We start from the raw sequence: 70,473 nt of genomic DNA, 5'->3' as shown, positions 1-70,473 counted from the left end.
CTTTTATCATTGCAATAAATGTCACGATATCAGGTCGCAACCCTTTGGCATCCAATGAATTGAAAAGGTTCCTTGCAGGTTCAAGTTCCCCTGCCTCACACAAGCCATTAATAAGGATGTTGCAGTGGATGATATTAACATTGCCCATGCCATTTTTCATTTGTTGAAAGAATGCCATTGCCTTGTCGACTTGCTGATATTTGCAAAGGCCTTCTAACATGATGGCATAAGTTTGTTGATTTATATGATTGCAAGCCAGCATTTTGTAAAACAGCCGATGTGCAACCCTGGGGTTTCCAGCAAGGAAAAAACCATCCATGAGACAATGATAGGTGGCAACGTCAGGAACTAATCCCTTCTCCAACATTTCCCGAAGGAGATTCATTGCCTTATCGACTCTTTTAACCCCAAAATACCCATTAATCAATGTGTTATAGGTGACGACATTAGGATTGCATTTCCTTGCAGTCATCAAACAAAATATAGTTGCAGCATCATCCATTCGATTTTGAAGGCAGTAGCCATTGATCAATGAGTTATAAGTAACTACATTCAGCTCAATATCCATCTCGATCAGCGAATCAAATATGCACCTCGCCTCATCAGTCATGCCCTGTTTGCAGAGTGCATCCAAGATAATATTGCAGGTTTGATTATTTGGCTTTGTTCCTCCCCGCAACATCTCGCTCAACAAGACTCGAGCCTCTTCCCACTGGCTACAACGGCACAGACCAAGGAAGAAGGAATTATAAGTGAAAACATTTGGGTGGATTCCATCATCAATCATTTTCTCTAACAAGGCCTTTGCTTGTTTCCATTCGCCTATGCAGGATAAGCCATGTACCAAGGTAGTGTAAGCGAAGATATCTGGCTGAATTCCCTGGTGAATCATACAGTCAAAGAAGCCAAATGCCTCCACCATCAGTCCTTCCTTGCAATAACCATTGATGATCGTGTTGTACGTGACCACATTTAGCTCGCAACCCCTTTCTTCCAAATTCCTTACTAACCAGACAGCTTTCGAAGTATTACCAGATCCGCACAATCCCTTCACGATGACGCAATACGTAAATACGTTGGCCATAAATTCTTTGCCCTGCATTTCTTCCACCAAGGTCAAGGCTTGCGAGGTTTTGTCCTCTTCACAGAGCCCGTTGAGCAAAGTGGTCAATGTCACCACATCCGGTTCAAGCCCAAGCTTGAACATTTTGGTCAAAACTGAAAATCCAAGATCAGACCTTTTCAAATGGCAGAGGCAATTTATCAGAATGTTGAGAACGTAAGCGTTGCGAGATATCCCCATGGAATCCATTCGCTCGATCATGTGGATGGTGGCAGCATAATGCTTCATCCTCGCTGCAGCTCCCAAGAGTTGGACGAAACAGGGAGGTGAAGGCAAAGGGTTCAGCCGAATCATGACCTTGAAATAATGCAAAGCATCGTCGGCTTTTGCCAATCCGCCATTTTTGCATAGTTTCATCACATATTCCAAAACTTGGGAGCGATTCGTGGAATCGCTCAGTCCAGAAGTGGAGGGTGAAGCACGAAAGTGACGGGAGAGAGAAGAATCGACATTGCGAGGAAGAAGAAGAAGAAGAAGAGCCGATGCAAAGACAGGAGGAGAGTGAGTGAGAATACCAGATGGTGATCGAAGAAGAGGAGGAAGAGCAGAGGGATTCACCATTCTTCGCATGATTTCTTTTCAGCAACATCTCGGTGATGGGTATTTGTTGGAATCTGCAATGGGGAGAAAGTTGAAAGAATCGAAGCGGAGGAGGAGGAGGACGATGGGTATTTGCTGGAATCTGCAATGGGACATGGTGTTTTTGAATGCAACAAAGCATCTCTGGGCTGGTGCTGTTGCTGCGATACTGTGTTGTTATTTCAATGGTCTCAAGGTTTCTGTTTATGCCACACATCTGATTCCATAAGTGCAACAGGAAGTCCTGGATCTTAGGGAGATAGTGCAGTTACGTCCCAATTTTTTTTTATAAGAAAATTGTAATCAAATCTTAAAGCTTATAAATTTGGTTACCATATTTGTTAAGGGCTAGTTAGGCAAGCTACAATTCCGAGACAACTATAATACCGGTACTTGATTCTTTAAAAAAGTCCTACTTTGTCTCTAGATCAAAGGTTAAAGAGTTGCTCTGTTCTAATTTGTGAATGCTGCTCAATTCTAAGGTGATTAAGTGTGAGGGAAATCCTTCGTGTTGGTTTCTTGCTAGGTGCTTGCATTTGGTGTTCAAATTGTAGATTAGTCTCATGTGATACTCGGGATTTTCTGACGTTTTCTACTTCAAGATGTTCAGTCCACCTTGGATATGATATTTTCGAGCCTCCCTCTCCTCCACAAGATGATGTTGACAACGACGACGACGCGCAGGAGATCGTGGCCATGAATACGATGACGAGGAGGAGGAAGATGGAGTGTAGGGTCAACAGGAAGAGAATGTTGATGAAGACGACAAGGAGGGCAACACCGATTTGTAGTTTGCTAATGTCGGACACCTTTAAAATGAGCAAAAGAACACTTCTTGGTAGGGGTGAGCACCACAAAGTTCAAACCGTCAGATTGAATCGAACCAAAAAACGATTTTGGTTCAGATTGTGAAGTGTCATTTTTTAAAATGGTTCAGAAGCTCCACACCCCAACATAATAGCGCCCTATATATTTGGTTTCAGAAATTTTGAGACCGAGCCAAATCACCAAGCTATCTTCTTGCTTACTACATAGATACATTTCAATCAATGTTGAGAAAGCACAGTCCCATCTTTGTGCTTAAGAAACCAGGTGATGCTCTGTCTTAATTGTCTCCACATACTGTCGATACATGGAATTCCCTCGTTACCTGGGCGAGAGACTTCAACACTAATCAACGTAATCGACATCATGTAGCAAGCAGGTTGTGCTCCCATGGATCTAAGATGAGGCACAACATGGTTATTAGGACTAGCCGCCGCCGCCTTTTTTCTCTCATCAATCACATTACTACCTAACTTGAGTCTTAGAATTACGCAGAATCAAATCAAGTCATAACCTTCAACGCCGCATTTCAAGCTTTGGAATTTGTAGATTTCAAAAGACAACACAAAATCACATGAGTGCCTGACCTCGAGCCAGAAACTTCAATGGTACTTCATCATTTGAGAAAAGCAAAGTTGAAAAGAGAAAAGGGAACGGGAAAGGAAGAAACTGAACGAGTACTTGTAATTCCAGATAACGAGTCCAATAAAATCTCACTTCCTTCTCATATCCAGTAATGATCATGTCTAGGTTGTAAGACATTAATCTCTCAGTTTGACTATAGTTTTTAAGACAGAACACAATCTCTAGGCTAACATTAAGAAACTATTCTCTAGCAGCCCCTTAAATTTCAACCAACCGAGTTTCCTCAATCTTTCATTTTCATGCGACAGACTATAGCATCGGGACAACGATTTTCACGAAGACTCAGTAAGGGAGGGGATACCTTGGTATGGCTGACGTAGCAGAAGGTCATCCATTTCACTTTATTTTCTGTACATCGCCATGTTTTCTTCCTTGTAACAAACTAATCTGAAAATATACTGAAGTAACTGGCATTTGATGATGCAAGCCCAATCTTCTTTCATCGAGATAAAAGGTTGGCTACTTCCTACATGCACACACAAAAGTTTATGCAGAATTTCGGGATTATGATGTATTGTTAGCTGATGCGCTCAACATTTTAGCTGTGGATGCAGCATTTGGTGAGAAGCCTTTCTCAATCATCTCCCCTAGGGTAAGCATTGCCCTCGCTTTCTGACCATCTTCAAGCAGTGCTAGTACAATAATAGTATACACTAAATCATTAGGAGAGCATCCCTTCTCGTTCATATTATCAAGTAGCTCGCAAGCTTCACGTATTTGGCCAGCTTTACAAAGTCCTTTTATCATTGCAATAAATGTCACGATATCAGGTCGCAACCCTTTGGCATCCAATGAATTGAAAAGGTTCCTTGCAGGTTCAAGTTCCCCCGCCTCACACAAGCCATTAATAAGGATGTTGCAGTGGATGATATTAACATTGCCCATGCCATTTTTCATTTGTTGAAAGAATGCCATTGCCTTGTCGACTTGCTGATATTTGCAAAGGCCTTCTAACATGATGGCATAAGTTCGTCGATTTATATGATTGCAAGCCAACATTTTGTAAAACAGCTGATGTGCAACCCTGGGGTTTCCAGCAAGGAAAAAACCATCCATGAGACAATGATAGGTGGCAACGTCAGGGACTAATCCCTTCTCCAACATTTCCCGAAGGAGATTCATTGCCTTATCGACTCTTTTAACCCCAAAATACCCATTAATCAATGTGCTATAGGTGACGACATCAGGGTCGCATTTCCTTGCAGTCATCAAACAAAATATAGTCGCAGCATCATCCATTCGATTTTGAAGGCAGTAGCCATTGATCAATGAGCTATAAGTAACTACATTCAGCTCAATATCCATCTCAATCAGCGAATCAAATATGCACCTCGCCTCATCAGTCATGCCCTGTTTGCAGAGTGCATCCAAGACAATACTGAAGGTTCGATTATCTGGCTTTGTTCCTCCCCGCAACATCTCGCTCAACAGGACTCGAGCCTCTTCCCACTGGCCACAACGGCAAAGACCAAGGAAGAAGGAATTATAAGTGAAAACATTTGGGTGGATTCCATCATCAATCATTTTCTCTAACAAGGCCTTTGCTTGTTTCCATTCGCCTATGCAGGATAAGCCATGTACCAAGGTAGTGTAAGTGAAGATATTTGGCTGAATTCCTCGGTGACTCATACAGTTAAAGAAGCCCAATGCCTCCGCCACCAGTCCTTCCTTGCAATAACCATCGATCATAGTGGTATACGTGACCACATTTAGCTCGCAACCCCTTTCCTCTAAATTCCTTATTAACCGGACGGCGTTCGAAGTATTACCTGCTCTACACAATCCCTTCACAATGACGCAATACGTAAATACGTTGGCCATAAATTCTTTGCCCTGCATTTCTTCCACCAAGGTCAAGGCTTGCGAGGTTTTATCCTCTTCACAGAGCCCGTTGAGCAAAGTGGTCAATGTCACCACATCCGGTTCAAGCCCAAGCTTGAACATTTTGGTCAAAACGGAAAATCCAAGATCAGACCTTTTCAAATGGCAGAGGCAATTTATCAGAATGTTGAGAACGCAAGCGTTGCGAGATATCCCCATGGAATCCATTCGCTCGATCATGTGGATGGTGGCAGCATAATGCTTCATCCTCGCTGCAGCTCCCAAGAGTTGGACGAAACAGGGAGGTGAAGGCAAAGGGTTCAGCCGAATCATAACCTTGAAATAATGCAAAGCATCGCCGGCTCTTGCGAAACCACAATTTTTGCATCGCTTCATCACATATTCCAAAACTTGGGAGCGATTCATGGAATCGCTCAGTTCAGAAGCGGAGGGTGAAGCGCGAAAGTGACGGGAGAGAGAAGAATCGACATTCCGAGGAAGAAGCAGAAGAAGAAGAGCCGATGCAAAGACAGGAGGAGAGAGACTGAGATTACCAGATGGTGGTCGAAGAAGAGGAGGGAGAGCATAGGGATTCACCATTCTTCGCATCGTTTCTTTTCAGCAACTTCTCCTGGTGGCTTCCTCTCAGCAGCTTCAAAGGTTCGTAAAAGGAGGTGACTTTTAAGGATGTTTTTCCGTTCTGGGAATTTGGTTTTCTGTCGGCGAAGGGAAACGAGGGAGATGAGATGATGGGTGTTTGCTGGAAGCTGCAAAGGCTCTTGGGAAGGGGAAGTTGAAGTGACATGGCGTTTTGAATGCAACGAAGCAATCTCTGGTCTGGTATGGAGCTGTTATCGCAATGCTCTACTGTTAGTTCAATAATCTCTTTTCTGTTTGTCAAATATAATCTCCTAAGTGTTCATGCGATTGTAGGACTCTAAAGATTCTTTTGTTTTAAATAATCATAAAAATCAAAATTTACTATGCGCATATAAAAATAAATATTGGATACACAACATGTCTCAATATGTCGAAATTCTTTATTTTTTTTTAAAATAACTTATTGGCATATTACATCACATCATGGCATGTCGGGTGTCGATATTGGTGCTACTTAGCCATTACCTAACATACCGGTGCTCGATCCTCACAAAAATTGATCTTTTGTCTCCGCAAACCAGATTTCCTTCGTTTTGTCCCAACTTGCGTAAGTCTTGCCTCCCTCTCCTCAGCCAGACGACGGCAACGAGCACGGCGACTTGCAGGAGACCATGGTGAGCAACAGGATGGTGGCGAGGACGAAGATGAAGTGCAGAGTCAGTAGGAAGAGCTTGGCGATGAAGACGACCAGGAGGACAACAAAGACACGAAGAAGAACGATTATGATTGGTTAATTGATCGGTCCTCGTTAAACTTCAGTTTCTTGTTAAATCTAAATTAAGAAGTGGACAACCATATGATTTTTAATATGGACGATTCAATCAAATGATGCAGATTATCTGAAAAAAAAATCAATTTTATTTATCTAAAAATGAAAAGCGATAGAGCTTGAGTGATGCACAATTCTTAATTCGATATGAATTATCTAACTAAGGATACAATCAATTAAATTAAATATTTTGAAATCAAAATCGAAACACTGAATAAAAAAAACCGAAACCGATAAAATGATTTGCGACAATTCCATTAATAACACTTTTATTATAACATTAGTAAAAGAGCGAATATTATGGTTTCTTTAAAGGATAATATTTATCTAAATCAGCAAAATCTGTTCAGCTTATAATGAAGGCGAAACCTATCCAACAAAGAATAAACTAAAATGGGGAAAATCACATTGGAAACGATATAACTTTGGCACAATGCTCGCTTTATTGTCAAAACTTTTCGTCGGATCACTAAAGTGCGCAATCAGAGAAAAAAACAATCGCTTAAGTGTCTGCGGCGACAAATTCCGATCAAAAATATTACGTGCCTTTTTTAAATAAATGATTATTCATATGTGCCTTAGATTTATTAAATTACAAGTCCAACGTGGACTATGAGGTGGCTGGACTCTCCATAGACTCCAATTCCTTCCTGATTTGTTTTCCACTTTATGTTTCGTTTTGTGTCTTTCCGTTCTCCTACTGTTTGCCACATTCCATTCCCATTAGTTGCGCTGTGGTGGGGGAAATTGAGTTTACAAGGAAGCTCTGGTCGGACTGCCGTGGTCATGGCTGCAGATCTAGAGATGGACTAGCACCGATATCGCGACCCTCTAGGATGGGGGTGCGGGGAAGGGCAGGGTTTAGAGGTAAAGTCGAGTTGGGGACAACGGTCCTCAATCAGTGCGGGTTCTCCCATACCCTTAACTTACGCGACAGCTAGAAGATTCATTTAGAATGAATACCTTTTGAAAATTCCATCATGTGAAAAAGTTGCCACAAGCCTTTTGGGGTCAGCTAGAAATTGCTTTCTACGCAACCAGAGATCTAGGGTTGATGCTTGTACTTCCATTTTTACAATCGAAAGCAATAATGTTTGCAACTTGCATGTTGTCAATTATCCTCTCATCATTTTAAGGAGTTTCAGTAATCAATAGGATATGTAGGACAAGGAATTTAGTGGCATAATCTTTTACCCCCTATGTTTTGTTTAATTATACTTATTAATCTTGTAAATAAGTTGGAATGAGCATCTCTCTTCAACTCGAGTGTACTCACATACACATCTTGCAAGAAGATTTCGTGACGTGATCCCTTAGCTTAATTGTTTCTTGTTATCCTTGTATTAAAGAAGAGACATTCATTTCTTTTTTTTTATTTTTTATAACCGAGGTGTCCGGGATGGCTTGCGCGCACCTCGACTATTCCTCGGAGGAGATTAACACAGCAATCTACCTCCATAGCCCCCTACTTAAATCATAGTGCTCGGTTAGGGAATTGAACCTGAGATTAGTGCGCCAAGAAGAGACATTCGTTAGTTGTTACTATATTCGAAAATTAAAATTCTTCTCACAAACAAAGAATTGAATTAGTTCCACATTACTCTTCAATTCCAATGTGGTATCATTTTACATTTGGCGAGGGAGTATAGGAGACGATCACCTGAAAAACGCTATGATACAATGAGGGGAGAGTGAATCCCAAAACGGCTCCCGTGACGACACCTCCAGAAGTGACATAAGTATTCCATGGTTGATACTTTTTCCAGAATGCCTAAATGATAAAGTTGGATTGTATCAGGAGCATATTGATGAAATTGCAAGCACAAAATTGCCCTATGGGAATGACATTGACAAATACGTGGTAAAGTGGTGATGATGTACTGTTCTCTATCGTCACTTTCCTCCTTAATTTCTTTGTTCCCTTCATTTGATGTTATAGTGAAATATCTATAAATAGAAGAGGTTTTTCTCATAGGTGCAAAGGAATATCGGCAATCTATATGATATGTAGGATGACGACTCCGGTGACCTCATCTTTTTTCACTATGTTTTGTTTAATTTCACTAGTTAAACTTATATGTAATTTGGAATGGACACCTCCGTTTTCACCCACATGTACTAGCATGTATGTCATGCGAGGCAGATTTTGTGACGCCATCCCTTACCATGATGATTTCTTGTTATCCTTGGATAATTCGGGATCAATGATTGGACCAAGCAAACTAAAACAAAGAAAAGGCATACATTAGTTGTACCTATATTAAAAAAATTAAAACTATCATTGGAAACAAAGAATTGAGTTTGTCGGTTATAACAATTTAATCTTTTAACATAATGGGTTGCACACTACACTTCAAATTCAATGTCGTATCATTCCACCACGATTTTCCCGAACTATACACAAATGCTTTGACCAAGCACTCTTTTTGACGGCCCATTAAAAACTATAAAATAAAATGAGAGCATTAAGCACGATTAATACGCCCATCCCTAAGGCATTCTTTACGGTTCTTTCATATTTCGAGAGGGAGTAAAAAGAAAATTAAATAATTGCGTAGCAATCCGATCCAATGAGGGGGAAATGATTCGTAGAGCGAGAGAACTAAGACATCATAGCAGGCTCCTAAGATGGTGAAGAGGGCAAGTATGAATTGAATTATATTCCAAATTGATGTTGGTTAACAATATCAGTTGCAAAGTGGTGTGAATAGATGGTTTTAAGGAACTTGACTAAGTAATTTGGAATTTAAAGGATCAAGTTTGAAATAAGCATAAAAGTAGTGAGTTAACATATGTAGGAACATGTTATATGAATTAGTACAGTGTGCTTTGTTGACACCTAAATTTTTGTTATTTATTGAGTCATTCATTGCATAAAAGAAATTCAGGACTAACCTTAGTTCCTAGCAAAAATATATAAATAATCTTTTCATATTGTTTGCATATAGGTTAGTTTAATTCTCTTCATTTGCATGCAATCGGAGCGGCTGCGAAAACGGACTTGAAACTAACACATAGACTGGGCTAGAACTTATTGCGATTTTCAACCAGCTCGAGAGGGGGACCAAGCTGAAATTGATGAAGGCTTTAGGCGTAATTTGAGTTTAATTTAGCCCATTAAACTTTAATTAATCAAAAGGGCACTTAATTAAAGCTTTATTTATTGGAAAAAAAAAACATAAATTAAGCCCAAAAAGAGCAGATTAGCTCGCAAAGGAGGCCACATGCTATCCAAACCCATCCAACGGGTTGGCTCGCCACTCATGGACCAAATTGAAAAAGAAATTACTTCCCAGGGATCAAATGACAAATATCCAAAAGTTATGGGACTATTTCGTAATTAATCATAAATAGCGCGAAACCCTAAGATTTTCTATTTAAACGTGCTTAAGCCTCATAATTAGAGGTTGAAATTTTTTTAAGAAAATACAAGGGAGAAAACACAAAAGAGAGGAACCCCGGCTTAAAGATTCACGACTGCCGAGATCTCCTCACCGCCGTATCACCTAGCACCGGTATGCCTGCTGCCCCGCGACGTATCCTTGATCTGATGAGAGTCTACTGCTCCTCATCCAGTCTACGCTGCTGCTACTATCCCCACTGCATCGACCAAATCGCAGCCCCGACGCCGTTGTCCGTCTAAGCCAATGTCGGACACGCAAGGGTCCTGCTAGTGTTGCTGTGAAGTCTCGTGACCACAGCTAGGTGCACCTGTCGACATTGCCGCGATGTTCCTCACGAGTCCTGCCGTTGCCATCCTCGACAGTTGACCCCTGAGTTCTTATTGAGAAGCCGACGTCCCTAACGATCCAGACTGGACGCTTTAAGTTGGGAGCTCACGTCCCTGCGCCTGCAAGTTTCCATCGACCCTACCGCTAGCCATCGTCTCTGTTGCTGCTGTCCAGCCACCATGCGCAGTCACTGCCCTACCATTACCAGCCGTGTGCTGCCGGTCCATGATCCGCTGTATCGATCTAGCAAGCCGCCGGGTCATGAGCCGTGGAGTCCTATCACCACTGTGGCCTATTCATGTGTCGCGACCCTCTCGATCTCAAAGGCTGATGGATTGTTGTCGTCCAACTCTCAATGGAAGGATTTTTGACGTGGGCCATCCAAGGCCCATACCCAAATCATGACGGGAAGGAACTTTAAAATGGGGTCGACCGTGTGGTTGGGTAACATGTAATTGGGAATCCCATTGAGCAGTTGAGAGATTTCGTTCAATTCCGCGAAAATCAGATAAATGGGTCCGGAACTTAATTACATTGATGCTACAATCAACGCCCACCTAAGTTGGTCGCTAACTAAGATTTCATGCAAATGTCTTGGAAGGTGGGGCAGGCTTTAACTTCTAATAGGGTCATGCAGATGGGAATGATTATTTTCAACGAGAATGTCGCTTGATGTGTTAATATATTTCCTACCTCGTGTGCATTCCTTTCCCTGAAGAGTCGAAGACAGGCGTGACGAAACTCTACACATCTTCTTTTGACTTCTCCACCTCGCCATATCATTGCTTGCGTAAGGTGGATAATTCAAAGAAATAATCGCTTCCTCCCTAATTGATAGCTTCCCACATCCTTCCACTACTACGTTCGAGACATCCGTGCTCGAAGATCAACTGAGCCACGTAATGCAAAATGAAGGATCGACACGAACCGCCGTCCGATCCAATGAATCGTGCCCACTACTCGAGCACGTGTCCCTGCCTTCCTTATAGCCATGTCCGAACGTCGTGTCCTGGGAAAGTAAAGAGTCCTGAGCTATTTCCTTTTAATAAAGCGGTGTAAAACCCTAACAGAAAGAAACCAAGGTGGTCTCCATCACTATTCAAAAGGTACCCCACGTTGAGTGGCCCTAAAACGTTCCGGGACCACGAGGGCAATCCGGCGATCTTCCACTTCTCATCCCTCTCCTATATAGATCTGCACCACCCTCCTCGCGAAATCTCACAGAAGTTATCAAAGTGCGAGAAATGGAGGGTGATCAAAAGTTGAGGCTGAGGCTGAGGCTCTTCTCGGTGGTTTTGGCATGCGTTGTCGGAGTCTCTAGTGCGCAGAGCGCCTCCAACGTCAAGGCGAGGTACCATTACTACAACCCCGTGGAGAACAACTGGGACCTGAACGCCGCGCACGCCTACTGCGCGCCGTGGTACGCGAGCCAGTCGAAGGAGTGGCTCAAGAAGTGGGGTTGGACCGGGTTCTGCGGCCCGGCCGGGCCGACCGGGCAAGCGGCTTGCGGAAAATGCTTGAACGTGAGAAACAATCTCCCCCCCCCTTTCCCCCCTTTCCCCCTTTTTCTAGTTGCTTAGTCCGTTCATAGACCCTCATGCCAAATGGAAGTTCCTCTTTGAACTACGATCGTTCATCGTGTTCTATATCATACGCAGGTGACAAATGCGAAAACAGGAGCTAAAGCGACGGTGAGGATCGTCGACACCTGTAGCAGTGGAGGGCTGAAACTGGACGCCCAGGTTTTCCGGATGCTGGACACGACGAAGGAAGGATATCATGCGGGCTATATTACGGTTAACTACGTGTTCGTGAGCTGTTAAATCTCCCTGGGGATGTTCGTAATCAGAATCAGTGCCGGGTCGATCGAGAGTCCTAGTTCCTATGCCTACGGGTGCTTAATCACAATCGTGTGGCCGATCTTATAATAAAAGATACATGTGTGCTGCTTTTCTTCGCATCTTCTAGGGAACTCTATGTAAAGAAAACATCAAGTGTGATGTGTCCACTCTCCTATTCTGTCTCTTTGCCATTTAAGCCGTGTCTGATGGTGTTATGTTTATGTAGTTTTACATGAGAAATTTTCATATCCTAGGCAAGAAATTGGTCTTTCTGCACGAATTCATCGGAAGAATTTTCATTCGCGAGGGTCTGGATGATTGTAGCAAGGTGCATTACAGTCACTAAAGGTGCCAGTCAAATTGTGGGTACAAGTGCATTATTGATGGTGTCAAAAGATAAAGTTTTTTTTTTCCTTTTCTGGAAAGCAGGCAAGGGGTGATTAAACAGAGCTGTCGTACCATTCTGCCAATTGGTGCAGTCGGTCGACGTCTGTGAGGAAATTGCACTATTCATTCATTGGAAAGCGATTTGTCAGAGAACTTGCCCCTGTGGTCCATTATGATAATGCTCACGCATGTATATACACACATTTTCCCTTCCTATGATATTAGTGATTCTATTCTAACGATGTTATTAAAATTTACATGCCGGCATGATTCGTTATTTAAAATTATGCTAGCTTTCGCCAAGTCTGCTGAATTATCAAGAATTAGGGTTTCTGGAAGAGGAGACCGGATAGATTAAGATGTGATTTCTTAAAAGAGCAAATATTAAGAGATTGTTCTCTTTTTCGTGTTTGGCCCTCCTCTTCTTAGCGTCCGGCCGCCTCTCGGTGGTGCCAGGCTACATCTTTAGCGAGAGGTAGTCTCTTTGGTGGCGGCGATCGTCAAATATGATTGCCTCTCCAATGACACCAGGCTGGGATGGTCGCCCGTAAAGTTCGATATTTTTTTCCAAGTAAAGTTTGGTATTTTTACGATCTCTTTCTTTAATCGATTGTTGGCCTTCTCTTTTTTTAATCGATTATTTGCCGTCATATAAGATTATATTTTTCGTTGTTTACGTTCTCTTACTTACTTGAACATTTTCAACATTGAAAATGGGACAAGCAAACTCTTGCTAATAGTTTTCTCGGCTCCTGGCACCTTGTTCTCCGTTCATGAACTCACATTTTTTCTAGTAAAGAATTAGTTCCATTCGATTTACTACTCCTCTCAAAACTTTGAACTCCGAATTGAGCTTTTTGGTATTCCCGACACTTCCCATCTTTCATATCGTACGGAAAAATGTAGATGCTGGTTCTGATGTGATGCCATGGGGATAAGTCCTAGGAATATTCGGTCCATTTTCCACGAAATACACCCTCCCCCTTTCCAAAGTTATGATTGGAAAGACGATATTAACTCGTGATGGGCCAGCTTTATGTCATCTTGCACTTCTTGTCCGCTCAGACTTAGCAGGATTCCATTCATGCCCCCATCCTTATTTGTCGCTAAAAACTGTCCCGCAGCCTGCGTACATAATTACGTGCCGACTTCGTGCCCATCCCCCACATGAAATCTCTATCTTATGAAAAACTTGGAGTTATAATTATAGTCGTAATTGCTACGTGGCGACTGGCGATCAATCATCCAATTTAACCTTATGACCATGTGGATGAGCAAATGGTAACACCCTTTTTCTTCGAGTGCTAGCACCTTCTGCGAGCAATTTTCAAACTACAGATCAGCCTAAGTCGTTTAAGGATCGAGAGCGTCATCCCTCTTTTTCTGCAGCATTCGCGAGCTCGGAATATGCTATGGATGATTGTTGTCCTCGTGAACCAGATGCTTTGTTGAATGTTATGTTCCGCTCGCGTCTGGCTATGCTTTGGCTGTGGTGATACGGTCGTCGTTTTGGATCAAGTTCACTGGTCTCATTTCAGGGTCTCGACTTCGATAGAAATTGTTGTTACTAGAATCAGACATCCTTTAGCCACGAGATTTGCCACGAAATTTTTTGCAAAACTCGTCGCTAATTGATGTTGCGACAAAAATTGCAACGAAAAAAGAAAAATTCGCGGCTAAATCGGTGTCGCAAGATTTAGCGACGAACAATTTTCGTGGCACAATTCGTCACTAATATATTCGTGGCAAATTCATTGCTAATTAGCGCCGACAGTCTAGCAATGACATTTGCCATGAAATTTGGGATGAAAATAGCAACGAAAATATTTTCGTCGCCAACTTTAGTCACAAAAATTAGCGAGGCAAAGTTTTAGCTTTTGTCCCTAAATTGCGACGAAAATTAGTTCGTCCCTAATGTGCCACGAAAGTTGTCGTGGAAAAAAGTCGTCGCCAATTAGCAACAAATAATTTCGATGCCAATTTTGTCGCTAATTAGCGACGAATTTTGGTTTAGCAACGACATTTGCCACGAAATTTTTCAATGCTAAATCTAGTTGACACGAAAACAGCGACGAAAGTATTTTCGCCGCTACTTCGACCTGAAAAATTTAGCCACAACAAGTTGTAACTTTTGTGGCTAAATTGCGATGAAAATTCAGGGGGTTCGTCGCTAATTTGCCATACTTCTGAAACTGTCGAACAATTCATAGGAGATGAAAAGGGATTTGGAATGTTTCCATCTTTGTCATGATTAGCACGTTGTGTCATGAAATAAAAAGCTAGAATACCATTATAAAAAAAAATACCTTAAGATCCCACGTAGAATTAGCCACCATCACATAACAAAGCAGAATACTGTCATAAATGGCACCTTTTAGGCAAATGGTGTATCCACTAAAATCACACAAGAACATGGAGGGAGGCAATAACTAACCTGACTGCCAAACAAAAAGAAGCTATGATGTCTTCAAGCATGCTATTTAACCAATAAGATGTCTAACAAAATCATCAGCAGCAGCAGCAATCTCATCCTCATTGTGTCACCCATCATTGTGCCCATCACCTATTTGATTAGTGGGAGATACAGAAGGAACTTGATCTTGATTTAGGTTAAGATGTCGCAAGATCAATTGCATTTGAGACTCCAGAGATTTATATCGCTCATTGATCTCTCTGATTTCCTCATCCTTTTGCGACATTTGTTGTTTGATCACTTTTATTTCTTCATCCATCTTTACAAGTAAATATCTCGGTTGAGTCAATTCTTGGGTCATTTGCTCCTCAAGTCGTGTCATCCTTGAAACAGCCGCATAAGAGGATGAACTTGCAACAGCCTTTGCAGTGTATACCCTTGACAAGGATCCCATCCCAAATATTTTTCCTCTTTTCATCACACCCGATGCCTCCACCCATAATGCCATATCGTCACTTCGTGGCCGAGACGCATCCCGACCACAACCTCCACTAGCCGTACTCATTAAAAGCTCATCATATTTTTCCTAAATCAACAAAATAGATATGAAAATAAAATAACTTCATATATATAACTACCATAAATATTAAAAGCATTTATGGTTTTCATTCTAGTTTCCACAAAGTCCAAAGTATAACCTTACATACCTTAATAGATTTTGCTCGGTCGCCAATCCATGTCTTATTTTTCTTTTGAAATGTACGACCAAATGTAGCTGTATATGTCGGTTCCGTCTGCAATTCATTTGCCTACAAAATTTAAACATAAATGAATAATTGAATTAAATTAACTTACAACATATTTAACGAGACTTACCATTCTTTTTCGTGCTCCCTAATGTTGATAGAGCCCCTAGCATATGTCGCAGACCCTTCACTAGAACTAGAAGCTCGATTCTTCTTGGTACATTCATTCCTTTTCTTATTCTTTTCACTTTCCCAAATTCTCTTTATTTTTGTCCAATCGTCACCAGCAATAAAATCGGGCTTCATTTGACTTCTCTTTGCTTTAGTCATCACATTTTGTATGTGATCACCGGTTTTCTTCTTAAAAATTCTTCTAACTTCATTCTCTTCCGATTCATCCCAGCTGAACTTCCGCCGTGATCAATAGAAAAACAAGCGATTTTATTTACACCGAACTTAGTTTGTGAGAAAATAGAATGACAAAACTTACCTTGAACTCATTCCACCACAAATCCTTTACTTGTTTTGGAGTACTGTTGTAACTAATCCAAGGCCCCCTCCAATAGTTATTCACTATTTTATTAAGTTGCCGCACAACGTACGTAGCATCCGTGAATCGCAAAACAGGTTTGAACGACATGGACAATAAAACGGTGACATGAAAAGGAGATCTAAGTAAATGCATATGGATAATTTGCAACATGGACAATTCGGTTCACATCCATATTTAAAACCCAAATGAAGGGATGACCCTAAATATTAGATTTACTTAAAAAAATGAAGTACTTACGAATCTCCATATGGGCATATCACGAACCGGCTATCTTCTTCAGCTATGTCTCCCTCATCATTCGAGTGTTCCACCGAAGAAGGTGGAACCGAAGCAGATGGACCCGAAGTAGATTTAGTTTGGATGTGTCCAAGTTGTCCCCTAAAATGTTCTTGAGGGTTGGAGGAAGGGCCAATGTGTCCATGTTGTCCATCAACATGTGGTGGTTGAGGGTGAGATGATAGGGAAGGGGAAGAGGAAAGGGACGAGGACGAGGACGAGGAAGGGGAAGGGGAAGGGGCTGGTCTTTTTTGTGAAACCGCACCACGCTTGTGACCTTCATGTTTATCTTGACAAGTAGGAAGGTTAGGCAAATATTAGCAAAATAAGAACATGTATTAGGGACACATAATGACGTACATCATGAAGCTTACCATTTTATTTCGGAGAGCAAGTGAGAAACTTGAGAAATTGACAGAAACTTGCTATCGCCTCTGATAAATAGCAATCTCTGGCACCGAAGGAACCTATTGAAATCTTGCCCACATTAGATTCCACGAAAAATAAAGGGGAGCATATTACATGACAGATCAAATTACCGCCACACATTATAAAGCATCACGGATAGAGATTGTCTTCATTGGAACATGAGGAACATCTCAAGAAAATAGCACATTGGGCAATAGAATCTAGAGAGTCCTAAACTAAAGGAAGAAACTATATTACATTGAAACCCAATTCAGCTGCTGAGGATGGCAATTACGAAATTCAGCAACCGTCGCGTTGGCGAACATGGATTCACGATCTCATATGTTTTGCACAACAGAAACCCAAAAAAATGGAGCTGGAAAGACCTCACATATTCCCAGAAAAATACTTGAAACATCATAAATTTTTTTTATTCTTTTAATAATTCAGAATCCAGACAATAGAACAAACGAACCCAGAGGCAAGACTACTTGCAAATTCTACCTTCACAAAAATTAAAAAATGGCTAAAAACAATCCAACCAAGCTCTAGATACTAGATAGTAAGCAACTAATCGAAACCATGATGAACACGATTATACATAAAATTCAAGCCTCAAATCGAAAAAGGAAAAAAAAAAAAACATGCCATCAGCATATCAACGACTTGTTCAAAGAACAAAACAAAACCAAGATAACCCAATTGAAATCCTACCTTCCCATTAATTAAGCACATGCGACAACATCTTCACCTTAACTGTTAGCAACTAAATATAAAGTCTCACAACCTACTGAACATAAAATAGTGGAAATTTGCAATTGATTTTCCATTGCAAACACGTACAGCGTTGTCACTAACTCTCCCTTTGAAGCCTCTATAGCACCACACAATAAACCGAGATAGACCTCCCATTCAAAACCTAATGGGTCTAAACCATTACTCTATATATCATTATACAGCCTAGACATAGATATGCACTGCCATCATACAAAATCAAACAAAAAAGATTGAAGTCTCAAAACCATTTGTAAATAGCGGCAATTTCACACTGGAAAAGCCCTATCATTTCATTCACCATATGGACAAAGGAGAAAAACATGAACTATTGTCCAGGATACCAAATAAGTATGAGCTAGCCCAATGTAGTGAGAGCACTATGCAATCTTGAGTCTAGGGAAAGTTAATTGCCTACCCGACCAAAGAGAACGTCGTACGTCACTATGAAAAGCAAGTCTTCTTTTCTCTGCAATAGCAAAAGTAGAGAACATAGGGCGAGCCAAATTATAAACAATAGCTGGATAAGCTGGAAAGGTAGGTCCTAACAAAACCAACTTCCCACATCAAAAAAACCATGGCAAGAGACATTCTTTGTATAAATTCTAAAGTGCCTAGACAAAATTCTTCTAACAAGTAATACTAAATATTAAGACTCATTTACTATCGAGTTCCCTTAGTGATGTGGCTAAGATAAGTAGTTATTTAAGTTATTGGACCCATTTAAGCACCCGACAGAAATCTTCCATAACATTTAGTAAGCCCATTCAGTAAATTAGTCTAAGTATATCTAGCATTATTCTTCTGATACTATAGTCTAGTGAAAAGTGGAACTGCAACCTATTTAATCAAATTTGAATATTTCAAAACAAAAATAATTAACTATGTTAGAAAAAAATAACTAATGGATTTCAAAACAACAATAACTAAGTACATTGGCAAAAACAACTAATGGACTGATTCAAAAATGACTCTAAATTTTCTCATGATCATATTATTAGAAGAAATTCAAGTTAGTACATGAGTTGGCACACAGGTGAATATATAATTTTACCTTCCACTTGCTATTGACTATGTCAGCATCCTCCAAGATCTTCTTTATAATCGGCAGATCTGAGACAACATCAGATAAAAGATCATTTTATTGCAAAGGCAAGGGTACCAGTTGTTTTGCGGAGGACTCTAATTTAATTTGGCTAGTCACATGCATCACATAAAAATCAAGTTACAAACCATATAAAAAACCCAATAGATATATACTCCATTAGTATTAATTTTGCAACTCAAAAGCAATAAATACACGGAAGTTTCACCACACAGAGGAAATGGAATGATCCACACGAAGAGCTACTTCAGCAAAAGAAGCTCAGCAGTGAAGGATGTCTTTGGCTCAAATGAAAGTGCTTATCCGGATTTTGACATTCTAACGTCAAACTACATCTGCACTGGTTCAATCTAGAATAATGGCGGATTCATTTTCATCCTCTCACAATGCCACACATCAGACATCCTCGTACTTGACAGCAACACCAGAAGTAAAACAAAAGGAAATTCTGCACCTATCTCCAACTTCCCAATATGAATCAATCGCCCGAAACTTGCTTAAACGAATTAATCCAGAAAACCCCCAATTCTCTCCAGGCTTCAAAACCAGGCAAGATGGGAACTTTAGAAGGTGAGCGAGTTTTGAAAATTAATGGACTTAAACGCAAAATGGGGACCCAACGGAAAGCGTCGATGAATCAAGCCACGAGGCGCGAATCGAACATCAAATCAAAAGCGCGACAAACACAGATAGCGAAGAGAACGAAGAGACCCATCTAACGAAATCGACAATCTGAAGCAAAAAGGGCGATCAGAAAGTGAAAATGGGAAGCGGGGACGAACGATTTCTTGGCTTGCTCAAAAGCGCGGTGGTGGCCGAAGTGGAAGCGAAGAGCACGTACCCTTGAACGCTGCGGAGAGTCTAGTCGAATCGAGAATCGGGGTTGTGGGTCTTCTCTTCCCGGAGTTGCTGTTGATGCTGTTGCGAAGGTGAGAGCCTGATTGAATCCGAAATCTAGGGTTTGTGGAAGGAAGTGGGAGCAGGGAAGAGACGAACACGATGGTTTGGTGGTTCGGGTGGGCGTCGGGTTCACGAGCAGAGAGCTCAGATCGTCATCGCGGCGGGCTCGGCCTCAGATCTGTGGGTCTCGGCCAGCTCAGGCGGCCGGAAGTAGCTGGGTAGCACCGGGCAGGTCGTGGGGCGAAGGTCCCGGGTTTCCGGCGACCAGGCGACGACGCTAGCGGGTGGTTGCAGCAAGCGACTCAGCTGGTTGCGGCTCGCGCGAGGCCGGTTGGCGGTGAAGCTTGGCCGGCGATGGGAGTGGACGGAGGGTGGTGGCGGAGGCTGTAGTGGTCGGTGGAGGTGGGTCGCTCAGCTGAACCGGTAAAAGAAAGCAAGAACAAGAAGGAAAGGGGAAATGAAGGAGAAGCAGAAGCGACGAAGATGATCAAAGACTGAGAAGTAACATGGCACGAGGCAATAAGTTGGTCTGGAGCTCTGTTTTGCGACGACAGCTTTTTCGTAGCTATTATTGACAAATCTGCGGATAAATTTGCGACGAACTTAGCGACGTACGCTTTCTATCGCCAATTAGCGACGATTGTCGCTGATTTCCGATGTGCGATTTTTGTTGTTAATTAGCGACGAGCTATTGCTTTAATGATGTTGCGACGTATTTAGCGACGAAAATTTTTGCGACGAACATTTTCCTTTACATTTCGTTGCTAATTTTGCGACGAAATTGTTTTGTCTCTAATTAGCGACGAAATTAGAGACGAGTAGCTACTTTAACAATCTCACCGATGAAATTTAATTTGCAATGAATTTAGCGACGAAAGGATTTGCTACGAACATTTTCCGTTGCTAATTAGCAACGAACTATTTTAATTTGCTATGAATTTAGCGGCGAACATTTTCCGTTGCCAATTAGCGACGATTGAGTTTTTCGCCTCTAATTTTGCGGCGAACTTGTTTTGTCGCTAATTAGCGACGAATTTTGCGACGAATGGTTTTTGCACCGAACATTTTTCGTCGCCAATTACTAAAATCATCACTAATTTTCGACGATTTATCTTTTGTCGCTAATTAGCGACGACTCGCGTCTATATTCGTCGCTAATTTTGCGACAATTTGTTTTTTATGTTGCTAATTAGCGACGAATTTAACGACAAAAGTTCAATTAGCAATGAAATTAGCCACGACACTTGTCGCGGAAAAGGAAAAAAAAAAAAACATATAGACAAATAATAATAATTGACAACGACGACAACAACAACAACAACAATAATAATGATAACAACAATTAAATTGTGTGGTTTGGCACGCGCAGGTGACCAGCACGGGGACCGGAGCTCAGGCGACGGTGAGGATCATCGACCAGGGCTGCGACGGAGGGTTGGATTTGGACACCGGCGTGCTTCAAAGGTTGGACACAGACGGAAGTGGCTACGCTCAGGGCCATCGTATCGTGGACTATCTGTTTATCGATTTGCTATAATCACATGCAGAATGCAACCATTTCGTGAGTTCTCCTTACCGTGTGTACCGCATGAAGATTGCAATAATAATAGCAACAATAAGTGCTTTCAATCGGCGAAAACCTATTTCTAATCTCTTCCCTTGAAGAATACTTCCAACTACTACATCATGTGCAAAAAAAAAAAAAAAAGATTTTGATGTTGGTTATTATATGATGCCAAGGGAAATATCCTAGGAATAATTTGTGTTCTGTTCCACGGAAACGACGAGTCATATTCTTGGTGAAACATTTGATCTTTCGACATGAAACTTAAAATTACTTGGATTTCTTTTTACTCGAGTAGTCAGTAATTTGTGATGGGCCAGCTTTACGGTCAGATGTAACCACAAGATGCCACAAAACTTGTTAGCATCGAGGGACCTTCCACAGAAAATCGGTAACTAGGGAAATTATTAATGGCTAGTTTGCCAATTAACATATCTTACCCATTTGTTGAAAACCAGTTAATTATATGTGTGCAGAAACATTTGGTATGAAACTTATGGCTAAATACACTTGCTTACGATTTGTTTTAACATCGGATTAATTCCTCAAGGAGTCGAAGACCACTTCCACATCTAATCTTTGTAAAAATCTGTTGTCGATTCCCCTCCCACTACTCTTAGAAACACTTTCTTATTTTCAGTAGGGAAATGCTTTTTTGACAATACCGTCGGGGACGGTACAATTTCAATCGTAAGGTACTCATTGATTGAGAGATCGTGTGGTGAGAAATAACCGACAAGATTGTTAGACTATTAGATTAGCGGCTCACTTTCCAAGAAGGGATAATGATATGGGGGTAATCCTTGAACTTCCCTTCAATGATGAACGTAACCTTTGAACTTTTCTCATTCAATCTAATATCTTGAAACTTTTTAATGGAATTTGAGAAGGCGATAGTGTAATAGTACAATGATGCAATCTCACCCACAAGTATTATGAATAGAAAAAATATATATACATAGCAATGATGGCGGGATCCACCTCTGATTTTATGCCTGAATTTTTACCGTGATAATATCACACTGTCATGCTGGCCGGATCTTTTTCCATTTCCAATCAATATAATCCTTCACATAAAAATTCCAACATTGTTAGCTGACGTGGCCATAGTTTTTGTTAACTTGACGTTAGATTTACCATGTAGGCATCCACGTGGCTCACATGTGTCTAGCTCTCTCATTATGTCGTTAATAAGTGTTTCAGGACACCAGTTAGTCGCATACACACAATAGAAGATGTTTCGATTTTCAAATTAGTGTATTAAAAGCTGCAAATTTACCGTATTTAATTGATTATCGATTTTTCTCAAGGCGCTAGTGGATAGAAAGTTCGCCCGGAACCAAAATTTTCGTAGCTCAATGTTGCAGCAACACAAGAACATTAGGCTATCATGTCGATTTTAAAATGACTTGGGTGTCTAGTGGTGCTGACATTGACCCGGTGAGGCTCGTATGCAATTTCATGCGGGGGCGATTATTATCAATCCTAACGAACTTTGAAAGAATTTGTCTGTACGAGCATTGTCTAGAGTACAATCCAGGTACAATGGACAAAAACCTAGTTTGCTTTGTTTGGCAAGTAACCGACGAATTCGACAATCACTTAGCCAAAATGAAGGAAGTATTCTCGCGTTGTTAAATAAGGACAAGGAACGCCCATCTTTGATAATTTTATCATCATGTAATTGTTTCCAAATGGGCTCGTTTGACGCTGGAAAATATCACAGTGTGATAAAAAAGAATCAATTTAAAAACGATCCTCTGATTAAAATTAAGGAATTTGATGGGAGCGGAAACAAATGGAGAATCTGAAGCACTTAATCGTTGTGTTATTTGCACGGCTTTTTTTTTTTTTTATGAATGCCGTTATAGTATCGGTGCAGCTACTGGAGTTCCAATCATCGTGATCAGCAGCACCATATTCGAGCTCGAGCAAGCCATATTTAATAGGCTTCTTATGTAAAAGTCTATGTCTATGGCATAAGCAGTTGACGAGCACGAGGATCGGAGCTCGGATTATCGACCAGTGCAGCAAGGGAGGGTCAGATTTGGACAGCAGCGCGTTTTGCAGGTCAGACTCCAACCGAAATGGCAAAGATCTAGGCCATCTTACTGTGAACTCTGAGTTTGTCACTTGCTAAAAGCTAATGCAAAATGCAATCATTTCGGGAGTTCTCCATAGTATGTGTACAGCATGACGATCATAATAGCAAACATAATGATCATTACAAGTGCTTTTATTATGGAAGCCGATAGACCGACAATCGACAAGTATTATTCGTTATTTCTAACCATAAGATTTTTCAAGGGAGAAGTGTCAAAAAAAGTTCTAAACCTTTTGTATTAGTACCAATTAAGTCATAAACCTTTTTTTGGTGCAAATTTAGTCATAAACTTTTTGCATTGGTACCAATTAAGTCATAAAGCTTTCATTGGTATCAATTTAGTCCTAAAACTTTTGCATTTGTGCCAATTCAGTCCTAAATCTTTTGTATTTATGCCAATTGAGTTAATCCGATCAATTTTGATCGAAAATAGGTCATGTGGATGTCGATTGTCCTATGTGGCACGGCTGACGCCGACTTGGACATTTTTCCATATTATTCTAATATTTTAAATAATTTGTTAAGCATTTTTTTGGTTTTTTTTAAAATAATTTTTTAAAATTATTTAAAATATAAAAAATATTATAAAATATTCACGTTAGCGACAACCATGCCACATAGGACAATTGATGTTCACGCCAGCAATTTCTCGTTAAAAATGATTAAATTGACTTAATTGGCATAAATACAAAATGTTTCGGACCGAATTGACACCAATAAAAGGTTTAGGACTGAATTGACATCCATGAAAAAGGTTTAGGACTGAATTGACACTAAAAAAAGTTTAGGACTTAATTGGCACTAATGCAATAGGTTTAAGACTTTTTTTTATACTTTTTCCGATTTTTCAATCGATGAGTGTTTTATGCAAAATATGCGGTGATGGTGTGTGAATCTACTGTTAAGATTGTACCATTTTTAACAATGTTGACACCTAATTTTTTATTAATCTTTTTAATCATTTATGCATAAAAAAATAGAACTAATTTTAGTTCTAATAAAAATAACAAAATCATCTTTAGCATATTTAATTTTTACTCATGCATTGCATCTTGCATTGGACCATCGGCGGCAAAAATTTGAACTTAAATTTGACGGGCGGGAGCAACAGGGCATTGTCGAACAAGGCATTTGAAATGGGTGTGCCGAATTTGAGGAAGTGTTGGACTTTCTTTTAAATGTTAATTAATTAATTCAGCCCAAGCAGACTATTAATTAATTATTCGAGCTCAAGATTGCACAAAAAGCCCATACACACGAAAGATTCCGCAAGCCCACACACACACATATATATTCCTTATAGCTGAATATTTTTTTCGAAAATAGAAAAGAAATTGTACAATTCGGCTAGCTCATTTGCATGACCCTTTGGCCAATAATTGCACTCCAAGATGGGGGATATTTATCAAATATTCAAATTTTTTAAGATACACATCCCAAAAGGATATGTGAATATCGCGTTCTTGCCCATCAAGCTAGGCCAATTCTCTCTATAAATACAAGGTCCTAACAAGAGGTTTGGGAGAGGTCGGCAATCTCAGAAAAATTCAGAGAATACGCAAGTGAAAAGTGAGAGAAAAAGAGGTGTAAATTCGGTTCCTCCTCAGCCGAAGCTCCTACACCAACAGTACCTTTTTCTACCCCTGATGACGTGCGCCTGAAGCTGCTCCTGCTCTTGCTCGTCGTCCCTTTGGAGGTGGTGCTATCCCAGTCGACGGCTAAACCCAACACCAACCGTGTCCACGCGAGCTGCATCACCATCATTGTGCAAGCTGCTTTTGATCCACCTGAGCTGCCCATCATCCTTGGTGGGTTTGAAATCTACAGATTATACACTGCCATCTAGCTTGTCTTGCCGCACCATCATATCGACGCACTAGCTGCTATTTCGTCGTTGGGTTAGCTTCAGTTGCCGTCGTGTGTGGAGCTGATCCGTGAGCCCTGGTCCGGTGTGTTGCATAGCGTGCCGTTGCCGCAAGCTACTTGGGTCTTCCGAGAAGTCCAGTTCCGTTCGAGCCAAAATGACCTCACCGAACCGGTCCAAGGAATACGGGCTTGAGCTGCAATTTTTGGTAAAATTCAAATTAGGAAAGTGTAAACTTCGCAAGAAAAGGTAAATTTCCTATCTCGCACTTTAGTATATTCACTTGCCTATTTGAATATATTAGCATATCTTGTTATATTTTACATTGCATAAAAGTGGATATTTTTCAAAATACAAGTTGATTAGGAAAATTTGTTTTCCTAATCCGCAACTTACCGTATAATCGAAAAAGTTTATTTTTAGGATTATTGATGGAATACTCGATTAGGCAAGGATTTGAGTTTAATCGTTAAATATGAGATTATGAATTAAAGATTGACTCAAATAATTCACGAAATATTTCAAAACTTGATTGATATTGATTGGCATATTCATTTTTATCATTTGTTCCGATTTGCTTCATTGTCATATTTTCTTTAGAATATATCCGTTGTATGATGTAATCTCGAAAATTCTAAAAGACTTGCATTCATTCACTTTCTATAGTTGAAAATTGCATATCTTTTCAAAAAACAGTATCTTGTAGATAATTGCATATCTAATCCTTTTTGTAAATAATTAGGTTAGATTTCATTTTAGGATATGAATTACATGTTTAAATAGAATCTCATGTTAAAAATAATTTATCTTTAATATATCAGGATTTAGGTCAATTTAAACTCTGAAATATACAAGATAAAAGTTGTATTGACATAATTCTATTTTAGGGAATAAATTCATCCGAAAATAAAATAAAAAAAATCATTTATCCTTGCCATGTCATCGTTGCCATGTCGTCATATTAGTTTGCATTTTAGCTTAGACTTCATATAGAATTGCATATTTAGGTTTTAATTAATTTGCACGTAACTTATTTAATTAAACCTTAGTCTTATTCATATATTTGCATGTCATTTAGCCTAGCTTTGCATTTAAACCATGACAGTGCATCATTTAGGGTAGATTTCATGGATTCATCTAAAAAATCAAAAATTTTAAAAAAGAACTATCTTGCGTGGCGCATGCTCCCTTGATTATATTGACTTCCGGATGTTCATTAATTGATTGTGCACCCACATGATAACCTTTGTTAATAACTTAGGTTAAAATCAATTAATGTTGCCTTCTTAAATAATTTTTTTTATGAAATAAAATGATACCGAAAAGGCGTTAGAGTAATCTAGTGTAATCAAGTCCCTGGACTCTTAATCTCCGGTTCGTAGAAATAATTTAGTTCTTTTACTAATTTACTTAGGTTTCTAATCGACCTACAAAAAATGATTAGTGACGACTCCAAATTTAAAATACATTGCATGTTAATTATTTGAACCTTAAGTTATGATTTGATATGGACTTGGGAGAGTCCAAATTAGGCTAGTTAATTTAATTAACCTAATAATCCATTAGCCTGAAATTTTTTTGATTTTTAGGTCGCGACAAACAGTAAGCATTTTCTTTTTATTAATCAGCAAAACTTATTCCTAATCTCTTCTTTAATCTCTTTTTGCCTTGTTATCGTGTTCCTCTGTGTTAATGGCAATGACCCAATACGAAGTTCCAAATGGCGGCTCTCGTTTAGCGAGACCAACAGTTTTGTTCATGTTGTCGTGTGTTCCTTGGACAAAACAAGCGAAAGCTTCCATTGGAATAGATGCTGCAACTCATTTGTCGAAGAGTGGAATTGATCTCAAAAGAATCTTTCGTAAAAGTTACAGTTTCACAGAAATATAAGAATTCTTCTTTAGTTTTCTTACATACTTTGCAGCCTGCACCCTAATACTATACATCTTACAGTATAGGGTTTTCTAAACATGTACTTCAAGTGTAAGAAATAGAGAAAAGGTGATCAGCAATAAATTAAGGTGTTCTTCAAATAGACGGTGCAAAATACCAAATGTCGAGACTAAAGAGTGTAATATAGGTTCAAAAGTCGAAGATACATAGAGTAATTGAGAGAACGTTGATAATGGTTTCCATGATTTTTGCAACTCCAACAATTTTCTCAGTTAGTTGCTCGATGACTGGTTGATTGACACTTTTAAATATTCAATCCTTTTGTTTGATCATCTAGTCGTTTATTACATTTCAATTTAGCCAATTCAGTCCTAAACCTTCTTGCTGAATCTTGATTAATATGTTCTGAAAAATAAACGAGAACGACTTTCACATGACAATTATTTTTCTTATGATGTGTAGCATATCAGGATCTTGTTAACAAGTGGACTGAGGCTTCTGTTGGATAGCATACACATGATAGAAAGCGAGCGCTCGTCGATAAGAAAATGTCAACGTCGGTCTATGTTGTGGAACATGCTATAGTTGTTGACCAGGGCCAACTTTTCATAGCTCAGCATTGCAGCAGCACAATAAGTTTGAGCTGAGCTTTAGGCTCCGCTTATTTCGTGGAGAATGAGTGAGATTTGAAAAATATTTTTCTAAATTTGATCATATGTATCGTTTAAAATAATTCGTTAATGAAAGATGTCTTCATCGATAAAAACTTATATCAAAATATTTTCGTAAATGATGAAAGTAATTTTCGTCCTTTCATTTTTGCAAAGCGTTATAAGGGATCATTAGGCTGGTGGTGCTGACATTGACACATTTAAGCAATGTAAGTACCAAAATGATGGACATTACACAACTGAGTTTCCAGATTCTTTAATTTGTTCCTTGTCGCTGGGCTAGTTGGTAGTTTCCCCTATGAGTCAACACCCCCTATGAGTCAACACTCCTCCTCCCCCTCTTGTGAGCACAATCTTTGCACAAGAAACCCCATCAAAGGCATTACGAAATTGCGAACGCTTAGTAGCCTTTTCATGGCCGTTCTGGTTTCTGTCGTGGCCGCCGCACTTGCTCAGAGCGCTTTCGAACTCCAGGGCGACATACAATTACTACAACCCCAAGCGGATCCGGTGGGACTCGAACGCGGCCCCGTGCCTATTGCTCTGTCTGGGACGCGAGTTAGCCCCTCAAGTGGTGCAGGAGGTACGGTTGGACCTCCTTCTGTGGCCCGGCCGGGTCTCGCTGGCAGTCCTCTTGCGGGTGGTGCTTAAGGGTAAGAACCAAGAAGCCCTTGGAGATGCATGAGGATAGTGTGACCATATGCACATGTACGACTTCTTAGTCTATGATCCATATGTTTATATAAGCTTAAGGGTCCGGCTAAGATGACCATCCCACTAAATCAGATGGTGGGCCGATCATCTAAGGATCACAAATCAAATTTGTTGAAACCGAGTAACTTGCTAATCCGGTTTCGACATTTTGACTGCTCAATTCTTTTTTTTCATACCTTTATGTGTTCTTTTTGTAAGCGAAAATTAGAAGACAAAATTATAAGAGAGCTGACACAATCAAAATTCTAATTAAATATATCCAACAGATAATATTCAAATAATAAATTGCAACTTGTAAAATAGTAGATATTATTCTCCGGCAAAATGAAAAGATTACGGTGGATATTGCTCCTACAATTACAAAAAAAATTCTTAAGGACTTTGCTTGAATGACAGTACCGTCGATCAATGGTGCAAATTGAAATGTACATCTCAGACGTGAATTTTTGGCTAACAAGCATATCACGCGAATATGTGGTGCGTACAAGTCAGACTTCATATCTCGCGGATATGTGGTGCGCAGATGTCAGACGTAGACTTTCAACCGAAAAGCACATCACGCGAATACGTGGTTCACGTGGTTCCATCACTCTCACGGGCTATCGTTTTAGCTTTTTTCAATTTTTAATAACTCAAAAAAAAAAAAAAATCGTAATTACCTTGTATACTTTCTTTTCTAATTTTAACTTACAATAAAAACACATAAAAAAATGGGCAATCAAAATGATGAAACCGGGATCAACAAGTGATCCGGTTTCAACAAACTTGATTTATGGTCCTTAGTTGACTGTCTCACCGTCTGACTTGGTACGGCGGCCAGATAAGCTTTTTTCTAGACTTAATAGCCTACAGAACCATGTTTAACAGGCTTGTTATGTGAGGGTCCGCGCCTTTGGCATGTGCAGGTGACCAGCACGAGGACCGGAGCTCAGGCGACGGTGAGGATCATTGAGCCACTGACCAGTGTAGCAACGGAGGGTTGGATGTGGATGCCGCCGGCACGTTTCGCAGGTTGGACAAGGACGGAAATGTCAACGCTCGGGGCCATCTTTTTGTGAACTCTAAGATTGTCACTTGTTAAGAAAATGCAACCATCTCAAAAGTTCTCTGTCGTACGTGCACCACATGAAATCGTATCTAACGGATATTATTACCTCTTCTCTTTATACTTTGGCAACCTCCACTCTCTAAATATACATTTTACAGTATCCGGTTAACTACGTCCAATTTGGCTAGAAGTTTTAAAACTTGTCCTCAAAATGTAATTGAGCCTTAAAACTTTTAGAAAATAAAATCAAGTCCTAAAACTTGATAAATTGATGAAATCGAGTCCTTCCATTAACTCCGTCCAATTCGAATAATGAAAAAGGCTAACATGGTATTTTTTTTATTATTTTCTCTCTCACATGGCGCCGATGAAGTTGAAATAAGAAAAATAAGTTTAACACGACATCATTTTGGTCAAAATTTATTTTTTTATATAAATATTAGTTAAATTAAATTAAAAATTAAACTATATAAACTAAAAAAAAAAAACAAAACAAAACAAAACAAAAGCAACGAGAGCCCCTGTAGGGCCCTTGCCGCCGCCACCCCCACCATCGCTGAAAAGGCCGGTGATGGTGGGGCAAGGGTCATCGACCCTCACCCAAACCTGGCCAAGGGTCACCACTAGCTCGAGTGGGGTTGGGCCCTTGCTTGCTGTCAACTAAGGTGGCCATTGGCCGGGGCCCAACAACCTTGGCCAACCCTCCCTCCACCATTGTCGGCCCTTTCCACGATGGTGAGGGCGGTGGCGACGAGGGCCCCTACAAGGCCATCGTTGCTTTTGCCTTTTTTTAATATATATACATATATATAATTTCGTTTATTTTTTAATTTAATTTAACTAATATTTATATAAAAACCAAATTTGCATCAAAACAACATCATTTTGAACTTATCTTTCTTGTTTCAGCCACGTTAGCACCACGTATGGAAGAGAAAGTAATAAAAAATGTCACGTCACTATTTTCCATTAGTCGAATTAGACGAAGTTAATGAAAGGAATCGATTACGGCAATTTATCAAGTTTTAGGACTTGATTGTATTTTGTGAATGTTTTAGGACTCAATTGCATCTTAGTGGTAAATTTTAGGAGTTCTAGTGAACACATCCCTAAAACATGAACTTGGAGTATAGGGAAAATTACCAAAAAAGTTTTAAACTTAATGCACTTGTGTCAATGGAGTTCTTAACCTTTCAAATTTGCCAATATAGTCCTAAACTTTTTTACGATTTGTTAATTTAGTCTTTTAGACCAATTTTGATTGGAAATAGTTGACCCGAACGTTGGTTTTCTTATATGGCATAGCCGGACCGACGTGAATAATTTTTATAATTTTAATAAAGCAATCAATTTCTTTTTTATGATTTTCTTTTTGTCATTCTTTTTCTTTTTGTGTTCTAGGGACCCCGACCGCGGGCGAGGATCATGACCCTCGTTCGGTGGTCGGAGAGGATTGCCCAGCCCTCGTGTAGACTTCATGGAGAAAATATAAAGTTAAAATAAAAATTTAGAGAAAATTAAAAAATTAAAAAATTATCTATGCCAGTGATGACCGTTTAATGGGGCAATGCCGGTGTCCACGTCGCCTATTTTCAATCAGAATTAGCGAATCGTCAAAAGTTTTAGAATAAAATTGGCCAAATTAAAATGTTTAGAACTGAATTTGACACAACCGTAATGTGTTTAAGGCTTTTTTTATGGTTCTCCCATGGAGTGTGAAAGATAATAAATAGTAGAGACAAAGTCACAAAAAATCTCAAACTTTGCCTACTGTGACACATTTACTCTAATTTTGTTTTGTGACATCAAAACACTAAACTATGCTCATTGTGATACATTTACCATAAAAAAATTTTGTGACATAAAAAACTTAAAATTTGTACCTATGTGATACATTTACCCTCTTCTGTCAAGGTTCCGTAAATGGTTTTTCAGCTAAAAAAATGCCGTTTATTTCACTTGAGCCACATAGGTGCCATGTCAAGATTGTTTGCTTTTACGGCGTCCATATAAACAGACTTTTAATAACGTTTATTAATGGAACCTTGACAGAGGATAAATATATCATGTAGGTATAAATTTGAATTTATTTTGTACAACCAAAGAAAAAATAGAGCAGATGTGTTACAGCATGTGTAATTTGAGATTCTTTTTTTGATGTTTTTTGTCCTAAAAAGTAAAGGACGCGAAATTTTGACTTCTTTTGAAATGGGACGGTGCAAATTACCAAATTTTGAGACTAAAGAGTGCGACGTTGATTTAGAAATCGAACATACATAATGTGCTATATAACCGTATAATTTAATGTATTGGTGTATTAGTATAATAAGATATTTAATAAAAAAATAAAAAAGAAAAGGGGCCTCTTTCAAAGCACGAAAGGAAATGAATCCTCCGGTGAGCCCTAAACGCCTTGAGAAGCCCCTGTTTTCTGCTGCGATTGCCAATCAATCATGCAACAGGTAAGATTGCCCCCGGAAATCGATCGATTTCGAAAACCCTAATTCCCCATTTCTAACGATGCTCGAAACTTTTGTTTCATGGAGGGCGGGGGATCGGAGACGGAGGTCACTTGGGAGGATCAGCAGAACATCAACAAGTTCTCCAAGCTCAACAATCGGTTCCACGAGCTGGAGGATGAGATCCGAATCGCCAAGGTATCCCGTTTTTCCGCTGTCGATGAAGCTAGGTCTTCAGTGGATTACTTGGGTTTGTTGCATCTGATGAAAGGGGCGTGTGTAAAAGAAGGGGATGTGCGAAGGAGTAATTTCTGTGGGTTCTGGCTCGTTTCCCTTCCGGGGGATGATTTACAACTGAAAACTGGCGGTAGTTGTTGATCAGCAGGGGGTTAATCTTAAGTAGAGATTGATAGCAGCTGGTAAGGTTACTGGGTTGGATTCGATGCTCAGCTTAAGTCTGTGTCCTTTTGTTTCTTGATGTGCTTTTTGTCAGCTTCAGCTTCTTCAGATAGTGATATTGTTCCAGTCTAAAGTAAAATCCAGCATAAAATATTGCTATATTGCTGAAGACAGAGTTTGAAAAGCAGCTTTCTTGAAGTAAATAGTGTGAGATATCCGTATTGGGATTTTGGACAGGATTAAACCTGTTACTAATGGGATTAGATAATTCATCGGAGAGCATTTTTTTTCACAAACATTTTGTTAGTATGTCGAAAATGCTTGATCAAGAAACCATTTTGATGATTTCTATGTGAGTTCTGCTCAACCTCTACCTGTTTACAGCAATGTGCAATAAGAAGTGGTTTTTGGATAGACCCTTAGGAAATGGAGTTGGTGAATCTTTATGTCTGGAAACTCCAAAATTGTTGGCTTCAAATTCTCAAGCTCCTTCATCCTTATCGACGTTGGTAGAAGGTCAACTGAGTGAGCATATTTGGCCTTTGACCCTTTCATGCACTGGGATTAGTGAAACGACTTTGCTGTTTGGAATGACTTTGCATTTAATTGGGCAAATAAATTAACTAGCAAATCCCATAGATGGATGGATATCTTATCAGTTGGTATATATACACAGTCAATGGCACTACTGGATGAATGGGAGGCTCTGATTTGAAGTTTTTGAACTTAAAAAATACAAACAGATCCTAGACATAGTTTAGAACGTGGGCTATTTCCATGCCGGTAAAAATCATGCTACAGTCATGGTAGCATATCGATCTATCTTCTATGAGCAGCCAACATATATTTCTGTGCTGGTACATTCTGGTGACCTTGTGGGCGCTTAAGTTTGTGACCCCGCACAAGTACTCAACTATCTTGCTCTTTGGTATATACTTAGCTTCTTTAGAACACCCATTTTGTGGAAAGGTCTTACCAGTGTTCTTCTATCTTTCTGTGAGCTGATTTAGATCTAAGATTGTACTGAAAGGATTGAAGAAGTTAAAACTCGTTCTTCTCACCCTGTATCCATCTAGCCAAAATCACTTGCTTATCTCCTCTCAATTCTCAACCTTTTCAGGAAACAAACGACAATCTTGAGGATGCGAGCAATGAGTTGATTCTTACTGATGAGGAGGTTGTGCGCTTCCAGATAGGGGAGGTTTTCGCTCACGTGCCAAAGGACGAAGTAGAGAGCCGAATCGAAGAGATGAAAGAAGTAACTACGAAAAACTTGGAGAAGTTGGAAGATGAGAAAGATTCTGTGCTTGCGCAGATGGCCGAGTTGAAGAAAGTTCTGTATGGAAAGTTCGGGGACTCCATCAATTTGGAAGAGGATTAACATAGCTCTTGCTGCTGGTTTTACTTTGGTTTCTGTTCATTGAATCATATCTCATTTTGCTTTACCGGCTTCAGGAAATTTGGAATGCCTGCTGTAAGATCAATGCAATAGCCTGGTTTGCTCTGCCAACTGCCCTTATGAGTGACTGTTATCATGTTCTTGAACTCTTTGTTGCCATCAGTTTTGGTCTCCTTCTTGGTTACGATCACTTGAATATGACATTCTACCTTCAGTCTCAAGCTGCGTTATTACACTGTTTGCTCTACTTCTGGGGTTTCCTCTTTCTCGCTTATGTTATTCCCTAATTCTTTTTTCCAAACACATCTCCAACACTGAGGTAGAATCGCAATTTGTGGAATGGGAGTACTAAACTCGATGCTAAGTTAAATTGGCATCGTAGTTCTTGAACGATGTATAAGGTGTGAAGTACGAGAGGGTTCGGTCATGACTCTTGAACGTGCAAATGAGAGAAGGGTCATTGTATGATTTGTTTGGGATTTTTTATCCTTTCATAGTTCTAGTGTATTAATTGCTGGTCAAGTTTTCTTTTTTCAATTGAAGCATCTCGATAGTGCAAAATTTTCAAGATCGTACTAGCTGGAACACGTTCAACAACCGCCTTCGGGCACCACACACTTTTCGCAGGTAGAAGGCAGAAAAGAATTCTCAATGGTGAAAGGATGAAGGGACACGCAGAAGGCTCTTCAAAGTTAAAAGACATCCGACAGAAGGATATGCAAGCATTGTCTTCTAACATTTCAAGACCATCATAATTAAACCATGACAGAGTATAGAAACATCTATTCGAAGGCGTAAATTTCCATATGTTCAGGTAATGAGAGGAATGGGAATTAGTATCTACAGTACATTAGGTGAAAAGCAAAAGAACGATTGACCAAAGAAAAGGATTTAAGGACGTAACTGAATTCATAGCCTAACCCTCTCCAGATGTGCAATCTGTCCATCATATTGAGCTGAAGTTCCGCAATGGAGGCTGGTTCTGAAACGGTGGCCAAGAGCTGTTATATATGGGCATTAGCTGATGCCATGAACTGCCAAGTATGGTCGCCAACGTAGGTATTGCTCCCAGTTTGCAAGATCTTCAGCGGCAGGCAAGAAGAATGTCCAACAGAGAGAGAGACAGAGAAAGATGCACTACTATCTCAGCATAATCAAAACGATTAGCAGCCATGGTTAAACTGAATGATCCGACCAAGGTCATCTACTCTCACCGGCCGGTGTTGCGCGGGGCAAATTATCCCAAAATTGTTGTCAATACCAAAACAAAGAGTCGTTTCCCAGGATGAACCGTACCCGTCTGAAGCAATCCAACGAATCTAAACAAGAGTTTCCCAATTACATTCTTCCAGCAATTAAGTCTGCCCTCTATCTTCTCTTCTCAAAGAATGAGCATCCCATAAAGCTCCATCTACGAAACAGCATCAGATCCAAAGATCACCTATGCCCACTTCAAAATTCAAGCCCCTCAAATAAAAAAATGGTCAAGAAACCTCGTAACCTATCAGAAAAAAGGAGCAAGAACACACCAACAAAAACAAGAACACCTCCAAGTTCCAACACCAAAATAAGACTACTTTAATTAGCCTTCAAATTCCGAAATTTCACCATCTGAATTGCATGGAAACTTTCACATCCGATTATAAGAAGTGGGTCTCAAGGGTTGGTTGCCAACAACTGAGAAGAGCCCGCCCTCTTCTTCATCCACATACAAATCCTCCGAATTCCTGAACCCAGCATGCAATCCAATCACAAACACGCCAATCGCCAACGAGATCAACACATTCAACCCCACACCAGTCACAACCAACGCAATTGCGGTCACCAAGCTCAGCCCCGCGAGCACGACCCTGTCGTCCAAGCTGCGGCCGAAGACCACCAGGGGTCGGTCGACGGAGAAGTAGAGGCCGTACCAAGCGAAGAGGGCGACGGTGAAGACGATCAGTGAAATCGGGTGCCACAGGAGGCCAAGGAAGAGGGCGAAGAGCGCCACGATCGCGTAGTTCAGGCGGAAGTGGCCGAGGTTCTTGGCGACCCGGGAGGCGGCGTCGGTGAGGCTGTAGGGGAGGGAGAAGGAGGAGACGTCGAGGAATTCCCGCCAGGGGCGGCGGGCCGGGAAGGGGGTGGTGGGCCGCGACGTGTAGAAGAGCGCGGCGGCCGGTCTTGCGACGGCGGGGGCAGCGGCGGCGGTCGTGGTGCCGTAGTTGGGAACCGCCGGCGGCTTCATCGTGATTGGCACGGATAGACAGAAGGGAAAGCCCAGCTGACAGATCTAAAGAGAGGGAAACATGGGGAGGAGAGTTGTTCTTTTTTGCCTTTTTTTTTTCTTTTAACTTTTTTGAGATTTTCAATAAAAAATAATCGTAAATATTTTCTTAATATATGTGTATCTCCGACGCAAGAACGTGAAGGCTATTAACTTCTTTGCTTGCAATTGGAGCAAGAGCAACCTCACCAATGTGGACTGTGGGAAAGCAATCTGTTCACATTGCTAATGTCCTGTAATTGTCAATTTCTTCCACGAGTTTCCTGCTAATTTTTCCATGAGAATTTCAGAGACCGTCGACGTGGAATGGAACCTAATCGAGCGATAAGTCCTCGAATACAACATCGGAAAAAGGATTTGCAACAGATGTGATCTTCCAGAACGAGTTTATCGCGACCCGATGCTGTCGACATCTAAAACCCAGGAGCCCTTTCCCGCGAAGTTGGCTAGTTCCAAAGCTTCTGAAAGAGGGCAGACCCATGGAACGATAGCAAGAGTAAAAAGTGCTACAGGCAAGCGTAGCCTGCATAGGTACACAAGATATGCGGAACCATGGAAAGAGTATATGATGCTTACGGTCTCGTGCCGACTAAGTCCTGTGAGTTCCTGATTCCATCTTACAGGCTCCGCTGCGATTTTACTCTAAAACGCGATTTTCAGAGCCTTGGTTATGTAACTACGTTGATATCCTAGCAAAATCTGAGCAGTCTTAGGTAACATGCATGTAACAACTAGGTCCTGATTCTGTCATAGTCTACTACATCATGATGGGGCCATGTAGTTTGAAAGAATTTGCGGACGCAGGACTCATCCCATGCAATTTGCCATTTTAGTCGACATGATCGATGGATCATCAGGAGAAGAAGCATTGTTGATCGTCAATTCTAATTGAAGCAAACCATTTTTTCTTTTTTGGTCCAAAGCAAGTCCGAAAGCCATATCAATCCACGACACTCGAAGAGCTGGCCAACCATCCCCGACAAATCAAATGAGCAAAGAGAACATCAATGCCAAACCTCAGAAATCTTTGACAAATTTGGCTATACTCAAATCTTTTGATGAAAGGGAAACCTAGCAGAACTTCTGATGAAAGGGAAACACAGCAGAACCATAATCACGAGCACCGTCCTCACTCAGGCATCAACCTCTTCAGTCCTTACTATGTTCAAAATCTAACTGATCTGATCCTTACTGGCGGAACTTCCTTGCTGCTTCAAATGCTTCCCTGTGAAGATAAGAAAGAATAAATAGGCCCAACTTTAAATTGCATGCATGACATGATTCAATTAGTCTCTAGAAGTTGAGTGCTCAACAGTTAATTATAAAAGCATAAGTCGTTAGATGCTGTGGTGTTCCAATATTTCCATTTGCTAACATAGCCATTGAATTGAGACAAAAGATTCTATGTGCTCTGACGGAAGAGCGAGCAGCAGAATTTAGCATTTGCTTAACAAATCTTTCGACCAAAGACTAGCTATGACTTTGCCCTTGGAAAATGATACCTATGCTTAATGAGCATGAAATCTTCTCAATCGACGAGCATAACACTACAGAATCGCAATCAACTTTGACCACTGTTCAATGCTTTCGCCATTTTACCAAAAGCAGCTGGTTAGCTTAATTCCCATTCCCCATTCTGCATCATTAATCAGGCACATTTGATATGTACATTCCTTCTTCTCTCCTGTTCTGTAGCCGCTCCTTATTGCACATAATCTAGCGCCGACAGTATTGGGCATATAGATTCCATGGGACCACCGTCGACATCATGCCGTTATTCTAATTAAATTCGCAACTAGGACAGAGCAGAAGGTTACTCCAAGGTTGGAGAAATTGATTCAGCCTAACCTGAAAGCGTGTACAAGCTCCTCATTTTCAGGCTCAAGCTTCACACCCTCGTAGAAAGAAATGGCAGCTTCCTCAAACCTCTGCCAGAAATTTCACTCCCACGTATAGTAAAAAAATGTGCAAACACTGTTAATAGACTAAAAGGATAATAATTAGCGAAAGCGTACCTGTAGTAAATGCAGAGCTGCACCCTCCCTATACCAAGCTTTTGACCAATCTGGTCTAAGTGCTATACAGTCCCTTGCATCAATTAGAGCATGATCTGCTTCCCCCAAGTGAATAAAGCAGAGACTTCTTTGGGAAAGCAAAGTTGGGTCATTTGGGTCAAAGCTGCTTGCCTGTAATTTCCGAACCAGACGAGTAGTTCAATATAGTCGGTTTCTTTAAGTCAGGTGTTATTGGCGAGATTTTCCATCTTCATTGGCAAAGAAAGGCAAAAGAAAAGTTAATCATGAAAAATGTCTAGAATAACTGATGACAGAAGAATTTACTTCTAAATAGGCGTATAAAGCTGCAACATAGCGATTTCTTTTAAGCGCAGCATCTCCTCTTAATTTGGCTTTTGCAGCATAGCGTTTAGCTTCTCCACTTTCCTGAGAAAAGTCATACTTCTCCTTCCTTGTTTCCTCTGTTTCCCCAACGTCTTCCTGTAAATTTAACTTTTGAGCTCGAACACAATACAAGACGCACAAATATTCCAATTTTATATCAAATAAAAATAAAAGAGAATTACACCAAGAATAATTGCCACGGGAATACTCCCTTCAGCCAAGTTCATGTCTTTATTGCATTCATAAGATTTACATACAAAAAGAGGCCTTTCACCATCTCGTAATAAGAGTCATTGCAATGTAGTTTTCCTTCACAAGTCCCCTGCCGTATCTCAACGAAAATTACCCTCAATCGACAACCATTGCTCTCAAGATTTGAGACCCCAGACACAGAAAACCTCTGCCTTCATCCCATCGGGCAATCTTATCATGAAAGCTCTTAGGCACTAGGCAATAACATCACAATCAGAAAAACCGTCTGAATCATCGAGCAAAATAAAGACTAGAAAATCCACCTAAATTTGGTAATGTTCTACCACATTCGCATGGAGCAAGAGGAGGCAGGAAAAAGCCATAACACGGCAGGGACATCAATACCTGCATACCGAGTAGTCCAGAAATCGTCATCGGGCTGTGAGGGAAGAGAGGAGAAGTGGCGAGCGGCGTCCAGAGCCGGCAGGCGAGCGAGGGAAAGACAGACGGAAAGAGAGAGAGGAGACTCAAGGTCCGCAAAACCAGGCTTCCACTCTTATACACAAATCTCAAAAGCTAACTGAACTTGATTTTTCTAGTATAAGTTGATTTTCTTGAGAAGATCTACTTCCGAAGATGGCTCCAAATGACTTCTCCAACAGAAAAAAAAGAAAATGCTTTGGAAGTAGAAAAATAAAATTATGCTACCAAACGAATTTCTGCTATAGAAGTACTTTTAGAGCAAAAATTTTACTCCAAGAAGTGTTGTCATGGGTGCCCAGCAAAAGACAAAATCAAAATGCCAAAAGAAGAAATCAAACTGGAGAAGACACCTGCCAAAAATTAAAATAAAAAATAGATAAGCACCAAATTGTCTCACACAACCTGTTTTAGTAGTGAAATGAAATGACCCATAAAAAGTTGTTCCTTTGTTAAATTGGTCGCGTTTCAAAAAAAATTATCAAAATAGTCTTAAAACTAATGTTCTTTTGCTAATTAGGTTATACAACTTTCGATTGTACCAATTGAATTCTAAACTTTTTCACGTTTTTGACAATTTACTCCATCCGGGCAATTCGGCTGGAAATAGCTGAAGTAGATGATGATTGCCCTAACTAGCACGACCAACCCTAACATAGATAATTTTTTATAATACTTTTATTTGTTTATTTTATATTTCCTTTTTTGTTTTTTTTTCTCCTCTTCTCTTTTTCATCTTTATATTTTTTTCCAAAAAGAAAAAAAAATGTCCACGCCAACTAAGTAAGCATCAATGTCGGTGATTTCTGGCCAATATTGACCGAATGAACTCAATTGCCAAAATGTGAAAATGTTTAGGAATTGATTGGCACAATTAAAAAGTTTACAATTGAATTAACAAAAGTGCAATGAATTTCTAACTTTTTTTTGACAATATTCCCGTGTGGTTGAAGATGACAGATTGGGGATGGAAATGAAATTTGATAAATGATGAAATATTATCAGATTGAGACTCCAATTTTTATGCCCTTTATAAGCCGGAATATTTAGCCGGCCATGAAAGTGTAGCCCTTATTGAAACAGTTATAGCCACTTCATGACCTTTTTGAAAAAAAAAAAAAAAGCACCGCGGGCCTTTATTGGGATCACTCATATTTAGTATGTGTAATTCATTCAAATTCAGGGGGTTTTTATTTTGGCTTATCGTGGCTTCGAAGTCACTTTGTCAAAAACGACATTTAAATCTTCGCTACTTAAAAAAGTACTTAACTTGTTCGAAATTTGAGAAGACTTCAAATGATTGTATTTCTATCATTAAATTGGATAAACAACATTTCTGAAGTAAAAATCTGTTTGGTAATGCAACTTCTGGAGTAAAAATCTTTTGGTTACGCATCTTTATTTTTCTACTTTTGGAGCATTTTTTTACTTCGAAAATAATTTTAGATCCACTTGAAGAAATAAAAAAAATTACTTCCATCCTAAAGTAGAAAAATCAACTTTTCTTAGAAGTAGAACTAGAAAAATCAGTTTCTAATCGAAAGTTGATTTTTAGAGCAAAAGTGTTGCCGTGTGCGCAAAAGCAAAATGCAAAATTAAAATGCTAAAAGGACAAATCAGAGTAGATAACATACCTTTCGCCGAAAGTTAAAAGAAAAAATAGATAAATACCAAATTGTCTCGCACAACCTGTTTTAGTAATGAAACGAAATGATGTGTACAAAGACTGTTAGGTTGTTGAATTGTTCAGGTCCTTGGGAAAAAAAATACCTTAAAACTAATATACTTTTACCAATTCAGCTATGAAACCTTTTAGTTGTACTAGTTGAGTACTAAATATTTTTATATTTTGCCGATTAAGTGTATCCAATCAATTTTGATTGGAAATTATTAATATGGATGCGGACTGTTGTATGTTGCATGGTTGCGGTGCCGACGTGCATAATTTTTAATTATAAGGGACATTTTGAGTTCTTGGTGGGACTTATGCGACAACCCAACCCTTTGCAATAATGGGATTATGTCTCCGATGATTTGGCAGGAGGAAAGAGGCAAGGTTTTGACAGATCCGTTAAAGAAGGATCAGGCTTGGATACTAGTCTGAAGCTTGTCAAAAAGCTTTTGATTGCTCCGGAAGCGCGAGCCCTTGACATCACTCTTTCATTTATTTTTTATGTTCCTTTTTTTTTCCTTCTCTTTGCCCTCTACTTTGTTTTTGTTTTGGCCAATGAGCATTGTCGGCCCCTTGCCCGACCTCGGCCACGGGTGAGGTTAGCCTCGCCGGCCACACTAAAAATGAAAAAAAAAAAAGGTAAAAAAAGAAAAGAAAAGGAATACAAAAATTACTAGAAAAATAATTCAAAAATTATTTACATCGACATGGCCGGCATCCACGTCGGTCTTCGGCCAAAATTTGCTAGCTACACCCAACTGGCTGAGTGGGAAAAGGTTTAAGAATTGATTGGCACAATTAAAAAATTTACAACCGAATTGACAAAAGTGCAATAGGTTTATAAAATTTATGATAATTTTTTCACGTTGTTGAAGATAACATATTGAGAATGGAAAAATTGAATTGGACAAATAATGAAATATCATCATATGGAAACTCCAATTTCCTTGTTGGGTTGTGTATTGAAATATGAAAGAACATAGAAGTGTATGTATGGAAGTGGATGAGCATTTCTGTAAATCTTCAGTATTAAATCCAAGATAAATGGTACTTTTGATCATTAAAAAGAGGTAAACAGGCATAACTAGATGTGTCAAACGGGTGGATCGGGTGGGGTTTGAGTTGGGTCGAATATGGTCCGACCCATATTGATCCATTAAACCCATTTTGACCCATTTTTACATAGTACAAATTTAATTACCCTTATCCGACCCGGCCCATTACCGACCTATACCCAACCCTTTTTCTTAAACATTTCTATATTTAACTAAATAATATAATACTTGTTCTAATAATTTGATAAAAAAAATAATATTGCTAAACACTTTTATGAAATACAAATTTAGTAAATTTTTAATTTTTTAAAGATATTTTAATTTTTTCTTTTATTTATTTATTTATTTTCTCCTTTTCCCTCCGCCCTCCTTCGTCTGCAACTCGTCCCTTGACACCTAGCTTGTTGTACTTCCAGTTCAAATAGAAGCTCTTCAAAGATGGCTAGTAGCAGAACTCAAGCCTGTGCTTAGTGGCTAGTGCCCGTGTCCCTCACGCCGAGTCATCCGCTTCCCAGCTCTTGACCCGCCTCACCATCTCATTGTTCATCCATCGGAGCACGCAGATCTTCATGCAGCCCTGCGAAAGGAGGAGCCGCGACAAGTGCCCGAGGTTACCACTTGTAGTAGCGTACAATTTAGTACAGATTAGAGGCTGGAGTGCTGCGATGGCGGATCGACCGCCATCTTCTGGTGGTTTGATAATGCAGAGTGTTGATCGACCATGAGGCCGCCGCCTTCGGCTCTAGAAGCGAAGATCTTCATCTCGGGATCCTCGATGGGGAGGTCGAGGTTAATCGTGCGGACGATGGGGCGAATGTGGGCACGGTGGAAAGAGTGGCGTTAGGGTTTTGCTACGGTAGATATGGTCATGACGAGCGAGCAGACTGAGAAGAGAGAGGGACGATCGTGAGAGATGAAAGAGAGAGAGATGAAGAGACTCACCTGTTTTGTTGGGCTAAATGGGTCAAATATGGGTCAGAAGCAAACCCATATTTGACCTGTTTTTTAGGTTTTCATTTTCTTCTTAATCCACTTTGGCCCATTTTATAAAAATACGAGTTACCCATATAGCGTTGGGCCTCTTAAAACTGGGTTACAAAATGGGTACATGACCCATTTTGCCGGCTCTAGGCATAACCTGTCTGTAATTCTTCAGGATTAAATTGAGTCTTCCATGGAACTTGAATGTTAGAAAGAAAGGGATGCTGATTCCATTATGCGCTACTATAATTGGAGTATAATTCGTAGAATAGCACAAAGCACTAAGGAGGCATGACTACGGGATACGAATAAGCAAGAATGCATATCAGTTGAGACTGACTGAAACTTGAGTAAAGCAATATAGTGTCAACTAACCCATGCAAATTTTTAACTACGTTGATACCCTAGCAAAATCTGAACAGTCTTAGGTAACATGCATGTAACAACTAGGTCCTGATTCTGTCATAGTCTACATCATGATGGGGCCATGTAGTTCGAAAGAATTTGCGGACGCAGGACTCGTCCTATGCAATTTGCCATTTTAGTCGACATGATCTACGGATCATCAGGAGAAGAAGCATTGTTGATCTTCAATTCTAGTTGAAGCAAACCATTTTTTTTTTTGTGTCCAACGCAAGGCCAAAAGCCATATCGTTCCACGACACGATTCGAAGAGCTGGCCAACCATCCCCGACAAATCAAATGTTCAAAGAGAATATCAATGCCAAACCTCAGAAATCTTTGACAAATTTGGGTATACTCAAATCTTCTGATGAAAGGGAAACACAGCAGAACTTCTGATGAAAGGGAAACACAGCAGAACCATAATCACGAGCACCTTCCTCACTCAGGCATCAACCTCTTCAGTCCTTATTACGTTCAAAATCTAACTGATCTGATCCTTACTGGCGGAACTTCCTTGCAGCTTCAAATGCTTCCCTGTGAAGATGAGAAAGAATAAATAGGCCCAACTTTAAATTGCATGCATGACATGATTCATTTAGTCTCTAGAAGTTGAGTGCTCAACAGTTTATTATAGAAGCATAAGTCGTTAGATGCTGTGGTGTTCCAATGTTTCCACTTGCTAACATAGCCATTGAATTGAGACAAAAGATTCTATGTGCTCTGACGGAAGAGCGAGCAGCAGAATTTAGCATTTGCTTAACAAATCTTTCGACCAAAGACTAGCTATGACTTTGCCCTTGGAAAATGATACCTATGCATAATGAGCATGAAATCTTCTCAATCGACGAGCATAACACTACAGAATCGCAATCAACTTTGACCACTGTTCAATGCTTTCGCCATTTTACCAAAAGCAGCTGGTTAGCTTAATTCCTATTCCCCATTCTGCATCATTAATCAGGCACATTTGATATGTACATTCCTTCTTCTCTCCTGTTCTGTAGCCTCTCCTTATTGCACATAATCTAGCACCGACAGTATTGGGCATATAGATTCCATGGGACCACCGTCGACATCATGCCGTTATTCTAATTAAATTCGCAACTAGGACAGAGCAGAAGGTTACTCCAAGGTTGGAGAAATTGATTCAGCCTAACCTGAAAGCGTGTACAAGCTCCTCATTTTCAGGCTCAAGCTTCACACCCTCGTAGAAAGAAATGGCAGCTTCCTCAAACCTCTGCCAGAAATTTCACCGCCATGTATAGTAAAAAAATGTGCAAACACTGTTAATAGACTAAAAGGATAATAATTAGCGAAAGCGTACCTGCAGTAAATGCAGAGCTGCACCCTCCCTATACCAAGCTTTTGACCAATCTGGTCTAAGTGCTATACAGTCCCTTGCATCAATTAGAGCATGTTTTGCTTCCCCCAACTGAATAAAGCAGAGACTTCTTTTGGAAAGCAAAGTTGGGTCATTTGGGTCAAAGCCCCTTGCCTGTAATTTCCGAACCAGACGAGTAGTTCAATATAGTTGGTTTCTTTAAGTCAGGTGTTATTGGAGAGGTTTTCCATGACAAGGCCTGATATCTTCATTGGCAAAGAGAAGTTAATCATGAAAAATGTCCAGAACAACTGATGATGATAGAAGAATTTACTTGTGTATAGGCGGATAAAGCTGCAGCATAGCGTGCTCTTTTAAGCGCAGCATCTCCTCTTAATTTGGCTTTTTCAGCTTTCCATTTAGCTTCTCCACTTTCCTGAGAAAAGTTATCCTTCTCCTTCCTTGTTTCCTCTGCTTCCCCAACGTCTTCCTGTAAATTTAACTTTTGAGCTCGAACACAATACATGACGCACAAATATTCCAATTTTATATCAAATAAAAGAGAATTACACCAAGAATAATTGCCACGGGAAGACTCCCTTCAGCCAAGTTCATGTCCTTATTGCAGTCATAAGATTTACATACAAAAAGAGGCTTTTCACCATCTCGTAATAAGGGTCACTGCAATGTAGTTTTCCTTCACAAGACCGGCTGCTGTATCTCATCGAAAATTACCCACAATCGACAACCATTGCTCACAAGATTTGAGACCCCAGATATAGAAAACCTCTGCCTTCATCCCATCAGGCAATCTTATCATGAAAGCTCTTAGGCACTAGGCAATAACATCACAATCAGAAAAACTGTCTGAATCATCTAGCAAAATAAAGATTAGAAAATCCATCTAAATTTGGTAATGTTCTACCACATTCACATGGAGCAAGAGGAGGCAGGAAAAAGCCATAACACGTCAGGGACATCAATACCTGCATACCGAATAGTCCAGAAATCATCGGGCTGCGAGGGAAGAGAGGCAAAGTGGCGAGCCGCGTCGAGAGCTGGCAGGCGGGAGCGAGTGAAGGACAGACGGAAAGAGAGAGAGAGAGAGAGAGGAGACTCAAGGTCCGCAAAACCAGGCTTCCACTCTTATACGCAAATCTCAAAAGCTAACTGAACTTGATTTTTCTAGTGTACTTTTTTAAAAGAAGTTGATTTTCTTGAGAAGATGGGTTTTTTTTCTAATTTAATTTAAAAAAAATATTTACGAAATTATTTTTTTTAAAAAAATATTTACAAGTTTAGGCCTCATTCAGTAGTTGGGTTGCTGAGCGGGCTAGCCTATTTTTTCTTTTTTTAATTTCATTTTTTAAGTGTTTTAATTATTTATACTTATAATATTTAGTTTATTTTGAATTTTTTTAACATGTTTATATTTATTTTATTTATAATTTATTTCTTGTGAAGCTTATCTTTATAACATAATTAGTAATAATTAATATAAAAAATTATTAAGATCTATAATTAATAAATAATGTTGTAATTATGTAATTAAATGAAAAATAATGATGATTGCATAGGGCAAATGTCCTTTATATAGATAAGACCCCTCAAGAAATTAAATACGAATCAAATCTAATCCTAATAAAATAAGAATCAAATCTAAATCAACAGAATTCAAATCAAATATCGCAATCGGGTATATCGCAAAGTTGCCCAAAATAGAAAACCGCTCGAAAACCTATCTAAACGATTCCGAAACGCGAAGATCCATCATATGTCACGGCAAAGCCGTGTTTATTGATTAGAAGGCCGTTTTGCTTCAATCGACCAAATTTGAGCACAATCCGAGGTCGTCGGCCCTAAATCAATGAAATTTACCCGATTTTTGGCGATCACGTTTTTTCAAAAAATCACACGTCGGTTGTTTTACATCGATAAGCTGATAAAATTTGTCATTGATGAAATGTAGAGAAAAGGATAAAAGAAAGGTTTTTTTTCCAATTTAATTTAAAAAAAAAAATACAAAATGACATACGGATCCTCGTTCTCCTTAATTTCATATATCTTACCAATTTTATTTTATGAATATTTTTAATTAATTACAAAATTAAAACATTATTTATTAATTATAGATCTTAATAATTTTTTATATTAATTATTACTAATTATGTTATAAAGATAAGCTTCACAAGAAAAAAATTATAAATAAAATAAATATAAAATGTTAAAAAAATTCAAAACAAACTAAATATTATAAGTATAAATAATTAAAATACTTAAAAAAAATTTATAAAAAAAAAAAAGGCCAGCCCGCTTGACAATTGGGCTGCCGAGCAAGTGGGGCCGGGCGCAGCACCAGCTGCTCGGCAACCCAACCGCCAAGTGAGGCCCAAACTTTTAAATATTTTTTTTAAAATTAAATTGGAAAAAAACCCCGAGAAGAAGAAAAAATGCTTTGAAAGTAGAAAAATAAAATTATGCTACCAAACGAATTTCTACAATAAAAACACTTCTAGAGTAAAAATTCTACTCCAAAAAGTGTTGTCATGCGTGCTCAGCAAAAGACAAAATCAAAATGGAAAAAGAAGAAATCAAACTGGAGAAGACACCTGTGGCCAAAAATTAAAATAAAAAATAGATAAGCACCAAATTGTCTCACCCAACCTGTTTTAGTAGTGAAATGAAATGACTCATAAAAAGTTGTTAGCTTGTTGAATTGGTCACGTTTCAAAAAAAATTATCAAAACAGTCTTAAAACTAATGTTCTTTTGCTAATTAGGTAATACAACTTTTGATTGTACCAATTGAATTCTAAATTTTTTCATGTTTTTGACAATTTACTCCATCGGGGCAATTTTGGCTGGAAATAGCTGAAGTAGATGATGATTCCCCTAACTAGCACGATCGGCCCTAACATGGATAATTTTTTATGATACTTTTATTTGTTTATTTTATATTTCCTTTTTTGTTTTTTCTTCTCTTCTCTTCTCTTTTTCATCTTTACGTTTTTTTCCAAAAAGAAAAAAAAATGTCCACATCAACTAAGTAAGCATCTACATTAGTGATTTCCGGCCAATATTGACCGAATGAACTCAATTGCCAAAGCATAAAAATGTTTAGGAATTGATTGGCACAATTAAAAAGTTTATAATTGAATTGACAAAAGTGCAATAAATTTCTAACTTTTTTTTTACAATATTCCCCACGTGGTTGAAGATGATAGATTGGGGATGGAAATGAAATTGCATAAATAATGAAATATCATCAGATGGAGACTCCAATTTCTATTCCCTTCATCAGCCGGAATATTTAGCCGGCCAGCAAAGTGTAGCCCTTATTGAAATAGTCATAGCCACTTTATGACCTTATTTGGAAAAAAAAAAAAAAAAGCACTGCGGGCCTTTATTTGGATCACTCATATTTAGTACGTGTAATTCATTCAAATTCAGGCGGTTTTGATTTTGGCTTATCTTGGCTTACAAGTCACTTTGTTAAAAACGACATTTAAATCTTCACTACTTAAAAAAGAATTTAACTTGTTCGAAATTTGAGAAGACTTCAAATGATTGTATTTCTATCATTAAATTGGATGAACAACATTTCTGAAATAAAAATATGTTTGGTAACGCAACTTCTGGAGCAAAAATGTTTTGATTATGCATCTTTATTTTTCTACTTTCGGAGCAGTTTTTTACTTCGAAAATAATTTTAGATCCACTTGAAGAAATAAAAAAAAAATTTACTTTTATCCTGAAGTAGAAAAATCAACTTTTCTCCTAAGTAGAAGTAGAAAAATCACTTTCCAACCGAAAGTTGATTTTTAGAGTAAAAGTGTTGTCGTGTGCGCAAAAGCAAAATGCAAAATTAAAATGCTAAAAGGACAAATGAGAGTAGATAACATACCTTTAGCCGAAAGTTAAAAGAAAAAATAGATAAATACCAAATTGTCTCGCACAACCTATTTTAGTAATGAAATGAGATGATGTGTACAAAGATTAATACACTTTTACCAATTCAGCTATAAACTATTTTAGTTGTACCAGTTGAGTACCAAATATTTTTATATTTTGCCGATTAATTGTATCCAATCAATTTTGATTGGAAATTATTGATATGGATGCGGATTGTTGTATGTTGCATGGTTGCGGTGTTGACATGCACAATTTTTAATTATAAGGGACAGTTTGAGTTCTTGGTGGGACTTATGCGACAACCCAACCCTTTGCAATAGTGGGATTATATGTCTCCGATGATTCGGCAGGAGGAAAGAGGCAAGGTTTTGACAGATTCGTTAAAGAAGGATCGGGCTTGGATACTAGTCTGAAGCTTGTCAAAAAACTTTTGACTGCTCCGGAAGCGCGAACCCTGGACATCACCCTATCATTTAATTTTTATGTTCCTTTTTTTCTCCTTCTCTTTGCCCTCTACTTTGTTTTTGTTTTGGCCAATGAGCATTGTCAGCCCCTTGCCCGACCTCGGCCGTGGGTGAGGTTAGCCTCGCCAGCCACGATAAAAATGAAAAAAATGGGAAAAAGGTCAAAAAAGAAAAGAAAAGGAATACAAAAATTACTAGAAAAATAATTAAAAAATTATTCACATCAACACGGCTGGCATCCACGTCGGTCTTCGGCCAAAATTTGCCAGCTACACCCAATTGGCTGAGCGTGAAAAGGTTTAAGAATTGATTGGCACAATTAAAAAATTTACAACTGAATTGACAAAAGTGCAATAAGTTTATAAAATTTCGGATAATTTTTTCGCGTTGTTGAAGATAACATATTGAGGATGGAAAAATTGAATTGGACAAATAATGAAATATCATCATATGGAAACTCCAATTTCCTTGTTGGGTTGTGTATTGAAATATGAAAGAACATAGAAGTGTATGTATGGAAGTGGATGAGCATTTCTGTAAATCTTCAGGATTAAATCCAGTATAAATGGTACTTTTGATCATTAAAAAGAGGTAAACAGGCATAACCCGTCTGTAATTCTTCAGGATTAAATTGAGTCTTCCATGGAACTTGAATGTTAGAAAGAAAGGGATGCTGATTCCATTATGCGCTACTATAATTGGAGTATAATTCGTAGAATAGCACATAGCATTAAGGAGGCATGACTACGGGATACGAATAAGCAAGAATGCATATCAGTTGAGACCGACTGAAACTTGAGTAAAGCAATATAGTGTCAACTAACCCCTGCAAATTTTTAAAAGATACGATGGGTAAGATGAAGAATGAGACAGAAGGCAGCTTGGAGTGCAAGAAAAACTAAAGTGATCTAACAACAACTGTATATTCAGGATGATATTTACCTGAATCAACAGCTTTGTGCATTCAAGCGAACTGATAGTGACAACTGCTCCACCGCATCCCAAAACCCGTTTTCTGTCACTGCTAAGGAATAACCTCAGCACGACACCGATGTAAATGGAGAAGAGACATGTAATAGCGATTTGACGATGTGATAGGCAAACAAAGAAATGATTCTCAAACGTTCCATCATTGGTTTCTCTCTTTTGTTGCCAAAAATATATGCAAGCTGTTCCTTGCCATCTCGAATCGAAGTGACATCATGGCAATCATAATGCAATATCTCAACTTTCAATCCACCCATCCTCTTCGTCGTCAATGAATCCAAAGGTGAAGATGTGTCCGCAATGATAATATGCTTGTCAATTAGACTTTTACTTGGAATAGAGTACGCTCTAAGTTGATTCAACAAGTCTCAGATTTTTCCCTATCAAATTAAGGAGAATCCACCGTAATCTGTACGGAATTTGACAAAGGAAAATACAACTGCTCAATGAGAAACCACTAAAATCACTACTGACTAAGCATAAATTCAATGGTATTGCATGTAACATGCTTGTGCATATAACGGAGAGCTAATTTAGATAGTTTTAACACATGCAGGAAAATTAGAACAGAAAAGCTAACTCAGTGCATTGCCTGGTGCCACATGCTAATTACTATAGCATCTCACAGAACAGCTAAATTCCTACAACCAGGCAACCATTTCCACCTTTCTCTTTCTTCCTCTCTCTATCGCTCTGTCCTTAATTACAGAAGAATATATTTCTTGCCTTTTGTTCAGGAAGACAAGTGCACATGCAGAAGGCTCACAAAAGTCCGCGGCGAAAGAGAAAATTTAAGAGATTAGGTATTTCTCAAGCTTGGGTTAGCATTATGATCTAACAGAAATTTTACAGCATCTTGCTGACACAGTCAGCAGAAAACATTAAAGGGCTGCCAGAAGAGCTTTGACAATCAATGTCGACCCCTTTAGAAAGTAGAAAGTTCATCAATTCGACGTTCCCTGCAAAGAAATAATCACAGATAAGCATGTCCATCTTCAGTTGGCCATGACAAGACGCATTGTGCACGTCCTTGTGATTTTGCATGCATGCATGCATGCATGAAGAATCATAATTGTTAGCAATATCTGGGAAAGCAATTGTGGCAATAGGTAAACGCAGATGCTTACCAAAGTTTAGGAAAATTGACCTACCTGACCCAGCAGAGTAATGCACTACTGTCAGACCACCATCATCAGTTATAGCAGGATCGGCACCTCGATCTATTAGATACCTTGCTGTTTCATTATGCACTGATCTAGCAACATGATGAAGAGCAGTATCACCTGAAAAAGAAACCAAGTTTTCGCACAATTATAATCGATAGTGAATTCCAGGGAGAAAAATTTCGCAAAACCAGGCATCTTCTCTTATACACAAATATTGAAAAACTAACAGAGCAAAATAGATACAGCTAAAGTCAAGCATACCATCAACATCTTTTGGGTCCACATCAAGCTTCAACTCCTCTAACAAGTACTTGCAAACTTCCATATTGGCCTCTGCAGCGGCAAAATAAAGCGCCCCACATCCTTATCGTCCTTAGCATCCGCAATAGTTCTTGCCATCCCCCTCCCATCATCGAGTTGCAAAGCCAACTCTATTTCCCTACATCATTTGCCGGATGCAGCACATTATGTAGAAATCCCAAAGCAAAGAAACCAAAGGTCGGACCAAAAGGGCTGAAAGAACAGAGAAAGAAAGAAGAAGAAGAAAAAGAAGAAGTCAAGATGTACCCTTGAGTAAGCCAAGATTTCCTGCACGAACTGCACTTAGAAAGGCCAGGACTTCCGGGGACACTGCAAAATTTGGTTCGAAAACAATGTTAGGAACACTTCATCATCATCAAACCCAGGACTTCTCTGTTTCCTGTTCAAACTGTGATGATACAGAGAGAGAGAGAGAGACCTGTGAGGGGAGTAGACGAAGAAGACGCCATGGTCGAGCTTTCACAGAGTTCAAAGAGAATGAAGTATGATTGAATCTTGGAGGGGCATCGCCTTTTAATGGTTTCTTTCGGCCAAACCCGGCGCAAAATTTCAGTGCGGAGAGCGGGCCGGGCTAACGCTGAGTGATATCAGTTAACAGTTAGATATTGTTGACTTTGTTTATTCATTACTAAATGAATCCCAGGGTGAAAAATTACATTGACTTTGTTTCTTTTTTTCAATTGAAAAAAAAAATACGTACAATTGAGTTCTTTTTAGGGAACAATACCAGAAACTGCGCGCACGTGACATCTACAAATTGCACTTCCCACAGTAAGTTTATGACTTGATAAAGATTTAAGACTTAAGCGAATCAAATTGTTTGACCATTGAAAGCATAAATGTATTTCTCACAAAATTTGCTAGGGGAAATTCTCAAACAAGAGCTTGAGGTGAAACTTATTTAAAATAAAGGCCTAAAGTGGCCTTGTCAATCTCAAAAAATGGTCTACCTTACCAGCTGGTCAAAGACATTTTCGCCATTCAATTTTTTACTTTTTTTCCAAAATCTTTCCAAAAAAAAAGACAAACTCAAAAAAGGAAAAAAGAAGGCTAAAAATTTATACAAAATAAAAACACACACACACAAAATAAAATAAAATAAGGGATGCCCCTCCACCTATTGTGACGCCCTGGAAATTCGACTTCCATTTAGTAGTAGAATTCGGTTATAGAAAGACTGTGAATTCCAGTTCATTGCTCCGAATTGAATTTCTAAGGATTTAGTGACGGAAATTGGAAAATTCCCGATTTGTCGATCGAATTAGTTTAGGGTTCGATAATTTGGTCGTTGCGCCGTAGAAATGGGAATTCTAGCGCCCGAGCCTCGTTTTGACCAAATCACCCTCTGTCAATTTTTGAAATGACAATTTTGCCCCTAGGGTTTTATGGAGGTCAAGACAAAACGATTAATGGAGTGGGACCCACCTTATCACCTAAGCCGCCCCTAAGTCAAAGGTCTACATTCTTCTCTCTCTCTTCTCTCTCTTCCCCTTCTCCTTTTCCCCCACGCCACTTACCCCCTTCAACCGACTCTGCATTTCTTCTTCCTTTTCTTCTGTTTTCATGTAAAAACCACCACACTACTCTCACCCTCATCACCGCCATACCTCACAGACCTCCTGCCAGCTCCCCTGCACCATCTCGACCACCACACGCCAGCGAACGACGTCCAACGAGCCCTGAACAGCCGCGAGAGGCCGGAAGTCCCGCAACAGCCCTTACTCAGTCCTGCTGCGTCTGCTGCTGTTCCAACGGCCTTCACGCATCATCAGCCGCCACCACCACGTCCTCCAACTACCTCAGCCTTCCTTTGACCTCCAACCACCACCTCCGACCGCCGGAAGCCACCACAGAACCGTCGAAGTACTCGAAACAGCAGCTACTTCCAGTCTGCTCTGTTTTAGCCCCTGTTTTGCCTGGTTCTGTTTCCAGCCGTTGTGCACCGCTCCGCCGCCTTCCTCTGCCCATTTCCGACCACCACAGCATCCTCCAGACTATCCTCGACCACCCTGCACCGTCATATAGCCGCCTGAAGTCCGGAAACTTTGCAGGACAGCCCAAAACCGTCCCTCCCCTGCTGCTGTACAGTGCAGTTTTAAAGTCTGACTTGGAGAAACAAAGCTTGTTCGCATAGCAAACGGACCCGAAACCACCTGAAATTTTGTACACACCTTCCTCTACCTCTCTACGATGTTACCAGCTAAAGAAAACCCCCAGATCAGTCCCCGAAATTGAAACTGTACACGTCGCCGTCCGGACTGCTCAATCTGCCCTGTTTTTGGAGAAACCGGACTGTTCTGCCCTTGCCGTCGCTGCTCCGGCCACCACCGACCACCGACGACACCCTCTGACCTTCCCCGACCTTTGGCCGCCGACCCCAGCTCCGGCCGCCGCCCGTAGTCGCCGTTCCAGCCCCAAACAGTCTCGGCCTCCCCTGTTTTCTGGGCTTGGGTGCCCTGTTTTGGGCTTGGGTCGAGATTATCTGGGCCTATCGAGTGGGGCCAAAACCCATTTTGACTTGGGCCGTGTCTTACCTTGTTGGCCTTCGAAGTTGGGCCTTGAATTGGGCCCGTGGGCCAAAGAAATTAAAGAATTGGACTCGTTGGACTGAAACCAAGGTTCGCGGATCGTTCGAATTCGAGGCTCGCATCGAAGAATTTTTCGAGGATCGCCGCCGATCTCAACTCGAGTATTTGACTGTGAGTTGACCTCTAATCTTTGATTAGGTCTTTAATTACGTTTGGATTAGTCTTCCTATATTATTAGGCGTTTAGGTAGTTCGATTAGGGCCGGCTAGGCGAGAAAGTTGATTTAGGTTAAATGGCCCTAATCGGTTGGGTTAGTCATATTTATGGCTGTCCGATTTGAGATTGCTTATTTTGTGCTTGGCCTTGCTTGATAGTGGGTGAAGGATTGATTAGCCAAGAGCGATCGATTAGTTAATAATTGATTACCGATAATTTTGTTATAATGGATTTTAGTTGACATAGTCGAATTGGGTTTATATTTAACTTGACTTATTAGCATGGATTGCCTATAAATAGAAGGCCATTGACTGTCATGATTGCATGATCGTTTGATAACTATCCATCTTGTATTTACTTGCAAAAGCCGGTAGATAGCGATATGCATTCAACTGTCTGTTGTGATGCACGTAGCGTGAAAATGGCCTGTGGTCAAGTTTTGAGCATCCGGTTATAATTTAAATAAAGTAAGTGGAATGACTAATGGATGAATTGAGTGATCACATAATGGATGATGATTCGTGGCCCGTCAAGTTCGTATCGTATCTTTTTGTATGGATTACACGACTTGTCGGTTGCCCGACCTTCCATGTCGAGTCATGGATTGTCGGTTGCCGGTTGCAGCTTGTGACGGACCGAAGCCCTTTAGGGGAATGCCTACTTGAGATATTGAGTTATCACTTGTGATTGCGATCGCCGAAAGGAGTCGGGACGATGCCCGTTTATCAGAAGTCGATTCCGGCATTGTGTTGTGCGGGTCGAATTAATGGACCCCATCATTGCGTTGTATGGATCCAAAGAATTCCATTCACGAAAATCATCATTAATAAATGGACTGCGTGTGATGTCCAATGTTGCTTTATGTTTGAGTGTACCATGGTTCTTGATTGCCTCGATGATCGTCTCGAGTTGGCATGGTCTCACGATATATTCATGGTGCACATCTGCGTGACTTAATGTCAAGTAAGTTGCATGTGATTGATATGAATATGTGATTGCCCGATATGGTATCCGGACGAATCATCGCCCTAGTCGAGGCTTAGGCGTTGACTCGCTGGGATTTTTATCTCACCCTTTCGTGGGAACATTTTCAAGTCCGAAGTGATGAAGTTCGTAGGTCGGGAGCCATTGATTCTTTTTGGAGCTATTATCCGATAGATATGTATTTTGATATCCTACAGTTACGGGTGTTATGTTTGACTATCCCGGTTGTTTTGTATGATTGGGAGTTTGTTCGTTTCCACATGTGCCATATGTTATCGTGGGTCGATAGCCTACCCGGGACGTTATCATTATGACCTGAGGCGATTTGGTAGGGACATTACGTACCCGAGGGTCGGGGCGTGACACCTATGGTCGTCGCCCCATCACCGGTGGGGCGTCAGAGATGGTCCACGGGGTTGCCGATGCCTCGGTGAGGGTCGGGCTTCCCTTTCGCCTGTACTTTTCTTGCTTTTGAAAAAATTGTAGTTTTTTTAAAAATTTTAATATAATTTATCTAAAATACAGATTAAAATTTCTCTTTACACGGAAAATGCACTTGATTGGCCGAAATATTTAGCCACTCAACAAGGTCAGACCCTTCTTTAAAACAATCATGGGCACTTTAGGCCTTTATTTAAAATAAGATATGCTACATATCCTTATTTGAGAAAATATGGCCACTTCATGCCCTTATTTGGAATTTTCCTAAATTTTCGACTTGTGGCTTAATTCATTCTAATTTTAGGGGAATCTGGTTTTAGCTTATCTTAGCTTCTTTAGGAAAGCATCCATGTTAACGCGGCCATGCCAAATAAAACGATTTGCGTCCATGTTAAAAAATTGACCGGATGCATTCAATTAATAAAATGTGAAAAAGTTTAGAACTCGGTTGGCACGATTAAGAAGTTTTCAATTGAATTGGTAAAAGAGATTTAAGACATTTTTGGTCATTTTCCCCGCGTTTTTGTAAGGTAACATATTGAGGATGGAAATGGAATTGGCTAAATAGTGAAATACCATCAGATGGAGACTCCAATTTCCTTGTTCTGTTGCGTGATGAATTATGAAACTACACAGAAGTTTGAAGTGGACGAGCATTCTCATTTAGTTATGGTTTTGCTGAAAAAGGAAACTGATCGAGATAATCAGGTTTGCCTCAATAGACCATGAGAGAACTTCAACTATCATACTTGGAAATGAAATCATTTCTTTCTTTTGAGCCCGTCGACGAGCCAAGACCAAATAGATCGGTCACACAGTTCAATGACCAAGGCCGAGCAAATCATTCTCTGTGGATGGCGAAACCTTACAACGGCAAGCCTCGCCTCAAACAAAACTGCATAGGTTTCATTACCAAGGAGACGATATGCAAATGATGGACAAAATCCATACAAGCTCAAAAGAAAAACAAATCCAAAAAGAAGGTTAATGCCGTCATCCTCAGGGAAAATTGCTGACATGTTCTCTGCAAATACCAGAAAACATGTCAATAGGCTAAACTGATATTTCAAGCAAAATTCTAGTTAACTAAAAACAGCAATGAAAATGCATTTGCCAGGAACAGATACTTCCGCATTCTAGACCATGAAATCTTCTCCACGGACAGAAGAAACAGGATATGCTAGTCTTAGGCACACACAAGCCTGACACACTTGTTCCTAATTCAAATTGGAGAATTCTGCTCAGCCTAACCTGAAAGCCTTTTCAAGCTCCTTACTTTCGGGGTCAAGCTTGACACCCTCGGAGAAAGCATTGGCTGCTTCGTCAAATCTCTGCAGTAGATTTCCCAGTCATATAAAGGTACATACAGGCACAAACATGAACGCCGATGATGGACTAATGGACTGGAGAATACGTGAACGCATGCCTGCAAAAGACTCAAAGCTGCACCTTCCCTATAGCAAGCTTTGGGCCAATCTGGTCTGAGTTCCCTACAGGCCTTTGCATCAGCTAGAGCACGTTCACCTTGTCCCAAGTGAAACCAGCAAAGACTTCGGTTGGAAAGCAGAGTCGCTTCATTTGGATCGAAGCCTAATGCCTGTGATAAACAAACCAAAAGAGCGGTTCATTCGAGTCAGATTGAGAGCAATCTATAGGTAGATTTTTTCTTTTGAGCCATATCTGATATGGTGGCCAGAAAATGTTTCTATCTCTGCTGTACAGGAGAAAAGAGGTGAATAAATGAAAATGCATTCGCAAGGAAGTGGAATCAGAAAAAGAATTTACTTGTGCGTAAGCATGTACAGCTTCTCCATAGTCCTTTCTTCGAAAGGCATCATCTCCCCTTGATTTTGCTTCTGCAGCTTTCTGTTTTGCTTCTTCTTCTAAAGCTTTCTGCTCGATATGTCCACATCGAACATGACACGTAAAGTGAGTAATATACAAGCCTACACGAATCATAAAATTTCTATACAAAAAAGAGACTTTTGCCATCATGTAATAAGATTTGCTTCAATATAGTTTTCCTTCGCAGGTCGAGCTGGCATATCTTTTCGAAAACTACCCTCAATTGACGACCTCTACTCTCAAGATATGAGACCCCAGATAAAGAAAACCATCGGGCAATCTTATCATTAAAGCTCTTAGGCACTAACCAATAACATCCCAATCAGAAAATCCATCTGAATCATCCAGCAAAATAAAGGCTAGAAAATCAATCAAAATTTGGATAATTTCAGCAACATTCGCAGGAAGTAAGAGGAGGTAGAAAAAAGCCATACACGGCAGGGACATCATTACCTGAGCCTGCATATATGCCATGATTCCATCCACACTCCATGGAATAGGTTTGATTTCTGAAGTATTTGGAAAGAGAATCTCCACGACTGCACGATTGCCTTCTCGTGCTGCTGCTTCTATGGGTGTCATCCCATTCTGTGATGACCAGAACAAATCATGATCTTTAGTAAATGATCCACTGCCAAATGACCTTCGATGAATCTAGTTCGATAAAGGTGAAGAAAATCGTAAAAGAGATTAGCGATTAGGAATTTAAGTTGTGTTTAGAGTGGCTTTTCTTTTTAATCTCTTGTATTGTTAGAATTGTACCTTCATTCAATGCCAAAGACCTTTTCAAATCATATAAACTTTTCATAATCATTAGATTTTAAATATTTTTTTATTTTCTGATTCTGAAGTGAAAGCATAATGTGATTGTTTTTAGATCAAACAAGTACCACGTTAATAATTTGTGATGGAGCATGGACCGCGCAAAAATATGAAAGCAATCCAAAACAACTGTTCCTTTTTCTCCGCAAATTACTGCATTTGCATATAAACAAGATTTGAGCGAGAAAGTAGTTATATGAACTTAAGGAGTATAAAAGCTTTAGAGCTCGACCTCGTCTCTGACATTGGGATCAGCTCCTGCTTCTAGTAAGCAATTTATGATGTGAAGTTTCCCCTCGGAAGCAGCAATGTGCAGAGGTGTTTCTCCTTCACGCAAAGTGACATTCACCTTGGCACCCCCCTGTATGGACATCAAAATTTAGTGCCCGTGGGAGTCATGACGTTAGACGCAAGCACATAAAAGCAAGCAAGGGGATCAGTCGGGTTCCGAAGCAGCCACGCTACTTTTTTCAAATAGAGGTAAACAGACATAACCCTTCTGAAAATCTTTGGGATTAATCGGAGTATGATTCGTAGAATAGCACACAGCATTAAGAAGGCACGCATATCAGTGGAGACTGACTGAAACCTGAATAAAGCAATATTGTATCAATTAACCCATGCAATGGGTATGATGAAGTAGAAGAAAATCAAAGTGATCTCACAACAACTGTCAAACGTCTAAAAGTCATGCAAACCTGAATCAACAGCTTTAAGCATTCAAGCAAACCGTCGATGACGGATGCAAAGAGCGGAGTTAAACCATAATCATTTTCTGCATCGGGCTGCAAAACAGAAATAATAGAAATTTGACAATGGGATAGGCAAACAACGAAATGATTCTCAAACGTTCCATGCTATCTCGAATCGAAGTAATATCATAGCGATCATAAAGTAATATCTCAACTTTCAATCTACCCCTCCACTTCATCGTTAATGCATCCAAATGTGAGGATATGTCCGGGATGAAAGTATGTTCGTCGATTAGACATTTACTTGGAATACAGCAGATGCTCTAAGTTGATTGTACAAGTCTCAGATTTTTCCTATCATAAAAAAAATTAAGGAGAATTCACCATAATCTGGAGGGAATTTGACAATGAAAATACAACTACTGAATTTGGATAATTTAATTACGTGCAATAAAATTCGAACATAAAAGCTAACTCCGTGCATTGCCCGGGGCCACATGCTTATTGCTATATCCTCATCACAGAACAAGTGCACACGAAGTTGCCTTTGGTTCATGAGACAGTGCACACGAAGTTGCAACTCTCTCTCTAAAAGTCCGCGATGAAAGAGAAAATTCAAGAGAATACGTATTTCTCGAGCTTACGTTAGCATGATGTTCTAAGAGAAATTTTACAGCATCTTGCGCATCTTGGACGACAGAAAAAAGTAAGGGGCTGCCATGAGAGGTTTGAAAATCAACGTCAAACCCTTTAGAATGTAGAAGGTTCAGCAATTCAATTTTGCCTGCAAAGAAACAAGCACAGATAAGCATGTCCATCTAGAGTTGACCACGACAAGATGCAATGCGCACACGCTCGCGCTTTTGCGAGCGCGCGCGGTAGATAGAGAGAGAGAGAGGGAGGGGGGGGGACGGCTAACTTAATATGAAAAATCATAATATTACAGAAATGGACTTACCTGTCCCAGCAGAGTAATGCAATACTGTCAGACCCACATCATTAGGTATGAGAGGATCGGCACCTTGATCTATTAGATACTCTGCGGTTTCAATTTGCGGTAAATCAGCAGCAAATTGAAGAGGAGTATTGCCTGAAAAAGAAAAAAAAAATTCAGAAAAGATTCAAGCATCGCAAAACCAGGCGTCTTCTCTTATACGCAAATCTCAAAAACTAACAGAGCAAAATAGATATAGCCAAAGGCGGGGATACCATAAACGTCTTTTGGGTCCACATCAAGCTTCAACGCCTCCAACAAGTACTTGCACAGTTCGATATTGCCCTCTAACGCGGCAAAATGAAGCGCACCACGTCCCTCGTCGTCCTTAGCCTCCGCAACAGTTCTTGCCATCCCTCTCCCATCATGGAGCTTTGAAGCCAACTCTGTTTCACCACATTATTTGACCAATGCAGCGCATTATGTAGAAACCCAAAGGAAAGAAACCAAAGCTTGGACCAAAAGGGCCGAAAAGAAGAAGAAGAAAAGACAGCAAGGAAAAGAAGAAGCCAAGATGTACTCTCGACTAAGCCAAGATCTCCCTGCTGAACTGCCATCAGAAAAAGCCGGACTTCCTCGGACGCTACAAAATTTGGTTAGAAAAGAAAGTCAAGAACACTTTATCATCAACAAAAAGCACGCTGCAGTCGCTGCAAACTAAAATGGTGAAGATGTTCTTAGTTTCACGTACAGAGAGAGAGAGAGAGAGACCTTTTAGGGGAGTAGACGAAGAAGACGCCATGGTCGACTCTTCCACAGAGCTCAGAGAGTTTGAAGTATGATCGGTAAATCGGGTGTGAGGGAATCTTGAAAGGGCGTGCCTTTTTAACTGTTTCTTGAAAACCCCGCGCAAAATCTCAGTGCGGAGAGCGGGCGGGCTAATGCTGAGTGGCGGTAGTTAACGGTTAGTTATCGCTGACTTAGTTTTATTTGGTACTAACTGAATTCCGTCAGTATATATTTGAAAGTCTTTGGAATTAAGTCTTCACTCAAAAAATGTACTTCAGTTTATTCGAAATTTGAGAAGACTTCAATTGATTGTATTTCTGTCAATAAATTGGATATTATGCAAAATCGAAATGCTAAGAAATTGAAAGGAAAAATAGATAAACACCACATTGTCTTTCACACGCTGTTTTAGCACTGTTCTTGGGAAAATTACCAAAGAAAGTCCTAAATATATTGTATTTTTATCAATTGAATCTTAAATATTTTAATTGTACTAATCGAGTTCTAAACATTTTCACATTTTGGCAATTAGCCCATCCGACAAATTTTAGCCATAAACTACTGAGGTAAACGTTGCCCGTCCTACCTAGCACGGCTAACACTAACGTGAATAGCTTTAGTAATATTTTAATACATTTTTTTTCCATTTTTTTTCATTTTTTTTCTCTTTTCTCTCTTTTCTTTTTGATTATTATGGTCACGCCGAGCCCTTGCAAGTAGCCACGATGGCCTCATCCAGACCTAGGCTGACCACAGTTAAAAAAATTAATAAAAATTAATTAAAAATAGAAAAAAATATTTAAAACTCAATTAGCACAAATAGGGGGATCTGTTTGGAAAGTAATAGATTCGCGAGGGCCTCAGGCATTCCATTCACAGACTGAAATCATTAACCAATCATGAAATAGACCGGATATTCCCTGAGACAAGGTGGGTGCCTTGATCTTTGCATAGTTCATGAGTGAACCGGCAAAAATGCCATAAGTTAAGGACTTTTTTAGTAATTTTTTCCACATTTTTGCAAGGTCACAAATTGAGGATGGAAATAGAATTGGATCAATAATGAAATATTAACAGATGGAGACTCCAATTTCCTAGTCAGGTCGTGTGATGAATTATGAAACAGCATAGAAGTGTACGTGTGGAATTGTATGAGCATTCTCTTTTAGTCATTGTTTTGCTGAAAAAGGAAACAGATCAACTTAATCTGGTTTGCCTCAAAAGTCCATTAGAGAAGATAGTTGAAACTTCAACTACGATACTTGGAAACAAAATCATTTCTTTCTTTTGAGCCCGAGCCAAAACCAAGTAGATCGGTCACACGGCTCAACGACCAAGGCCGAGCAAAACATTCTTGGTGGATGGGGAAGCCTTACGACAGCAAGCCTCACCTCGGACAAAACTGCACAGAGCTCATTACCAAGAACAAGATATGCAACTGAGGGACAAAATCCGAACAAGCTCAAAAGGAAAAAAAAAGGTTTATGCCGTCATTCTCAGGGAAAATGGCGCAGGGCTATCACAAGCAATGTCCCTTCGACCCGAGCATCAAGTTTTTTTTTTTCTCGTGGCATCTCAAGCATTTCAAGTTATGTACTCTTTTTATCCGTCCCATGGAACTTCCTTCCAGCGTCGACAGCTTCTCTGCAAAGACCAGAAAACATGTCAAAAGGCTAAACTCATAATTCATGCAACAACAACTGAGTACTCTCAGTCTTTGTCATTCTACATCGACTCGTAGTTTATATCGCGTATAAGGAGAGACTTTCTGCCACATTGTTACAAAAGTCATTCCAGTCTAATTTTCCTTCAAAAGTTGGTCGGTCATGTTCTTGTCCAAAATTCTCTTCTACAAACGGCAGTACTCTCAACTAGGGATGAGCAAATCGGACCGTCCGGACTGGGGCCACTGGACCAGTGGTCCAGTTCCCGATACTAGAAGGTGGTTGTCCGGTTCGCAGTTCTTAAAATTGGAATCGATAGCCTGGCGGTCTAGTTCCCGATTCCAAGGCATAAAACCGGACCAGACAGCCCAGACCAAACCGATTGAATTTTTTTTTACTGATCTGCTGCATCACTTTGGTCATCGGCAACAGGAGGGAGGATGGGCCACATTGAGAGCTGGAGATTCACGGTTTCACACATTCAGAAAACCAAGAGAAAGAAGAAAAAGCGAGAAGAGAAGTTAAAGTAACAAGAACGGAAAGTTTCCTTCTTTCACTTTGCGACTACACTGGTCGCTGCCTTGGTCACCTCCCAGTTCCAATCTGACATCAGCACCACAAAGAGCAATACGTTTCTTTTGAAGCTGCTCAACGCAGTTCCAGCCTATATTGCTTGGAACCGCCCGATGGTCCAGTCCGATTTGGAGGAACAATGATTTGTTTCCAAGGTGCGTGTATTTGATTCTAAGGGTTTCTACAAGGGCGTGGGTTTCAATTAAGCTCGCGCGTCTCTAAATTGATTTTGGGCATTTCTTGGTTGTAGATTCACAGGGGTTTGCTTTCGAGATGTCGGACCCACTGGTCCATTTGTGAGGCCTTGTGAGTAGTGCAATTCTTACGATTTTTAAGTTCTTTTTCAATGTGTTTTGGTTTTTTTTTGTGGGGATTACTGAGCGGGTTAGGAATGGTGTCTGGACGTGTGTTTTCTTATGGATACATTTATGCAGCTGCTAATCATATCTTGATTTGTGTGTACAAAAATGTCTTCCCTTTTTGGCTGAAAACAATCCTTGTGACTCGATCCGTCCCCTCCTTCCTCTGTTCCGTATTGGTCTCTCTGTTTATTTTCTGGTTGCCATAGTTTTTCTGCTTATTGCATTGGGACCTTGCATAAAATGGACTCGATTTTTTAGGGTCGTTGTGCACTGCACATTGGGTATTTTCACTCTGTTATTCACGATTAAATGAGAGTTAGGACTTTTCATTTGTGGGGGTGTTTGTGCCCAGTGGATGGCAAAATCATTGACTGAGTGGTGGGTGGAGAGGAGTCTGGTTTATTTTTTGATAGTATGTGTGCCCTGTGAGCATTTAGTTAGATCTTGAGAGAGGAGTTACAGTGTTGGGTACCTTGCTTTTGATGAAGACTTCTCTTTATTCGCTTGTAGAGTTGGAAGGTGCATCACTTGGGCTCTTTGTGGTAACTCATATGAAAGTTATACATGGTCAATGATTTGAATAAATATTGGAATATTACTGCATCTGAATTGTTGAACTAGATAAATCTGTCATTCACAAACCACTTAGTTGACTAGAGGAGTATTTCATTCGGGCCAATTTGTTTCTGCTCATTTGTGGAGTCAATTGTTTGGTCATCTAGTTGGATTAGCAGCAAACATTAAGAAGTGTCCAGTTTTTGGAATTACACTACAATTTATTTGTGCTTTTTGAGTTTTTGGGAAGAGTTTGATTTAATGTTTGATAGAAATATCATATGGATAAATTTATGATGCAAGCTCTGCTAAAATGTGCTTCTTAATTTGTATAACCTCGGCTGCAATGTGTCTGTTAATTTGATATAACCTCTACTACAATGTGCTTGTGTTAAAGACAATTTTGTTGTTCAGAGTGCTGCAGGCTAATATTATTCCTCTCCCTCACCCTGCCAAGAACCGATGACGACAATGATGGGGATCATCATTGCAGTTTGTTGATTAAAGCGTTGGTTCATCCGCTACATGCATTGATGGTAGTTCATGGGAGTTGTTCGAGCCGCGCACAAGTCCACGCAATCTAGGCTTTAGGAGACTTTTTGAATGTCTCAATTCGTTTACTGCAATTGTAATTTGCACTTAATATACTGATGCATGTTGATGTAGGAATTTCCTCATTTCCTGTACATCACACATTCTGTTTCTAGAGTTTATGTGGTGACTGGTCTGTAGTTTTTTGTTCCAAACTATCTTCCAAATACATAAGGTTGGATTATATTGTGTATATTCAATTTTAGAACTTTTAGTGCACAATTTATCTAATTGTGAGCTATTACTTTCGATATTACAAAAATCATAATGTCCCAAAATTTTGAGATAATAACATTTAGCACTTTGGATCCCCATGACTTGCTTGAGTGAGGTGTGGGTTTTGGAAAACGGGTTAAAATATTTGTGAACTTTTTTTTTTTTGGCTTTATTTTTCTCAACTCATTTATAACCCATTAAAAAAATTGAGTTACCGTAAAAAATTGGGCTTATTACTAAGTTCGTTATCAGTATTTTAATTTATAGACTTTTACATTTCTTATTTCATTTATTAATTTCACTGCAAAAAAACAAGGATTTAACCACGAATTTTGCCACGAAAAATTGATCAAAATTCATCGCTAAACCGAGTTGCGACGAAACTTAGCGACGGAAAAATATTCGTCGCTAATCCGACATCCCAAAATTTAGCGACGAAAAGATAAAGTTCGTCGCTAATTAGCGACGAATACTTATCCGTGGCTAATTAGTAACGAATAAGTTTTGTTGCTAATTAGCCACGAATTTTGTGACGAATTACACCTCCGTGGCTAATTAGTGACGAATAAGTTTTGTGGCTAATTAGCCACAAATTTTGCGACGAATTACACCTCCGTGGCAAATTAGCGACGAAACTTATTCGTTACTAATTAACCACGAATTTTGCCACGAAAATAAATTCCGTCGTTAAATTTAGCGACGAATTTAATGACAAATCTTCTGTTCGTCGGTAAATTTAGTGACGAAAACACAATGTTTCATCGCGAAATTTTGCGACGCTGGATTAGCCACGAATTTTTTTTCGTGGCAAAATTCGCTGCAAAACGCAATTAGCGACGAATGTTGCCAAATTTTTCATGGCAAAATTAGGGACGAAATTTTGATTTCGTCGCTAAATTTGAATTACTTTTGGATGAACTTTCTGACGAATTTTTTCCGTCGCTAATTAGAGACGAATCAAATTTAGCCACGAAAATATTATTTGTCACTAATTTGCCACGAACATATATTGCATTTAATGAACAACACGTGTCTAATGGGTTCCGCATTTCAACTTTTCAGAAATCTCTTTTTCCCTCACTTTCTTTCTTCTATAAACACCCCTCCACCCTCCCTCTAATCTGCAACGCTCCTCCCGCTTTCTTCTTTCTCTGTCTTCACTCATCTTCGAATTCAACAAAAATAAGGTGAGTGAGACGATCTATCCCAATTTTCTGTTCAGCAAGAAAATGCACAAAGCCCCGCCAGTTTCGTACCTCGTTCTCAGCCGCTGCCGAGTTAGCCATCATTGATGCCAAGCCCGACAAACTCCACGGTGAGATGTTCGACCTCCAGCATGCCGCCGCCTTCCGCCCCCGTGCCAAGATCTCGTCGACTACTCCATCGCCGGCCGGTCGACGGAGGGCGAGATCTTGGTGGAGGAACAACCGACTTCCATTACCCATATAAACCAAGAGTGAAATCGCACAGAAATATGAATACATTCATATGTGGCAAAGAAAACCAAAGAAAAGATGAATTATTTTTTGTTCTTCTTTCGTGAATGGGTGAGACAAAAAAAAAAAAGCCTTCATTTTTTAAGGAAAGAGAGAGGGAGCGCGTTGCGGAAGAGAGATGGAGAAGAGAGGAGGTAGAGGGGTGATTGTGGAAGGCAGAAAGGGGGTATTCAATGTTTTCTCGTGACAGGAGCATTTATAAGAGCGGCAGATCAGATGGTGACGTTTCAATGATGGCGACACGCTGGCAATCCGTGTAGGGGCTTTGTTCTTGGTGTTGGGGGTGTTGATGAACGAAGCGCTAATTAAATTAGCGACGAAAAATTACTTTTTTTGTCGCTAAATTAGCGACGAAAAAATAATTCGTTACTAAATTAATGGCGAAAAAATAAATTCGTTGCTAATATTATTTTTTTATTTTTATTGATATCATATTAGCTACGAAAAAAGTGGGTCGTCGCTAAATTAGCGACGAATCTCGTTGTTGATCGCTAAATTAGCAACGAAAAAATTAGTTTGTTGCTAAATTGAAATATGTTTTTTTTTATTTTTACTCATAGTGCTAATTTTGCGACTAAAAAAAAAATTCGTCGCTAAATTAGCGATGAAAAATCTAATTTTTCGCTAATTTTAATATTTTACTTTTTACTTTTATTTTTACTTATAGCATATTAGCAACGAAAAACTACTTTCGTCGCTAAAGTAGCGACGAAAAAATAACTTCGTCGCTAAATTAGAGACGAAAAAATTAGTTTGTCACTAAATTGAAATATTTTCTTTTTTATTTTTATTCATAGTGCTAATTTTGCGACGAAAAAAATTTTTCATCGCTAAATTAGCGATGAGAAATCTAATTTGTCGCTAATTTTAATATTTTATTTTTTACTTTTAGTTTTACTTATAGCATATTAGTGACGAAAAACTACTTTCGTCGCTAAAGTAGCGACGAAAAAATAACTTCGTCGCTAATTTAAATTAGTTTGCCGCTAAATTGAAATATTTTCTTTTTTATTTTTATTCATAGTGCTAATTTTGCGACGAAAAAAAATTTTCGTAGCTAAATTAGCGATGAAAAATCTAATTTGTCACTAATTTTAATATTTTATTTTTTAATTTTATTTTTACTTATAGCATATTAGCGACGAAAAACTACTTTCGTCGCTAAACTAGAGACGAACAAATAACTTCGTCGCTAATATTAATTTTTTCTATTTTTATTTATATCATATTGGCGACGAAAAAAGTGGTTCGTCACTAAATTAGCGACGAATAAATTAGTTCGTCGCTAAATTGAAATATTTTCTTTTTTATTTTTATTCATAGTGCCAATTTTGAGACGGACAAAATTTTTCGTCGCTAAATTAGCGATGAAAAATGTAATTTGTCGCTAATTTTAATATTTTATTTTTTACTTTTATTTTTAGTTATGGCATATTAGTGACGAAAAGACTAATACGTCGCTAAATCAGCGACGCAAAAACAAATTCGTCGCTAATATTAATATTTTCTCTTTTATTTTTATTTATATCATATCGCTGCCGCAAAAACATTGCTCGTTGCTAATTTTTTTATTTTTATTTTATTTATATTTATATTTATATCGTATTAGCGACGAAAAACAAATTTCGTCGATCCTATAGAGACAAAAAAGGTAATTTGTCGCTAAATTGAATATTTTCTTTTTTTATTTTTATTTATGTCATATTAGCGACAAATAATACATTTCGTCGCTACATTAGTGACGAAAAAAATAATTCGTCACTAATTTTGATATTTTATTTTTTATTTTTTATTTTTATTCATAGTTCTAATTTTGCGATGAAAATAAATGTTCGTCGCTAATATTTAAGAAAAGAATTTGCGACGAAAAAATACATTCGTCGCTAATTAGCGACAAAACGTGAACTTTTCGTCGCTAATTGGCTACAAAGCCTATTTTCATCGCAAAGGATATAGCGACGAATAATCTTTTCATAGTTGTTTTCGTAGCTAATTTGTGACGAATTTTTTTTTGTAGCCATTTTCGTTGAAAATTAGCGACAAAATATTTGTCGTGGCTATTTTCGTCGCTAATTAGCAACGAAATATTTTTCGTGGGAATTTTCGTCAGAAATTAGCAATGAATTTTTTTTAGTTGCCATATTAGTCGCTAATTAGCCACGAATTTTTTCGTCGCTAATTTCATTGCAAATAGCAACGAAGCTTTATTTTGTCACTATTTTCGTCGGAAATTAGCGACGAATTTTTTCCGTGGCAAATTTTTCGTGGCTAAATCCGTATTTTTTTGTAGTGTTTTTTCTAGTATTTAATTTGTTTTTTTTAATCTGATGTGAAGGTTTTATCTGAATAATATAAAAGTTTAAAGTGGGTTAAATCGGTGGGTATGGGTTTTCCTAGAATGTTAAAAATGTTTTGGTAATATGGGTCGATTCGGGTATGGGTAATTGATTTTGCATCGGATGAATATGGATCAAAACGGGTTAAATGAGTCAATATGGGTCGGACCATATTTGACCCGACCCAATCCACTCATTTGACAACTCTACTTTTTATAAGCATGCCTACCGATTGGTGTTGTATCGTGCACTTGTTCTGTATGGACCCCCTGTTTGATTTTCCACTTAAGCTTCCACATGCGCCATCGTATAATGAAAGACTGCATGGTTAGTAAGCCTGAGGTGTGGCGCACGATAAGAGACGATATAAGTTATAGGTCTTCTATGACCAAAAAAAAAAAAGTTATAGGTCTTCGGCAAGAGAATCTCCACAGCTGCACGATGTCCTATTTGTGCTGCTGCCTCGACAGGCTTCAATCCATCCTGTGATGACAGGAAGAAAGCATGATACACGATGATTTTTTTTTTTCCCAATAATATCCCAGGACAAAGAGACAAAGTATTCTACGGTTCCCGAAAATTTTTCCCAGAATTTTAGTGAAATGAATGCAAGGAAAATAATATTGGAGATGAGGGATCAGAATTCCAGATTAGGCAAATGAATAGCTAGTGATAAAGCAATAGACCATGCAAATATTTGAGCAATCACCAATTAAGAGAAAATTTTACTGGGTGGAGACGATGGGGTCAGTTTATGCAATTTTGTTTTATCCCATACGCCATAGTTGCATAAAAAATAGAGTAACGGGGAAAAGCTTCATGATCAAAAGATACTCGAACACATTCCAATTGAACTTAAATTGCCCACCGAGCTCAGTAAGTCGAATGCAAGTAAGTCAAGATGCATCCGCTGCCTCAAGTCAAGATGCATAAACTCAACACGTTCAGAACCCAAGAATTATTCAACGAAGCAATAAATGGCTTTAAGTGTGATACCATCTATGTCGATCGGGGTCAACGTCAATCTCTAATTCCTCCAATAAGTACTTGCATACTTCAATTTTACCCTCCATCGCGGCAAAGTGAAGTGCTCCGCAGTTTCTCATGTCCTTACAAACTGCAATAGTTGTTGCCACCCCTCTTCCATCATCAAGTTGCTTCGTGGACTCTGTTTCGGAACATCATTCAACAAATGCAGTGCATAACGCAGGAACCCAGAAGGCCAAAAGAACCAAAAATAGGATTAAAGCGCCCAAATAGAAAGAAGAAGGCGACGCAAAGACATACTCTTGAGCACTTGAAGATTCCCTGTAGAGGCAGCAGTCAGAAGACGCAAAACTCCTGGCCTCCCTGCAAATGTTAACGCGAGCATAGATTTATAAAAGCTTTTGACAACGAAATAACACGTGATATGTGCACTGTAAAAGAGAATTCTTGGCTACAGCCAGCGATCATGATAGAAAGTAACGCAGAGAGAGAGAGACCTTCAGAGCCACGAGAAGCACCAGAGGCCATGATCGAGGTCTCGCGAACCGCAGAGCACAAGAGACGATGAAGGTTGAAATAACTGACGCTGCGGAGTGAACGATGCAGACAACTGGAAGAAAGGCCACGTCTTTCCAGCTTCCTGCCATGCGGGGAAACACTCGCCCATGTCATCTGTCGTGTGAGCGGGCCGGGCCCAGATGTCGATCGCAATGCGTTGGCCCCACACTGGTCAATTGGACCCAATTGGGAAGGCAATCGGGTCAGTTCAATCGGTTACCCGGTTCGCCAAACTTTGCAGGTCAAAATTGAGCAAGGACAGGGTTTGACCGGTTGAGGTTCGCTTAGGGTGCGCATGGTAACACTTTTGAAAGTGAATTTCTGCTCTAGAAGTGCTTAGTAGAAATACGTTCGGTAATGCAACTTCCGAAGTGGAAATCCATTTGGTAAAAATTTTATTTCTTAAAGAAATTTCTATTTCTAAAATGAATTTTTACTTTTGAAGTTATTTTTCTCCCAATTTGAGAAATTAAAAAAATTGCTTCTCAACCGCAAAAGTATTTCTTGTCTCGTCCTCTTTTCATTACACCATCGCCATCTTTTTTACCACGCCCTCCTCCGTCAATCTCCACCGCCATCTACCGCTAACCGCT

The 70,473-nt window shown here is 39.5% G+C and overlaps 8 protein-coding genes and 1 pseudogene across 8 annotated transcripts in view; 3 read left to right on the top strand and 6 right to left on the bottom strand.

Moving 5' to 3' along the window:
* LOC115743858 (pentatricopeptide repeat-containing protein At1g62930, chloroplastic-like) overlaps positions 1-4,770 on the bottom strand; it is a 5,003-nt gene extending 233 nt beyond the window's left edge. Inside the window, exons 1-2 of the mRNA XM_048278191.1 lie at positions 3,703-4,770; positions 1-1,698 (exon numbers count right to left, since the gene is read on the bottom strand). The exon at positions 1-1,698 is cut by the window's left edge and continues 233 nt beyond it. Coding sequence (XP_048134148.1) covers positions 1-1,698; positions 3,703-4,696 — 2,692 coding nt within the window. The 5' untranslated portion in view covers positions 4,697-4,770. The remainder of the gene's footprint in view (positions 1,699-3,702) is intronic.
* Positions 4,771-4,810: 40 nt separating this feature from the next.
* LOC125314894 (pentatricopeptide repeat-containing protein At5g16640, mitochondrial) lies at positions 4,811-5,593 on the bottom strand (the record flags this gene model as incomplete). Its single annotated transcript, XM_048278188.1, has 1 exon — positions 4,811-5,593. A coding segment is annotated over exon 1 (783 nt), but the record flags the coding sequence as incomplete, so codon positions are not given.
* A 5,746-nt stretch (positions 5,594-11,339) lies between these two features.
* Positions 11,340-12,113, top strand: LOC115743924 (pathogenesis-related protein PR-4-like). The gene is made up of 2 exons (XM_030678936.2): positions 11,340-11,676; positions 11,812-12,113. The coding sequence occupies exons 1-2, from the start codon at positions 11,398-11,400 to the stop codon at positions 11,974-11,976; spliced, it is 444 nt and encodes a 147-aa protein (XP_030534796.1). The 5' UTR covers positions 11,340-11,397; the 3' UTR covers positions 11,977-12,113.
* Positions 12,114-27,967: 15,854 nt separating this feature from the next.
* LOC115743859 lies at positions 27,968-29,447 on the top strand (annotated as a pseudogene).
* A 2,303-nt stretch (positions 29,448-31,750) lies between these two features.
* LOC115743925 (probable prefoldin subunit 4) lies at positions 31,751-33,892 on the top strand. The gene is made up of 3 exons (XM_030678937.2): positions 31,751-31,876; positions 31,961-32,071; positions 33,393-33,892. Exons 1-3 carry the CDS (start codon positions 31,868-31,870, stop codon positions 33,651-33,653), a joined length of 381 nt encoding a protein of 126 aa, XP_030534797.1. The 5' UTR covers positions 31,751-31,867; the 3' UTR covers positions 33,654-33,892.
* A 534-nt stretch (positions 33,893-34,426) lies between these two features.
* LOC115743920 (PRA1 family protein F2-like) lies at positions 34,427-35,964 on the bottom strand. The gene has a single exon (XM_030678930.2). The coding sequence runs from the start codon at positions 35,896-35,898 to the stop codon at positions 35,302-35,304; it is 597 nt and encodes a 198-aa protein (XP_030534790.1). The 5' UTR covers positions 35,899-35,964; the 3' UTR covers positions 34,427-35,301.
* Positions 35,965-43,584: 7,620 nt separating this feature from the next.
* On the bottom strand, positions 43,585-45,567 carry LOC115743860 (heat shock protein sti1 homolog). The gene is made up of 6 exons (XM_048280376.1): positions 45,510-45,567; positions 45,429-45,477; positions 44,777-44,932; positions 44,446-44,616; positions 44,279-44,358; positions 43,585-43,655 (listed from the first exon to the last, which is right to left on the bottom strand). Exons 2-6 carry the CDS (start codon positions 45,453-45,455, stop codon positions 43,619-43,621), a joined length of 471 nt encoding a protein of 156 aa, XP_048136333.1. The 5' UTR covers positions 45,456-45,477; positions 45,510-45,567; the 3' UTR covers positions 43,585-43,618.
* Positions 45,568-50,650: 5,083 nt separating this feature from the next.
* Positions 50,651-51,740, bottom strand: LOC125314892 (putative ankyrin repeat protein RF_0381). The gene is made up of 5 exons (XM_048278178.1): positions 51,710-51,740; positions 51,538-51,600; positions 51,232-51,333; positions 50,956-51,087; positions 50,651-50,763 (listed from the first exon to the last, which is right to left on the bottom strand). The coding sequence occupies exons 1-5, from the start codon at positions 51,738-51,740 to the stop codon at positions 50,651-50,653; spliced, it is 441 nt and encodes a 146-aa protein (XP_048134135.1).
* A 4,941-nt stretch (positions 51,741-56,681) lies between these two features.
* LOC115743861 (ankyrin-3-like) lies at positions 56,682-69,850 on the bottom strand. The gene is made up of 17 exons (XM_048278176.1): positions 69,820-69,850; positions 69,623-69,685; positions 69,332-69,503; positions 65,760-65,934; positions 62,605-62,663; positions 62,140-62,186; positions 60,334-60,396; positions 60,029-60,199; positions 59,778-59,909; positions 59,464-59,603; positions 58,826-58,912; positions 58,711-58,716; positions 58,360-58,488; positions 57,759-57,893; positions 57,246-57,353; positions 56,887-57,057; positions 56,682-56,791 (listed from the first exon to the last, which is right to left on the bottom strand). The coding sequence occupies exons 1-17, from the start codon at positions 69,848-69,850 to the stop codon at positions 56,702-56,704; spliced, it is 1,779 nt and encodes a 592-aa protein (XP_048134133.1). The 3' UTR covers positions 56,682-56,701.
* Positions 69,851-70,473: the final 623 nt, after the last annotated feature.

The sequence above is a fragment of the Rhodamnia argentea genome, chromosome 1 (assembly GCF_020921035.1).
Source record: "Rhodamnia argentea isolate NSW1041297 chromosome 1, ASM2092103v1, whole genome shotgun sequence".
NCBI lineage: Eukaryota > Viridiplantae > Streptophyta > Magnoliopsida > Myrtales > Myrtaceae > Rhodamnia > Rhodamnia argentea.
This window is presented reverse-complemented; position numbering and strand designations above follow the sequence as displayed.

Bases quoted from the DNA above. Each gene is read 5' to 3' on its own strand.
- LOC115743860 (XM_048280376.1), bottom strand. From the start codon at position 45,455: ATGATTTCTGGACTATTCGGTATGCAG. The intron at 44,617-44,776 runs GTAAATTCTTCT...CGGAAATTACAG, and splicing joins CTTTATCCGCCTATACACAA to GCAAGGGGCTTTGACCCAAA. The intron at 43,656-44,278 runs GTTAGGCTGAAT...TCATCTTCACAG, and splicing joins GAGCTTGTACACGCTTTCAG to GGAAGCATTTGAAGCTGCAA.
- LOC115743924 (XM_030678936.2), top strand. From the start codon at position 11,398: ATGGAGGGTGATCAAAAGTTGAGGCTGAGGCTGAGGCTCTTCTCGGTG. The intron at 11,677-11,811 runs GTGAGAAACAAT...TATCATACGCAG, and splicing joins CTTGCGGAAAATGCTTGAAC to GTGACAAATGCGAAAACAGG.
- LOC115743925 (XM_030678937.2), top strand. The intron at 32,072-33,392 runs GTATCCCGTTTT...CAACCTTTTCAG, and splicing joins ATGAGATCCGAATCGCCAAG to GAAACAAACGACAATCTTGA.
- LOC125314892 (XM_048278178.1), bottom strand. From the start codon at position 51,740: ATGGCGTCTTCTTCGTCTACTCCCCTCACAG. The intron at 51,088-51,231 runs GTATGCTTGACT...TTTCTTTTTCAG, and splicing joins GGACCCAAAAGATGTTGATG to GTGATACTGCTCTTCATCAT. The intron at 50,764-50,955 runs GTAGGTCAATTT...ATTTCTTTGCAG, and splicing joins GCATTACTCTGCTGGGTCAG to GGAACGTCGAATTGATGAAC.
- LOC115743861 (XM_048278176.1), bottom strand. From the start codon at position 69,850: ATGGCCTCTGGTGCTTCTCGTGGCTCTGAAG. The intron at 58,913-59,463 runs GTAAGCTCGAGA...TCTGTTTTGCAG, and splicing joins TCTTAGAACATCATGCTAAC to CCCGATGCAGAAAATGATTA. The intron at 57,354-57,758 runs GTAATGATGTCC...CATATCGAGCAG, and splicing joins TGGCATATATGCAGGCTCAG to AAAGCTTTAGAAGAAGAAGC.
- LOC115743920 (XM_030678930.2), bottom strand. From the start codon at position 35,898: ATGAAGCCGCCGGCGGTTCCCAACTACGGCACCACGACCGCCGCCGCT.